The 68924-nt window shown below is 48.8% G+C and overlaps 3 protein-coding genes, 2 long non-coding RNA genes, 1 pseudogene and 1 gene segment (V, D, J or C); 4 read left to right on the top strand and 3 right to left on the bottom strand.

The window, feature by feature from the left end:
- The window catches only part of LOC110258837, a 4395-nt gene extending 4164 nt beyond the window's left edge, over positions 1 to 231 (top strand). For all 4 annotated transcript variants that reach the window (XR_002341258.1, XR_002341257.1, XR_002341255.1 and 1 more), the window contains one exon: positions 174 to 231. This is a non-coding gene — a long non-coding RNA (uncharacterized LOC110258837). The remainder of the gene's footprint in view (positions 1 to 173) is intronic.
- An 864-nt stretch (positions 232 to 1095) lies between these two features.
- Positions 1096 to 6809, bottom strand: LOC110258836 (disintegrin and metalloproteinase domain-containing protein 29-like). 2 transcript variants are annotated; one of them, XM_021082078.1, is made up of 4 exons: positions 6545 to 6809; positions 5248 to 6452; positions 4192 to 4316; positions 1096 to 3027 (listed from the first exon to the last, which is right to left on the bottom strand). In XM_021082078.1, the coding sequence occupies exons 2-4, from the start codon at positions 5252 to 5254 to the stop codon at positions 1312 to 1314; spliced, it is 1848 nt and encodes a 615-aa protein (XP_020937737.1). In that variant the 5' UTR covers positions 5255 to 6452; positions 6545 to 6809; the 3' UTR covers positions 1096 to 1311. The 2 variants fall into 2 exon arrangements, with proteins under 2 accessions (XP_020937737.1, XP_020937736.1); XM_021082077.1 differs by lacking the exons at positions 5248 to 6452; positions 6545 to 6809 and having other exon boundaries at positions 4192 to 5136.
- A 16253-nt stretch (positions 6810 to 23062) lies between these two features.
- LOC110258827 lies at positions 23063 to 27724 on the bottom strand (annotated as a pseudogene). The gene is made up of 4 exons (XR_002341254.1): positions 27564 to 27724; positions 27160 to 27474; positions 26537 to 26558; positions 23063 to 23187 (listed from the first exon to the last, which is right to left on the bottom strand). The product of XR_002341254.1 is annotated as an immunoglobulin heavy variable 3-23-like (transcript).
- Positions 27725 to 34453: 6729 nt separating this feature from the next.
- On the top strand, positions 34454 to 36487 carry LOC110258840. 4 transcript variants are annotated; one of them, XR_002341262.1, is made up of 4 exons: positions 34454 to 34913; positions 35313 to 35570; positions 36037 to 36128; positions 36430 to 36487. It is a non-coding gene; the product is annotated as an uncharacterized LOC110258840 (long non-coding RNA). The 4 variants fall into 4 exon arrangements; XR_002341261.1 differs by having other exon boundaries at positions 35750 to 36128; XR_002341259.1 differs by having other exon boundaries at positions 35313 to 36128.
- A 1640-nt stretch (positions 36488 to 38127) lies between these two features.
- LOC110258839 (disintegrin and metalloproteinase domain-containing protein 20-like) lies at positions 38128 to 40497 on the bottom strand. Of its 2 annotated transcripts, XM_021082080.1 has the most exons (3): positions 40421 to 40497; positions 39148 to 40217; positions 38128 to 38552 (listed from the first exon to the last, which is right to left on the bottom strand). In XM_021082080.1, exons 2-3 carry the CDS (start codon positions 39752 to 39754, stop codon positions 38413 to 38415), a joined length of 747 nt encoding a protein of 248 aa, XP_020937739.1. In that variant the 5' UTR covers positions 39755 to 40217; positions 40421 to 40497; the 3' UTR covers positions 38128 to 38412. The 2 variants fall into 2 exon arrangements, with proteins under 2 accessions (XP_020937739.1, XP_020937738.1); XM_021082079.1 differs by having other exon boundaries at positions 39148 to 40491.
- A 6923-nt stretch (positions 40498 to 47420) lies between these two features.
- LOC110258826 lies at positions 47421 to 57440 on the top strand. The segment is given in 3 exon segments: positions 47421 to 47564; positions 53897 to 54325; positions 57322 to 57440. Coding segments are annotated over 3 exon segments (594 nt in total).
- Positions 57441 to 64564: 7124 nt separating this feature from the next.
- Positions 64565 to 67975, top strand: LOC110258825. The gene is made up of 4 exons (XM_021082073.1): positions 64565 to 64712; positions 64987 to 65097; positions 65189 to 65617; positions 67914 to 67975. Exons 1-4 carry the CDS (start codon positions 64565 to 64567, stop codon positions 67973 to 67975), a joined length of 750 nt encoding a protein of 249 aa, XP_020937732.1.
- The last annotated feature ends 949 nt before the right edge of the window (positions 67976 to 68924 follow it).

Raw genomic sequence — 68924 nt, 5'->3', positions numbered from 1 at the left:
GGCTTTTTCTGTGGATGACGTGGGAGGTGTAAGACCTTGGTTTGGCGGGAGTTTTATTTTTATTTTATTTCATTTTTGCGTTTTAAATTCTACAGGAGGTGCCAGTGTTGCATGGGGGAAAGTCATTATAATTTTATTTATTTTTGTAGTGATTTTTATTTTTCCCATTACAGCTTGTTTGCAGCGTTCTGTCAATTTTCTACTGTACAGCAAGGTGACCCCGTCACACATACATGGACTGGGGATTTGGGGTTAATGGAGGGAAACTACTGCCTTTGGAACGCATAAGCAATGAGACCCGGCTGTATAGCACTGAGAACTATGTCTAGTCACTTCTGATGGAGCATGATAATGTGAGAAAAAAGTCCTTATAACCTTAAAGGTGAATTTATACTAAAACATTTACTTTTTACCCCTATATTTAACTTTCATTCATTTCACACCACATTATAAAATGATAAATCACTGAATCCTCTTTAGATACAGAGGGAGACTGGCGTTCCTCCCCCAGAGGCCTGGTCTAAGGACACGTGTCTGTGATTCACCGTGCATCCCTAGGCTTACGATCACTGACAGTGCACTGAAACGGAGATGCAGGAAGGACGTGAGGGATTGGCATTCACAGGGGCTCCCCATGAAGGCCCAGGTCATTGACAAGTTTCTGATGGGGTTTCAGCAAATGCCACCTTCCACCTCCTGCCCTCCGTGTCCCACTTTGGGAAGGATGTTCTCCAGACTGTCCCTGCTGACGCCGGGCGGGACCTGGGCCCACATCACTCTCATCCCCGCAGCCCACAGCCACCCCAGGAGGAGACAGCCAGCGCAGGTGGGGAGTAGCCCTCCATTGCTCTGCACCCACTTTGGGTTTAGAGAAGGAGAGGTTATGGAGAAGACGAGGAGGCCCCCAGGCCTGAACAGCACCCACATGGAGAAACATCATGAACCTGCCCCTAGAAGGGCCCATGGCAAACGTTAATGCTGGGATCCGGGAACTCGGGTCAAGACCCAGCTGCTGCCTGGGGTCTCCTCTGCTGGCCAAAGTCTCAGGCTCCGTTTCACTCTTAGGGGCGAACCAAATAGTACAGGCCACCGGCGTGTGTTCTTAGGTTTTATTTCAGCATGCCGGGAAGCAGCTTCTCAAAGAGACCTGGTGTGAGAATTCTGACCACTCACGGTACGAGCCCCCAGCCCCGTTCCACAGACTTCTAGGAAGTGAACTTCAGCTTTGTCATCTCATTACTGATTTTCTCACACATGTTCCTTCTACATTGCCTGTAGTTGAACAAGGGTCAGGAGGCTGGTTTAGGATATCTAAGCATTCACTGTTACTTCCTTAACTGTGGTGGTCTTGATAGATTTTACATTTGTGGCCACACCAAAGAGCATCGCAGCTATGAAGGCATAAAGGCGACCGAAGAGCAGTCTCAAATAGATGGTTGGTGCTTGGGCTTGTTTTAACGACCCTCTCAGTTTTGGGGGGGGTCCGCTGTCCACGCTTCCTCCAATACCTACCTGTATACAATATGGAGGATCCCAGCCTATGTGGCAGTGGCAGTTCCTTCTATTGTTGCAAATCCCTCTATAATTGCATTTCTCAGGGATACAGTCATACCTCAGATCAGTCAAAGTACCGTTGCAGTAGGTATTTGAACAAAACACTCGAGGCCTGCAGAGGGTACCAGTTCTCACATAACCAACATCATTTGTTTCAGTCCCACGGTGTAAGTCCATCCCAAAACACAACTTACTTGATATCACAGACTGATGAAATCCAACATGCTCTTGCAACACTGGAAGGTGAGTGAGATTGGTACATTGCAATCTTCCACACAATACATCAGCATCACTACAACCATAAAAGGAGGTCTTTGTAGGTAGTTTTCTACAGTGTCCATACCGATGGCCCCTTTTGTTGATAGAATAGCACTCATTTGCAGCGTTCACAGCATTTCTGCCAAAGATCTCTTTGCAATGCATGGAGCGGTCCGTGCAATTTCCATGATAGCAATAGCCCTCCTCGGAGCACGGGGTTCCATCTTGCAAATAAACATCACCAGGACAAAACCTTTCTGTACCAGTGCAGTACTCGGGAAGGTCGCATATATTTTGGGTTGGCCTGCAGAGTGTCCCAGAGTGGGAATAGTTGCAGTTTGAACAGCACAGGTCTACACTACAAGAACTTCCGGGTGTAAGCCGACATTCATCGGTACAGCAGGGGTTGCTGTAACACTCCTTAATGGAGCCACAGTCGCAGGTCTCCCCAGGGTCCACCTTCTTATCTCCACAACGATCGTTTGCCAGGCTTCTATTGTGATACACAAATGCAGTTTGAAACATGCAGTCAACACTTGCATAGTGATATACGTGTTGGATATGTAAAAAGGAACAGTTACTGAAAGTGTCTGTTAATGAAGGGGAGTAGAACATAATGCAGACAGACCTTCTCTGGCAAACGCAGCTCATAACATCATAATACACACCTAGAGACCTCCCAGTATAGGCAGACGCAACGACACCTATGATTATTTTATTTCTGCCCAAGTGACCAACCGGTAGGAGATTACGGTTGCCGCATACAGTGTGTGTACGTATAGCATACTGGTTGTCTCTTGGACGATGCCTATTCAAGAGAACAGATGTGTGTGGCCGAAGATTTGGATACAGAGTTCTCTGATAATACTGGTAGTATGCACTTCCCTCTGCAAGATCTCCTGTGTTGGCTGGGTCACGGTGATTATAAACAAGTAGGCTGCTAATATAGTACCTTGTATCAAGAGTTAGAATCATCGAGTCCATTATACTACCTAAATCTATCAGGTAGGTAATAGAGTTTGACAGATTTCCTAGGGAATTATGCATTTCCCGAGTACAATGAAGAAATCCTTTCAGATTTGCTCTATGAGATGAATAGGCCTTACTAGCGATCCTGGGGGCTGCACTGGCATCTTCTGGAGAGAACAGGGGGTCTTCTTCCTCTTTGTAGCCCAGTGGATACATAGGTCCCACTGCATTGGCATCTGCTACTATCTGAGAAACGACATGTTCAAACCTTTGAGACTCCTTCATGGGGTTGATTTCGTAGGTTAAGTCATCTAACTTTATAAAGCCTCGGAGACCCCCATAGCATGTGTCCACCGTGACCCTGGAAAAAGGAATCTCCTCCAAGTAGCCGAGGTAGTAACAGTCGGAAGGGATGAAGGGGTAGTCCATCTGCAAGGCTCCTTGGTCATCCTGAGTCATCACGAGCAGGTGTCCAGGCCAAAAGATTTTCTTGGGCCGCATGTGGATAATATGCCTCTGGCCCCCAAAATGCAGGCTGTAGGAGAGCCAGCCTGGCATCTGAACGCCCTTGCCATGGTGTAACTCCTTCCTGGGAACCACCACCTCTGAGGAGATGTAACGCCATGAGGGGCGGCCTTGAGAGCACTGGACTGAGGCCAGCACTGCCCAGAACCCAAGCAGCCAGAGGGCTTCCTTCAGGGTGACCTGGCCTTCTGCCGGGTTTGTGTCCCTACTCAGGGACATTGTCAAGAAGAACGGACAAAAGGAGGACCCCAGAGAAGCCAGGCCTGAGCCTCTAGCTGCGGCCACTACTTTCCAAGGAGATGCTGACTGGGAACAAAGGGAGCCTGGGGCTGTGGGCACCTACTCCCGGGCGGGTCACCTGAGGGGATTAGGTAACAGACACAGGGCGAGGCAGGCGGGGCCTGGACATGCACTCAGTGGTGCCTGACTGGGGCAGGTGGCAGGGCTGTGTCTAGGGGCGCGAGTGTGGAAACCCGAAGGGAGAGGGAAGCAGAGGCCTGTCTGTGTGCAGCATGTAGAGTCCTCCTGCTGGCCAGCGAAGACTTGCCGAGTGACTGCAACACGGTCAACAAGCCCACCAACTCCCCTGCGGTCAGGTCCCCCCGAAGATCAGGAGGTCGTCCCTCTCCACCAAGCGCATCCCTGCCGATAACCTCTCCTTTGTCTTCCCCTCGCCACGAGTCGGGAAAATTGTTTTTCCAAACTATGCCCATGGACCGAGACATTTCGGTCCTGCACGGGGACTTACTGGGGGTCTCTCCCCCTCCCTCTCCCTTCTCTCTTTCTGGGACCCTCTGGGAACAGGTGAGTAGCTGGGGAAGCAGCTGGGGAACTCGGGCCAGGTTACGTTGTGGTGTGTTCTGAAGGCCCCACCAAGCACTGCACCTTAGTACCGGCCACCTGATGGGTGAGGCTTCCTCCTTTCTTTTTCCCTCCCAGCTGCGGACCGGGACAGCTAGTACCGTGCAGGCAGTTAAGAGTCCTCAGGGCTGCCTGCCCCTCGAAGACACCTGTGAGAGGACAAGGGGGACAGAGAAGGGACCAGGCTATGAGAGCATCTGCCCCCATCAAGATAAGTTCTTTGCAACAAGAGGCACTTAGTGCTCAAAGCAAACTCAGAGTCCCTTGTCGCTGGCCACCGCCTCCCCAGTAGGACCATAAGGCACATCCCAGGGGCTCTGTGAAAAGCGAGTCAGCCTCAGCTGGTTCCTGGGAATTCCCGTGGTGCCCTAGTGGCACAGGTCCCCGCTTCTCTGGCCACCTCCCCCAAGCCAGACACGACTGTGGAGACGGTTGCAGCTTTGCGCCTTAGTGCCTCGGAGACGTCGCTGAGACAATAAGGCACACCTTTGGCCAGTCGGTGGCTCTGAGTACCCCTATACTACTGCGTGGAGGCTAAGAATGGGTTCTGGTACATCCCGGGAGCCCCCTGCAGCCTCTCGCCTTGGCTGTATTCTCAACAGCTGGAAGCAATCTGACCCAGACACGCTGACGTGGAAAATGGTCGGAGGTTCCCAATGTCCAAGGCTCTAGGGCCCTCAGCCAAAGTCTAGGTTTGAGGGACTCCCGCTGTATGTGTCTCTCTCCTACTCTATCGCCTGGTGCCCCCCACCCCACCCACCCCTTCCCGCCAGCTAGTCTAGATGAGCCTACCCGTCCTCGATCTCACCAGCCTCCGGCACTGAGCCTCAGCACTTCAGGTCCCACCTGCGTCCCCAGAGAGGAGCCCTCGTTCCGCTCCCTGCACCAGGTCACGGAGGGCGCATCACCATGAGCCGGGCCCCACGGCGCTCCCCCTTTGGGAATTTGACAGTGGAGCCTGGGGCGCTCTCGGGGCCCGGGTTCCGGTGCCCATGTCTGCTCGCTCTGTCATACGCGGAACAAACGAGGCTCCTGCAGCCAGGACGCTGCCACTTTGATCAGAGAAGTTCGGGCCCTTACCGTACATAGCCTTTGACTTGACCTGGCAAGACAGTCATGCGGTCTTGAAAGGGGTCTTGCTGCACCCGTGAAGAGCAGGCCAGAATCTGGGCCCTGGCCCAGGCGAGACCTGTTTGTAGGAGGGCGTGAGAAGGAGGATCCTAATCCTGTCGATAATAATTGGCATGAACATCAGGTGGCTCTGTCCTTCCCCAGGATGTACTGCACGGGACGTCCCTGCTCTCAACAGACACCTCAGTGACGGATGCGATAAACTGCTCACACTCCTTGCCTCACTGTGTGGGGTGTCCTCAGACTCAACTTCTCCCGCAAGCTGCAGTGGGGGTCCCTGTGCATTGGCACGGAGGAAACTAGCTTGGAGGCTGTGAGTGAGGTGTCAGGGGAACCACGACCACCGAGGGGAGTTGCTTCTCTTGCTTTCGGTTTGGAACCTGCTGATGTCTGCTGTCCAGTGTGCACTTTATGATGTTGCTGCTAGCTGCTGGGTCGCTGGATCTGCTGTGTTGAGCTCCCTGGCTGAGTCCAATGGACCCTCTTTTGTAGATTCACCAGCGGTCATGAAGAGTTACTTAAAGATATTAAGAGAAGGATGAAACAACATATAGTGTCTCCCTAACTTTTATGCATGTGAGAATATTTCCCCTATTCCAACACTCCTTTCTCCTTCAGAGACTGAATAGTGTGTAGAGAATCATGAGTGCAGAGGGATTCCCTTGGGGAGATGCCACAGGGAGAGGAAGCCCCAGACCCTGGCAGGAAACCAGCCCTTAACTTCCCTCTGCACCTGCTCCTGGGCATGAAACAAACACCTCTGGGTCCTGAGTGCCCCCTGCAGCCCAGGCCCTGTGTCCCTGCAGGGAGGTTTGTGTCTGGGCTCACACAGCCTTCCCCTCACTGTGTCTTTCGCACAGTAATACCGGGCCGTGTCTTCAGTTCTCAGGCTGTTCATCTGCAGATACAGTGTGTTCTCAGCGTTGTCTCTGGAGATGGTGAATCAGCCCTTCACAGAGTCTGCATAGTAGGTGCTACCGCCATGACTGCTAATACCTGCCACCTACTCCAGTCACTTCCCGGGAGCCTGGAAGACCCAGTGCATGTAGAAGCCACTGAAGGTGAACCCAGAGTCTGCACAGGAGAGTCTCAGAGACCCACAGGCTGCACCAGGCCTCCTCCAGACTCCACCAGCTGCCCCTCACCCTGGACACCTGCAAACACAAAGACATCCGGGTCAGAAAACTGTCACACGCGCACTGAGGTGCCCTCACATCCTCGGCATCTCTTGTTCTGGAAAACCTACCTTGTAAAAGAGCCGCAAGGACCACCCAGCTCAGCCCAGACTCCATGGCATGTGGTCTGTGTTCAGTCCTGATCACAGAATGGGAGCACCTGGGGATCCTGGGGCTGGGACTCCGCTGCCAGAGCTGCAGGTTCAGGACAAGGCTGTCTTATCAGTAGAGGGAGGACCCTATTTGCATAAGCTCCTAGGATAGAAGACATTATGCCATTGAATGCCCTCAGAAAGAGAAGTTCCCCAGAGCCGGTGTGAGTGTCTTGGATTTGGTGTTTTAATAGCATTTTGGAAAGCGGTTTTATATTTTCTCATTTTTTTAAATAGTAAATGCCGGCCACCCATGCGTTACTTTGTTTTTCCACACGCACACCCATCCGTGGTGTAGGTGTCCCCGTCACCCCCACATTAGAGAAGGAAACCACACCCAGGTGTGTAGAGGGTGTGTGAAAGTTCCACGAGCAGATGTGTCCTGAGAGGTAGTCCCTGTTCTGCACCTGTGCTCCACCTCTCTGGACACACCTGCTTCCCTGGACCAGCTCCAAGATAGAGTGGACACACCTGGCAGGGTGGTCAGGACACCCCCATCATGAGCACTTGGTGATTTTGTTCTGTTGTCATGCTTACCTAATAATATATCCTCAGGCTCCATGAGAAGTGTTTTCAAGTGCTTCTGATTTTTCACTATTTTTCTGTCACTGCTTCTGTCTCAAGCCATGTGTTTCCTTATTGGTAATATCTTGAGTGAGGTGAAACTGTCCTCTAATAAACTATGATATTTAGATTGTACACTTTGATAAACACTGATGTGGACATCAACCTTTTCATGTTTGGACAGATCAATTCTCTCCCTGTTTTCACAAGTTTCTGGTGTTCCTCCTTCCTCTCCCTTCTCTTTTTCCACCGGGTCCTCACATTATATTTGATCTGGGTTAGGATGCTTCAGATTAATTTCCATGCTCTAGAAACATACGAATGGACGTATATTGTATGTGCTTTTGCTTGTACGGCTCATCTTACTCAGCATCGATATTGTGAACATTACCACGTTTCCGTGTGAGTCAGCAATAGCCGATTTTTAATGAAAAGTGTTTTCCGAAGAGTGGTCCTAGTAAAATCAGTCTATTCCTTTAGCTGATGTCTGATGTTGGAATTCTTTCCAGGTTCTGGGTGTTGCAATAAAGCCAGTACTCATCTTGGATGTGCAGAGAGCCGAGAAGCTGGGAAAATGATCCCTTTTCACATTCTCACAACAACCAAAATATTGGACAAATCATAGAGTATAAAATTCTCATTAACACATCAGATGAGTGTCATGAGAAAAGAAGTCTTAACTTTTTTAAATTAAATGTACCATAGTTAAAAACTTGTGATGTTTTCTGTGAACAGCAAAGAAGCTCAGTTTTACCTGCACACACATCCATGCATCTTCCGATTCTTTCTCCATGTGGGTGATTGCACATTGCTGACTCTGTTTCCCTGCGGTACACAATAGGTCCTTGTTATCTACCTCTGCTGTGTGTGGTAGAGTGGACATCAATGCCTAGTCCCTAATTTAACCCCTCTCCACATTTCCTCTTTGGTCAAGGTAATTTTGGTTTCAAAATCGTTGAGTCTATTTCTGCTGTCGGTTCTATCATTTCTATTAGCGTCCACCTATTGGTGATCTCACATGATATTGGTTTTGTCTGCTTTACTTCACTAAATATTACACATTCTAAGCCATCCATGTTGCCCCAAAAGCATTATTCCTTGATTTTTTTTGCATCTAAGTAATATTCCATTGTATATGTCTACCCAATCTTCTCTGTTGATGGGCATTTTTTTACTTCCATGTCTTTGCTGTGGGAAATAGTGCAGTAATGGATAATGGGTTGAATTTTTTTAATTAAAATAAGTTTTATATCCTCCCTGATGTATGATGTCCAGCATGCAGTTTTGCTGGGTCTGCTGCCTAACATGGTCTCTGGCTCTGCTGTGCTGAACTACCTGCCTGAGTCCAACTGAGCCCCTTCTGTAGATTCATCTAACTGACATGAGAGCTTATTAATGACATCACAGGATAGGAGGAAGGAAGTCTATGTGACTCTACCTTTCATGGATGTGAGAAGATTTCCCCCTGTTTTGAACAAATTGGTGCGGAGAGAATCCTCAGTGCAAAGACGGCCCCTCGTGCCCCAGCTGCACTGCACAACTTTCCCCAGAAGTGCTGGAGGGTCAGCCTCCCCAGGCCTCCAGCCCCCACCCCTCAGCCTCCAGCCTCCCGAGACTCGGAGCCTCAGGGAGGAGGGAGTCCTGGCTCCATCCATGGGTCCTCGCCGGCCCCCTGTGGACACAGCTGCCCTGTTACAGACATGCGGCAACCTGTCTTGGTCCCTCACCTGAAACCCGTGCACCCATCCTGCTTCTCCTGGGACGCCCTTGTCCCCCTGTGCACCGGATGGACTCAGCTCTCCTCTGCCCTCAGCAGTGACTGGACAAAGCTGTCCTCACCACTGCGGAGTTCAAGGCCCCCGGGTAGTAACTGCATGAACAGCTGACCTGGGCAGTGGACTCTCACTGAGACCCCCCACTGGCCAGCCTTCAGGCCAAGCCCAGCACGAAGGCCAGGCCCAGACTCACCTGCACATCCGGTCTCCCTTGTCAGGCAGGTGTCCTTGGTCAGCAGCGGCCACGAGGGTCCCCGAGGAGGAAGTGCACCTCTCGCCCAGAGCCTGGGAAGGACAGTGTCGGGGGAAGCTGCTCCCCACCCGAAGGCCAGGAAACACCCACGTCATGTGGGGCAGACCCCCCGCAGGGCGGACGCTGAGGGAAGGAGCAGGGAGCACCCCACCCCCAGGTGGGAGACGGCCCCTCACGCCAACTCAGCCCTCCGGGTTGGCCCCGGTCAACCAGCAGGTGTCACAGCTGGATCCCACGCCACCATCCGCACCTTGCGGCAGGCGTGAGGTGGGGCAGGGGTGCCAGACCCGCCCCCTCTCTTGTCAAGCCAGGGGTGCATGTGGCCCTGAGAGGGTCGTAGCAGTGTTGGCAGCTGCACCCACTGGACACAGACCCTGTTCAAATCCCCGCCCAGTCCAGGCTCTGGGGTGCATCCCTCACAGAACAGCCACTCCCGACCGGGGCATCTCCCCCAGGGCGTCAGAGCCTGAGAACACCCCTCCCATGAGTCTCTGTCAGGGATTTTCAAATCCCCCCTCCTCATGGGGCTGGAAACTGCACCAAGTCCTGGACCTGCAGATTCTGCTGCCTGCGGGGTGGGGGTCTGGGCTTGGCACCATCCCCAGGGGAGTTGGGGGAGGGCCCAGGGCAGTGCCCACCTGCTGAGACCTCAGAGCAAAGGCAGCACCAAGGCCTCTAGGGTGGGGACCCTGAGGGCCACTGAGGCAGAGATTGCAGAGGGGCAGCCCCAGGACTGGGACCCTCAGGGCCATGGGCTGGCAGGGGAGGGGTCCCAGCAAAGGGCTGGTCTCCATCCCCTGCCCCCATGGGCACCCAGCCAGTTGTGCTGGCACCGTGCTAAAGCCTTGGTGGTCAGAAGCTGGGACAAACCCTGCATGGTGTAGAATTTCCAGGCAGCCTTTGCCAGGTCCGGATACAGCTTCCTTGGAAGCCCCAGGACACACACCTTCTTCCTGAGGGCTCACTGTGGACCAGCTCCCACTCAGGCTCCCAGAAGTGGGCTCTGGGCTCCCTGGTCTGACCCCACTTTCTCCAATGGGTTCAACTTTCCCTGGAGCCACCTGGCTTGGCGATAAGGACTTTGGACCCTGGAGAAGCAGTCCCTGGCTCCCTGTGCCTGAGGAGTTAGTGGGATGATGGCCTTTCCGAGTCCACTCATGGGGTTTCACCCAGAAATGAGCCTCACAGAGGCATCCAGACCACTGAGGCTCAGATATCCCGCCAGGAGAAGGAAAAACCTCTGGGGTGGGGAGGCCGTGTGGCAGGGGAAGGGAGATGTGAGCTTGAAGCTGTGTCCTGAGGCAGTGTCTTCACAGAAGCTCTTTCCTGGGTACAGAGGTAGTTTCCAAACCTACGTTTCTATTATAACCAAATTTCCTTTGGAAAAGTGGGAACGTGTACTTAACTTTTGGACAGTTACAGGGGGTAAGAAGCTTGGACTTTTCTCCTGGTTCTCAAGTGCCTTCAGGATAAAATAATCAATGTACCTGGTGACATATTTGGGGGCCTTGCTCTGGCCCCTCCCCTGCTCAGCCTGACTGTGAGCAGCCAGTCAATGGGACAGGGCCTCTTTCTCAGGTCACCTCTCAGGATGGGGTGCCAGCTCCCCCACAGGGAGGGTGCACTCTGGGTCTCACTGCCGCCCTCATGGTGCTTGTCACCAAGTACCACATATCAGAGGCAGCTGTGGCACCTGGGAGCTCACAGGCAGAAATCGCTGGCCACAGAGTTGAGAACTGACAAAGATCCTGTGTTCCAGCAAGCTTTACTCAGCCTTCCCCAAGCTCTTTTTCAACTAGAAAAGGTTCTGGACTTTGGGGTTCCTTTCTGCATTATATCCTTTCAGCAGGAACCTTGCTAGGCCAGTTTAGTCAAAATCCCCTCACCATCCCTGTCTGACCACCTTCTTGTCTGACTAGGCTCCCCAGCCCCCACTCCCATGTAATTTTCAAGAAACTGCCCCACCTGCAGCAAGAGTCCTGTAAGGTCTGACTAGCAGGTAATGTTTCCTCTTGGTAATGTCTTGATCCAGTCAGATTTATTTCCACTGAGCCACGATGGGAGCTCCCCGCTTCCTTCCTTTTCATCTCTCTTTCTTTTGGTAGCATCCTCAGCTTATAGAAGTTCCCAGGCCAGGGATCAAATATGAGCCACTGCCGAGACACATACCACAGGCGCAGCAACACCGGATCCTCAACCCACTGTGCTAGCCACGTGAATGAACCTTGGCTGCTGCAGAGACAGTGCCAGATCCTTAAGCACAGTGGGAACTCCTAAACAACCTTTTTTTTTTTTTTAACAGGTTCTGCTCTGCACAGCCATGCTCCCCACCCTGGCCTGTGACTGCCAGCCCTTTCTCTGGACACTGGCAGACTGGTGTAGAGGAGAGTGAGGGCCTGTGGGGGCTGTGTCTCGAGGCCCTGCCCCTCAGCTGGCTCTTCTGTTTCATCAGGAACAGGAGCATAGGGATAAGTACAGCCGCCAGGAGACACTAGCATGACACACCAGCCCCAAGCCTATGTTTCTGAAGGCCAGCGGTGGGGTGGGGGACTTGGTCGCCCTCCTGTCCTTCCCCTAGGGTTGGGATTATATGGCTGGGATTGTCCTGTGAGCACCAGTAGGCTCTAGGGTCTCTGGTGTGTGGGGAAGAGCAGGTCTTCTGTGGGACAGTCAGGGACCCCTCTTTGTGCCCGTGTGGGACACTCCCCTTCACAATGTACTAGCCTTTCAGGAGAGCAAGGTCCGTACCCACAGACATGGAGTCAACATCGCTGAGAACATCAGGACCAGAGCAAATCAAGATCCTCCCCAGCTCTCCCCTGACCTCCAGCCTGGCTGCTTCTGGACTAAAAGAGTGGCTAAAATCCACCAGTCCTACAACAGCAATGACTGGCAGCAGGACAAGAAAGCCATTGCTGTGGAAGGAAGGTTGACACAGTCACATTGGAAGACAGTCTGGCAGTTTCGCCTGAAGAAAGATGGAGTTTTATCCTATGACCCAGCAATCATGCTCCTAGGTCTTTGCCTGGATGAACTGAAAATTCATGTCCACACAAGCTGTAGTGGCTTCATTCATAATTCCTAAAGTGGGAATCAAGCAAGCTGTCCTTTGACAGGGGATGAACAAATCAGCTGTGCCCTGCACCCATGGGAACACTACCTGATGATGGAAGAATGAGATAACGAGCCCCAAAGAGTCAGCAACAGCTCTTTAAAAATTAATTAACTTGTATTAGAGTATAGGTGATTTACAATGTTGTGCCAGCTCCTGCTGTCCAGCAGAATGAGCTGGTCATATGCACATATGCATTCCTTTTCTTATATTATCCCCATCATGGAGCCTGGATAGTTCCATGTGCTGCACAGTAGGGTCGCATTGCTTATTCATTCTAAGTGCAATAGTTTGTATCTACTAACCCCAAACTCCCAGTCCATCCCACTCCCTTCCCCTCCCCCTTGGATCTTCTTTTTTTCTTTTTAGTGGATATGACCTTCATATACCATGGAATTAACCATTTTTTTGGTTTTGTTTTGTTTTTTTATTACTCAAATGAATTTATCACATCTGTACTTGTATAATGATCATAACAATATGATTTCACAGGATTTCCATCCCACAGCCCAGGCACATCCCCCCACCCCCCAAACTGTCTCCTCCGGAGACCATAAGTTTTTCAATGTCTGTGAGTCAGCATCTGTTCTGCAGAGAAGTTCAGTCTGTCCTTTTTTCAGATTCCACATGTCAGTAAAAGCATTGGATGTTGGTGTCTCATTGTATGGCTGACTTCACTTAGCATGATAGTTTCTAGGTCCATCCATGTTGCAAAAAATGCCAGTATTTCGTTCTTTTTAATGGCCGAGTAATATTCCATTGTGTATATGTACCACATCTTCTTGAACAACTCCTCTGTCAATGGACATTTAGGTTGTTTCCATGTTTTGGCTATTGTAAATAGTGTTGCAATGAACATTGGAGTACATGTGTCTTTGTGAGTTGTGGTTTTCTCTGGGTAGGTGCCCAGGAGTGGCGTTGCTGGATCAAAAAGTAGTTCTATGTTTAGTTTTCTGAGGCATCTCCATACTGCTTTCCACAGTGGCTGCACCAATGTACAATCCCACCAACCGTGTACAAGCTGTCCTTTTTCTCCACACCCTCTCCAGCACTTATTGTTTGTAGACTTTTGGATGATGGCCATTCTGGCTGGTGTAAGGTGGTACCTCAGAGTGGTTTTGATTTGCATCTTTCTAATAATGAGTAATGTTGAACATCCTTTCATGTGTTTCTCGGCCATCTGTATGTCTTCTTTGGAGAACTGTCTGTTTAGATCTTCTGCCCATTTTTTGATAGACTTGTTTGTTGTTTTTTGTTTTTTTTTTTTTGTATGGAGCTGCAGAAGTTGTTTATAAATTTTGGAGATTAATCCCTTGTCAGTGGATTCACTTGCAAAGATTTTCTCCCACTCTGTGGGTTGTCTTTTTGTGTTGTTTAGGGTTTCCTTTGCTGTGCAGAAACTTTGAAGTTTGAGTAGGTCTCATTTGTTTATATTTGTTTTTGTTGGCAATACTCTGATAGGTGGATCTGAGAAGATGCTGCTGTCGTTTATGTCAGAGAGTGTTTGGCCTGTTTTCCTCTAAGAGTTTTATAGTGTCTGGTCTTATACCTAGGTTTTTAATCCATTTGGAGTTTCTTTTTGTGTATGGTGTTAGGCAGTGTTCTAATTTCATTCTTTCCCATGTGGCTGTCCAATTTTCCCAGCACCACTTATTGAACAAGCTGTCCTTTCTCCCTTGTGTATTCTTGCCGCCTTTGCCATAGATTAGTTGGCTGTAAGTGTGTGGGTTTAATTCTGGGCTTTCTATCCTGTTCCAGTGATCCATATTTCTGTCTTTGTGCCAGTACCATGCGGTTTTGATGATTGTTGCTTTGTAGTGTAGTCTGAGGTCCGGGAACCTGATTCCTTCAGCTCCATTTTTCTTTTTCAGCATGTCTTTGGCTATTCTGAGTCTTTTGTGCTTCCAAACAAACTTTAAAATATTTTGTTCGAGTTCTGTGAAAAATGTCCTTGGTAATTTGATAGGGATTGCATTGAATCTGTAGATTGCCTTGGGTAGTATAGTCATTTGGATAATATTAACTCTTCCAATCCACAAGCATGGTATATCTTTCCATCTATTTGTGTCATCTTTGATTTCTTTCATCAGTGGCTTATAGTTTTCAGAGTACAGGTCTTTTGTCTCTTTAGGTAGGTTTACTCCTAGGTATTTTATTCTTTTGGATGTGATGGTAAATGGGATTGCTTCCATAATTTCTTTTTCTGCTCTTTCATTGTTAGTGTATAGAAATGCTGTCAATTTCTCTGTATTGATTTTGTGTCCTGGTACTTTGCCAAATTTATGGATGAGCTCTAACAGTTTTTGGGTAGAGTCTTTAGGATTGCCTAGGTATAGTATCATGTCATCTGCAAATAGGGATAGTTTTACTTCTTCCTTTCCCATTTGGATTCCTTTTATTTCTTTTACTTCTCTGACTGCTGTGGCCAGGACTTCCAGAACTATGTTGAAGAGTAGTGGCGAGAGCAGACATCCTTGTCTTGTTCCTGATCTCAGTGGGAATTCTTTCAGCTTTTCACCATGGAGAATGATGTTTGCTGTGGGTTTGTCACATATGGCCTTTATCATGTTCAGGTAGGTTCCTGTTATGCCCACTTTCTGAAGAGTTTTTATCAGAAATGGGTGTTGGGTTTTGTCAAAGGCTTTTTCCACATCTATTGAGAGGATCATATGGTTTTTATTCTTCAGTCTGTTAATGTGGTGTATCACACTGATGGATTTGCAGATATTGAAGAACCCTTGCATCCCTGGGATAAATCCCACTTGATCATGATGTACAATCCTTGTAATGTAGTGTTGGATGCAGTTTGCTAGTATTTTGTTGAGGATTTTTGCATCGATGTTCATCAGTGAAATTGGCCTGTAGTTTTCTTTTTTTGAGGAATCTTTGTCTGGTTTTGGTACCAGGGTGATGGTGGCCTCATAGAATGAGTTTGGGAGTATCCCTTCCTCTGCAATTTTTTGAAATAGTTTCAGAAGAAGAGGTGTTAGCTCTTCGCTAAATGTTTGATAGAATTCGCCTGTGAAGCCATCTGGTCCTGGACTTTTGTTTGTTGGAAGTTTTTTAATCACAGTTTCAATTTCAGTTCTTGTGATGGGTCCATTCATCTTTTCTATTTCATCTTGGTTTAGTCTTGGAAGATTGTACTTCTCTAAGAATTTATCCATTTCTTCTAGGTTTTCCATTTTCTTGGCGTATAGTTGCATATAGTAGTCTCTAAGGATCCTTTGTATTTCTGTGATATCTGTTGTTACTTCTCCTTTTTCATTTCTAATTTTATTGATTTGAGTCCTCTCTCTTTTTTTTTCTGGATAAGTCTGGCTAGGGGTTTATCAATTTTGTTGATCGTTTCAAAGAACCAGCTTCTCATTTCATTGATCTTTTCTATGGTTTTCTTCATTTCTATTTCATTGATTTCTGCTCTGATCTTTATGATTTCTTTCCTTCTACTAACTTTAGGTCTTGTCTGTTCTTCTCTCTCGAGCTTCTTGAGATGTAAAGTTAGCTTGTTTATTTGAGCTTTCTCTGTTTATTTTGAGGTGGGCTTGTAGTGCTATAAACTTTCCTCTTAGAATGGCTTTTGCTGCATCCCATAGGTTTTGGAGTGTCGTATCTTCATTGTCATTTGCTGCTAGGTGTTTTTTAATTTGCTCTTTGATTTCTTCAGTGATCCATTAGTTGTTTAGTAGCATGTTGTTTAGTCTCCAGGTGTTTGTGTTTTTTGCAGTTTTTTTCTTGTTGATTTCCAGTTGTATAGCGTTGTGATCAGAAAAGACGCTTGATACGATTTCAATTTTCTTAAAGTTACCACAGTTGGATTTGTAGCCCAGGATGTGATCAATCTTAGAGAATGTTCCATGTGCACTTGAGAAGAATGTGCGTTCTGTTGCTTTTGGATGAAATGTCCTATAAATATCTATTAAGTCCATCTGGTTTAATGTGTCATTCAGGGCCTGTGTTTCCTTATTGATTTTCTGTCTGGTTGATCTGTCCATTGCTGTAAGTGGGGTGTTAAAGTCCCCCACTATGATTGTGTTATTGTCAATTTCTCCTTTTAAGGTTGTTAGCAGTTGTCTTATATATTGTGGTGAATCTGTGTTGGGTGCGTAGATATTTACAATTGTTATATCATCTTCTTGGATTGATCCTTTGATCATTATGTAATGTCCTTCTTTGTCCCTTAAAATATTCTTCATTTTAAAGTCTATTTTGTCTGATATGAGTATTGCTACTCCAGCTTTCTTTTGATCCCCGTTTGCGCAAAATACTTCCTTCCGTCCTCTCACTTTCCATTTGAATGTGTCCCTAGAAGTGAAGTGGGTCTCTTGAAGACAGCATATATATGGGTCTTGTTTTTGTATCCATTCAGCAAGTCTATGTCTTGGTTGGGGCATTTAGTCCATTAAAATTTAAGGTAATTATTGATATGTATGTTCTTATTGCCATTTTATTAATTACTTTGGATTTGTTTTTGCTGCTCTTTTTTCTCTCCTTCTTCTCTTGTTCTTTTCTGCCTATAGAAGTTCCTTTAGTATTTGTTGTAAGGCTGGTTTAATGTTGCTGAATTCTCTCAGCTTTTGCTTATCTGTGAAGGTTTTGATTTCTCCTTCAAATCTGAATGAGAGCCTTGCTGGGTAGAGTAATCTTGGTTGGAGGTTTTTTTCCTTTCATCGCGTTAGGTATATCATGCCACTCCCTTCTGGCCTGCAGAATTTCTGTTGAAAAATCTGCCGATAACCTTATCAGGGTTCCCTTGTATGTTATTTGTTTCCTTTCCCTAGCTGCTTTCAAGATTTTCTCTTTGTCTTTAATTTTGGTAAGTTTGATTAATATGTGTCTCAGGGTGTTCCTCCTTGGGTTTATTTTATATAGTACTCGTTGTGCTTCCTGGATTTGTGTGAGTGATTCCCTCCCCATGTCAGGGAAGTTTTCGGCTATTGTCTCTTGGAATATTTTTTCTGTCCCCTTCTCCTTCTGGCACCCCTATAATACAGATGTTGGTGCGTTTCATGTTGTCCCAGAGTTCTCTGAGACTCTCTTCATTTGTTTTCAATCTTTTTTCTCTTTTCTGTTCTGCATCCATAATTTCCACTGATCTGTCCTCCACCTCGCTTATTCATTCTTCTGCCTCCTGTATTCTGCTGTTAGCTGCTTCTAGGGATTTTTTTTATTTCAGTTATTGTACTTTGCATCTCTTCTTGTTTAAGTTTTATATCTTGTATCTCTTTGGTCAGTGTTTCCTATAAGTTATCCATCTTTGCCTCCAGTTTATTTCCAACGTCTTGCATCATCTTCAGCATCAATAGTCTAAAATCTTTTCCCTGGAGGCTAAGAATCTCCTCCTCACTTAGTTGTTTTTCTGGGGTTTTTCCTTTCTCCCTCATCTGAGTTACAGTTCTCTGTCTTTTCATTTTTATAGGTTTTTAGTGTGGTGACCTTTTGACAGATAATAGAGTTGTAGCCTCTCTTACTTCTGATGTCTGCCCCCCTGTGGCTGAAGTCAGTGTGGGGGCTTGCTGTAGGCTTCCTGATGGGAGGGGCTGATGCCTGCCCCTTGGTAGGTGGAGCCGATTCTGATCCCTTTGGTGGGTGGGGCTTAGTCTCTGGATGGGATTAGAGGCAGCTGTGTCCCTGAGGGGTCTTTAGGTAGCCTGTTTACTGAGGGGCAGGGCTGTGATCCCACCTGGGTTGTTGTTTGCCCTGGGGCTTCTCAGCAGCTGCGGATGGGTGGGGCCAGATTTTCCCAAAATGGCCACCTCCAGAGAAAGGCATGCTGCTGAATATTCCCCAGAGCTTTGCTTCCAATGTCCTTCCCCCACAATAAGCCACACTCACCCCTGCTTTCCCACAAGATCCTCCAAGAACTGCAGTCAGGTTTGACCCAAATTCCTATGGAGCCTCTGCTTTGCCCTGGGACCCAGTGCACGTGAAAGTCTGTGTGCACCTTTTGAGAATGGGGTCTCCATTTCCCCCAGTCCTGTGGAGCTCCTGCACACAAGCCCCACTGGCCTTCAATGCCAGATGCTCCGGGGCTCTTTCTCCCCATGCCAAATCCCCACACATCAGAGTTTGATGTGTGGCTCAGACCTCTCCCTCCTGTAGGTGAGTCTCTGTGAACCAGTTAGTTTCCAGTCTGTGGAGCTTCCCACCCAGGAGGTATGGGATTGTTTATATCATGAAATCGCCCCTCCTACCTCTTTTTGTGTCCTCCTCTTTTTCTTCTGGAGTAGGGCATCTTTTTTAAGGTTTCCAGTCCATTTGGGTGAAGATTTCTCAGACTTTAGTTGTGAATTTTGTTGTTTTTAGGAGAGAAGTTGAGCTCCAGTCCTTCTATTCACCATCTTAATCCCATCATCTGGAATTAACCATTTTAAACCAAACAACTGAGCACATTTAGTGTCACAATGCAGTGCAATCAGATCCTCTACCTGGGTCAGAGACCTTTCCATCATCCCATTCTGTCCCTTAGAAGCAGCTGCTCCCTAGTCCTCACTGACTACATGGATAACTTTTTCAGGAGACTTGCCATCTTATATACAAAAAAAAAAAAAGATGTTTGATCTATAAATACAGATGTCTTTACACTTATTTAGGGCTTTTTAAATTTCTTTTTGTGTTTTAGGTTTTGTAGCTTTCTGTCTGCCATATCTCTCCTGTCCTTGGTTAAATATACTCCTAGGTACCTATTTCTCTAAGATACTACGTGTGTGTGTGTGTGTGTGTGTGTGTGTGTGTGTGTGTGTAGCCATGGTGTAAAAGTGCTTGATGTCATCTCAGTTCCCAGACTGGGGGCTTAACCCAGGTTGCAGTGGTGAAAGTACCAAATCCTAACCACTAGACCAGCAGGGAGCTCCCTAGACGTAATTAAGTGGAATATGTTCTTAATTTCCTTTCTGGTGTGTCCAAGGGCGTTCAATGGATATGGCTAACTGAAAGCAACCAGTCTTAAAAGGCTACATATTTAATTTATAAGCCATAATGGAAAGGGCAAAACTATGATTAGGATAAACCTTTCAGTGAATGGCAGGAGTTTAAGGAGGGTGTTGAACAGGTGAAGCATAGGTGATTTTTAAAGTACTGAAAGTATTCTATTTGATACCTATACAATGGGTCCATAACACCACACCTTTGTCAAAAGACACAGGTCCTTACAGTACAAAGAATGAACCTTAATGTTCCCAATAAAAAAACAAAAAATCATTTTAGGAGGTCCTGAATCCCAGGATCAAATACAGACTATGAAAAATATCTACTGACAGGTGCACAAGGGACATAGGAGCAATTTACACTGACGCACAGCTGCTACACCAGTAAAATGAAGCTTTGCCAGCTTGCACCCACTATGTAACATGCACTCTGTTGATGGCCATGCATCTTCAGTCAGAATTTACATATTCATATGTGCACAGATTCCTGGGGTGCATATAACTTAGAACTAAAATCCTTATGGTTAGATCAAATACCAGAAATATGAGGGAAATAAACTGCAGAGAAATAGCTCAGCCGGAACAGTGTACTGATCTCAGCTAAGACATCAGATGTGATTTCTTTGCTCCCTTGTGTTTTTTTAATGCGGTGATATAGCATTTATAGGTTTGGTGAAGAACAGAAGATAACTGGTGCTGGATAGAGGAGCCTTATTTTTATTATGGCAGCTTGCTATTTTTATAACATGGTGATTGAGTTGAACACAATCAAAGTACAGTAACTGATCTCCCCTTCTTCCCAGTGAGTGAGCAGATGATGATATATTCATCCTCGAACATATCCCTATGGGCAATGTTTGGCTGCTGCTTCTGTTTGAAATGATGCTGTGTTTTGGTTGTGGCCTGAAGCTTTGAAGTGCTACTTGGCATCTCCTTTCTTCCATGGAGATCTTAGCATTCAGAAACATCAGAGCTGGTCAAATACTAGTTAGGTCACCTGAGTCTTGCTTGCCTCTACAGAGTCATCTTTGTATGAATCCAATGGTGGGTTTTGTTTATTTTTAAAACGGTTTTTAACTGATGTTCATGAAGAGCAGTGAGTACCTAGAGCTGTGCCACTAAAGAAAGGAAATTCTATCTAAGAAGGTGCATTTCTGTACCAGAGCTGTGTCATAACCATCCTTTGGGCCCTCTGCTGGAAGAGTAGAATCAAGTCTCCAATAACGCCATTTTAATTATATCCTCTAGTATTACAGACGTAGGACAGTACTGCATCATACCTCTGTGGATGTAAAATATCTTGTACCTGCTTTATGATATGTAGTCGTGACTGTGCTTTTTCGGAGCTGTTTTTAATGACGTTATTCTAGAATGTTTTCTTTCCAGGTGATGATTGAGAAGCTAATAAAAAAAAATGCTGCCAGGTACCATAACAGTAACAAAATGTTGTTGTTTTCTGGGGTTTGTTTTTTACCTTTTTTTCTTTTTTTTTTTTTTAATGGAGTGTGCTGGTTGTCTCTATAATTTTGTTCAGATGACTGCAGAACCTGGAAAAGCTATTGCTGCTATTGATGCTTAACATATTGCTATTGGTCTTTTTATATAAATACATATTTTGGAAACTTTAGCTGTGCTGTCAACTTTGGAAAAAGTATCTCAGTTGTACCGTGTTGGGTTGGCATTGTACAGAAATTATCAGCCATATTGATCTAGAAACGTTAAACATAATTTTTTCCATTTGTACAGGGGTAACACACTGTATTAAATATGTGAGGTCTTATCTACATGGGTTTGATTACAGAAATTAATAAAGTTCCTCTAAATAATGAAAAAAAGAAAAGAAAAATATCTACTGACATGACAGACTTTGAAACAGTTCACTGAAGTTGGTGGGATCAACAAGAGGCTGCCCAAGTAATTTTCGGGAAGTCTGGAGCCTACAAGGGTGAGGGCAAAGCAGGCCTTTGGGCTTGAGCCTCTGAGCTGACCACAGCGTGTCCGTGCCAACACATGCTGATCATTATGAACCACCACGTGCACATACCAGGACCAAACCCTTGGTATGAGCTGGCATGTGATGGGAGCTGGGTTTCTCAGTGTTGGGTGGGAGGTTCCAGACGTGGGGAGAGAGGCTGGAGAGATCCTGGAGCTTTGGACTGAGGTTGTACACACGACTGTGTTCTCAGGTTTAGCTCAGTATAGGTAGAGAAGACCGATTCAGAAAGACTCATAGATTCCTGTGCACCTGGCACAGGACACACACTCACACATACTTACTTGGTCAGCCAGCCCAGTAGTCATAGAATTAGTGACCCCCCAGCAGCCTGAGCACACCCAGCACCAAACTCCTCCTTTCTGATAACACGTCACAATGAAAGGAAACAGCAGTATACTTACAGAATGGTTAATTCAGGGCTGGGAGAATGGGTATGAATACAAAGTGCAGCATCTTTCATACAGTTCCACAGCCTAAATAATCTTCCCAAATACAAAACCACAGAGGAATTTTGAAAACTTATAGGGGTCAAAGCCAGCATGCCGACTCCCCACTCCCCAGCCAGAGCTGGAATAATTTGAATACAAGAACAGGATTAAAATTTAGTATGGAATTTTAATACAAAGCACCAAATAAAACATCCAGAAGTCCATAATGATATCAATAAATGATTGAAGAAATACAAGATGTGGGAGAGGAAACCAACCTCCCACAGGGGAAATTCCATCGAATTTCATATTCCACAATCTCCCATGTCAAAGTTAAGGATGTTCAACCCAATCCCTTAAGGGCAGCCTTCACTTAGAAGCTTTGGAGAACTTTCAAGTGTCCTTAAGTTTGTCAACTAGTTGTTAGACATAACACCAAAAACCTGACCCATGAAAAAAATATATAAATTAGAAAGCGCCACAGTTAAAAACATTTGCTCTGTGAAAGGCACTGTTAAGGGAATCTGAAGACAAGCCACAGACTGGAAAGCCATATTTTCAGGTTGCATATCTGGCAAGGACTTGTGGGGTGAATGCATATGGACACTCATAAGTGAACAAAAGAATGTAGGCAACCCAGGTGAAAAACGCACCAAAGTTCTGAACCTCACCAAAAAGGATGGACAGACAGATGAGCCCTGGAAGGGACCCTCCACACCATGTCACAAGTGGAAACAACCTTGGGGTGCCCTGCACACTCCCTAACATGGCAGGACCTAGAACCCAGATGTGCAAGTACAGGAGAGGATGTGGAGCAGCAGGAGTGCTGGGTGGTAGTGGGGATGCAGAATGGCCAAACCACTTGCAAGACATCGTAATGCTTCTCTGTGGAAGTAACCTGGCTTCTGCTGGGCAGAGCAGCTGAGCTCTAAGGTAGGTCCTCAGATCCCTTAAACTCTTAGGTCCACAGAAAAGACTCCTGGAACATTTGTATCTGTACTGCTCCCTGGAGCTTCTCCTCACTCCCTAAACTTTGCTTACAGGGTGTTTATTGGACAGAAGATCCCTCATACAAGAGTGAACACATGTTTACAACCCCATTTTCTAAAGAAACTTTTAACCTAGTCATGCCTGCATCTTCTTGCCCAGCACAGAGCCCTGCCCCTGAGGGTTTCTGACTCAGGATGTGGGTGTTCACACAGTGTCTCTTGAACAATAATACACAGCCATGTCCTCAGACCACAGGCTGCTCAGCTCCTTGTAGGCTGTGCCAATGGACATATCCACGGTCAAGGTGACTCTGCCCTTAAACTTCTGGGTGTAATCTGGGTCCATTGCTAGGGTTTTTCCACTCCATCCACTCAAGCCTTTGTCCATGGCCTATCACACCCAGTGCACATAGTAGCTGGTGAAGGAGTAACCAGGCGCCTTGCAGGAGAGCTTCACTGATGCCCCAGGCTTCCTCAGCTCAGCCCCAGGCTGTACCAGCTGGACCTGGGCCTGGGCGCCTATGCATAAGAGACAGAAGTGGAAGAAATGTCCCTAACCCTAACCCTAACCCTAACCTTCTCAACCAGGATTTGAGGGAGCCCCTTTCCTGTAGTCACAGCCGTCAGAAAGAGTGTTCTCCAGCTCTAGTCCATGGTGAGCCTCTGCTCTCGGGATTTATGTGGACGAGATTGTGGGTGTTGTTCTCAGAGCTCAGAATATTCATGTTTAACCTAGGGCACCTCTTCTTATTTGCATATTCATGAGGTTGAAAATTTTATCCTCAATGAATGGACCATCTTACACAAGGAAATTGATGGCCTGTGAACCATGCTCCAGTGGGAGGCTGCAGGACAACATACTAACACTTGTTTGAGAAAGAGGCTTCCTCTGAAATGGCCCCCAAACCCTGTGCAGACAGAGCTCTTCCTACTGATGGACAAGCTCCCTCAGAACAAGGTTCTCCTTGTGAACCCACATTGAATCAGAGACACCAGAACCTGTTCTGGGCTTTGATAAATGCCCTATTATTTAAGTGCCTTATAAATGTCCTATTCCTGGCCTTTTCCCCCCAATTTTTGCATGTTCTGAATGAATAAATTCCTGTTCTTTAGTTTTGCTATTTTAGATATTCAGAAGCCCTAGAATTTTGCTCTTTGAATGCAGTTTTATTGCCTTCTGTGGTCAGGTAAATGCATCTGATAGAACTGGATATTTGCACTCACATCAGTAGTCCTGTCCAAGGCTTATTTTAGATTATCTTCAGGAAATGGAAATCCCAGGACTTCAGAGGAAATGCCTCCCCACCCCCACTGCACCTTTTCCTTGGTCTGCATCCCTGTGCAGGTGGGTCCTGAGTTTCCCCTGAAGACCCGATCCTGCCCTGCCACGGAGGTCCCTCTGTGGATTCACAGGGCACTACATCTCAGTATTTAGCTCAAGATCGTGGGCTGTGTCCTGCCTTCAGAATGTGCCTTTAGCGACACTGTAATATTTTAACATCATATCCTGAAATATGGAGTTGGCGTAATACCCCATCATCTGAATGGAGACACCAAACAAGAATTCCTGGACCCTCCTAAAGCCGCTTCCCTGAAGCTGCAGGTGCACTGATTCAGTCGACACTCGATTGAGCCAGAGACTCTTGGGAGCTGTGGGACCTCTTATCTCCCTCAGGCTTCTCTGGTTTATCATCATCTAGGAGAACAGATGCACATAGAAACCAAGGGGATCAGCGCCTGCTGCATATCTACTATTCCAACCACACACGCACACACACACTGCCTGAGGTTTGCAGTGTTGGGCCCCAAGTTCATCCTTCTTCCTGGATCTAGCACATGGGCAGTGCCCTACAGGGACCCTCTGCCTGGGTGCATGACTTGCTGTTTTTTTAAAAAAATGTATATTCTACTTTAGTTTATTTGCATTGTTTTGTTAGCTACACATCTACAGCAAAGTGAATCCTTTGTGGGTATACATATGCTCATTCTTTTTCCCCATATAGGGTATTGCAGAACTTTGAGTTGACCTCCGTGTGGTATATGGTAGGACCCTGTTTGACTTGCTTTGAGTAGCAGAACAGAGAAAACAGAATTGAGAGACTGCAAAGTGCATGCACATTGGGTCTGCCTCTTCTCCCAGCACAGAGAAACCCGCAGAGGCTGCAATGAGAGAATCCAGGGTTGCCAGATTGAGGCTCAGGAATTAGCCAAACTTCTGCCAGACAGTACAGCCAACTCTGACCCTGACTGGCTCTTTCAGCATTCACCCCTTTCTAGGACTTGGGGTGGGGGGCCATGTGGAGGGAGGCAGCATTCTAGAGCAACATTTAAATAATGTTTCCCTTGGTGTATAATTGATTCTCTATGTTGTGTGAGAGTCTGGGATGGAGTGAAGTGACCCTAACACATGTATACATTTGCTTTTCACGTATTTTCTGGTATGTTTATCATAGGGTGTGGACTACTGTTCCCTGTGCTACACAGCAGGAACTTGTTTTGGTCAATTTTATCTGTATTAATTGTATTTGCTAATCCCACACTCCTAATCTATCCATCAGCCAACACCTTTTCCCCTTTGGTAACTATAAATATATTTTCTGTGTCTGTGAGTCTGTTTCAGTTTGAAAATAAGTTCATTTGCATCATATTTTATTTTTTTTTAATTTTTAAATTTTATTTTTTTAAATATAATGATTTTTTTTCCATTATAGCTGGTTTACAGTGTTCTGTCAATTTCCTACTGTACAGCATGGTGACCCAGTTACACATATGTGTGTGAGAATTAACATATGTCTTTTCTATCAAAGGAAGTCTTAGTTACTCTGCTTTGTTCCTGCTTTATCTGAGACACCCTCTTCCACCCCCCTCTTTCCCTCTTCTTCCAGTAACAATTTGTTTCAAATTAGCCAACCAAGAAGAATGTGTGCCCTGACCTGAACAATGGGAAGGGGACAGGTATACCACCTGCATTAGGGATAAAAAGGAAGAGTCTTTTCTCATTTGCATGTGCTTTTTGAGTATCCACACCCTTCTACAGAAGTAAAGAGACTTGTCGAGATTTCCCCATGTTCATGTGTCTCACTTTCTGACACTGACGATCTGAGCCAGGGTCATTTTAATTCTCCAACATGTGTATAGGTTCTTTTTTCTCACATTCTCATGCTCCATCATAAGTGACTAGACAGAGTTCCCAGTGCTACACAGCAGGATCTCATTGCTTATCCATTCCAAAGGCAATAGTCTGCATCTCTTAACCCCAAGCTCCCCATTCATCCCACTCCCTCCCCCTCCCCCTTGGCAACCACAAGTCCATTCTCCAAGTCCATGATTTTCTTTTCTGTGGAAAGGTTCATTTGTGTCATATATTGGGTTCCAGATATAAGTGATATCATATGGTACTTGCCTTTCTCTTTCTGACTTACTTCACACAGGATGAGTCTCTTGTTCCATCCATGTTGCTGCAAATGGCATTATTGTGTTCTTTTTATGGCTTAGTAGTGTTCCATTGTGTATATATACCACATCTTCCTAATCCAATCATCTGTCAATGGACATTTGGGTTGTTTTCATGTCTTGGCTATTGTGAATAGTGCTGCAACGAACATGAGGGTGTAAGTGTCATTTTAAAGGAAAGTTTTGTCCTCCAGATATATGCCCAAGAGTGGCATTGCTGAGTCATATGGACTGTGGGGTGAAGACGGGATCCTGCCCATTGGTTTACATCACTTGCAGAAAATCCGCATGTTATCATCTGCCTGAGTGTAATGGTTCCCTACCAATTATCTACGTGTTGATTGAGATAAATTTCAGGGTGCCTATTTGTCACCATGTCACCCACAGAGCAGAACAGGATGCAGGCTTCACCTACGTCGATGGAGAGTGTATTGGACCTGGAAGCAAGAGCCCAGAAAGGACAGTCCACCCACGTCCTCTCTACCTGGCATCCTTCCTGGGGGCCCGTGAGGGTCCTGGTGTGATACCCTGCTTTTAGGCTCTGCATGCATCAGAATTACAGGAAAGCAAGGAGCCACGACCTTGGCAGTGTCTGCCAACCTAACAGCAAGCAAGGACTGAGATTCCAAAGGAGGAAGCAAGTCTATGATTCCCTCTGCTTAAAGCCAGTGTGGTATGTCTGAACCTGCTTGATTTTTTTCAATATTTGGACGAGAACAATCAGGAATTGAAATCGTAAATTACTCTATGTCTACTGTGCATGACACTAAATTTTCTTCCTGTCTCAGAGGGCCTTTGTGTTGCAGAGCCTGTAGTGTAAGCACAGAATCCTGTGTCCAAAGAGGATCCCCAGGGAGATGCTACATGGAGAGGCAGCCCCAGACCCTGGCAGGAAACCAGCCTTCCAACTCCCTCTGCACCTGCTCCTGGGCATGAAACACACACATAGTGATTGTGGGTCTTGAGCGCCCCCTGCAGCCCAGACCTTGTGTCCCTGCAGGGAGGTTTTTGTCTGGGCTCAGACTGCCTTCCCCTCACTGTGCCTCTTGCACAGTAATACCGGGCCGTGTCTTCGGTTCTCAGGCTGTTCATTTGCAGATAGGCCGTTGTTGTTCTGGGAGTTGTCTTTGGAGATGGTGAATCGGCCCTTCACAGAGTCTGCGTAGTAGGTGCTACTACCACTACTATAAATACATGCCAGCCACTCCAGCCCCTTCCCTGGAGCCTGGCGGACCCAGCTCACTGCATAACTACTGAAGGTGAATCCAGAGCCGACACAGGAGAGTCTCAGAGACCCCCCAGGCTGCACCAGGCCTCCTCCAGACTCCACCAGCTTCTCCTCACCCTGGACACCTGCAAACACAAAGACATCCTGGTCAGAAAACTGTCACACGCACACTGAGCTGCCCTCAAATCCTCTTTTTTCCTCCCCCAGGATTTACCTTGTAAGAGAGCAAACAAGACCACCCAGTTCAGCCGAAACTCCATGGCGGGTGGTCTGTGTTCTTTCCGGATCACAGAACGGGATCCTGGGGCTGGGCTCCTTGCCAGAGCTGCAGGGTGATGGCAGGGCTGGTTTTATCTGCTGAGGGAGGAACCCATTTGCATGGCCTCCTAGTATATAAGCGGTTATGGCATCGCATGGCCTCAAAGTGGCAGGTGCCCAAGGCAGGCATGAGGGTCCTGATGCTGGTCGGTTGGATGGCCTTTACGAAGATGTCTCTTCATTGCATCAGTTTCGTCACGGTAGACACCTGTCACTCGTGGGCCATTCTGATTTCTACCGTGGCACACAAAGCGCTGACAGAGAAGTCATTGTTTTCCCCACATTCAGGAAAGAAACTCACCCAGGGGCGTAGCGTTCTGTGGCGTCTCCAAGGACACACACGTGCTGGGAGTCCCTCCTCGTGTCTGCACTTGTGCTCCTCCTGCTGGACCCACCTGTCCCCTGAAGCAACTGCTGGACAGAGTGGCCTCGCCTGGAGGGGTGGGCAGAAACCCCTCTGTCGTAAGAACATGATGACCTTGTTCTGTTGTGGTGCTTACCTAGGGATATAGCATCAGGGTTCATGGGAAGTGGTTTCATGTATCTCTAACATATGCATTTTTGGATTATGGTTTCTCTGATTGGATGGCCAGGATTGTGATATCTGGATTATATGGCCGTTCTCTATTTCATTTTTAAGTAGCCTCCCTCCTATTCTCTATACTGGTTGCATTATCTTACAGTCCCACCACTGGTGGAGGAGGGTGCCCTTTTATCCACACCTTCTCCAGCATTTATTTTTTGTAGATTTTATAATGGCCATTCTGACTGGTGTGAGGTGATACCTTGTGGTTGTTTTGGTTCGCATTTCCCTAATGATTAGAGATGTTGGGAGTCTTTTCATGAGCATTTTGGCCTTCTTTCATTCTGATGTGGAGACATGTCTATTTATACCTCCTGAGTATTTTAAGTTTTATTGTTTTGTAAATAATGTAGAGTTGATTTACAATGTTGTGCCAACTTTTGCTGTATAGGAAGGTGACGCAGTAATACCTACACATGTGCATCGTTTCCTCTTACTCTCGTCCAGCGTGTTTTGTACCAAGCTACTGTGTAGAGTTCCTGGCAGCGTACAGTAGGACCTCACCCCTCATCCTTTCTAAATGTAAGAGTTTGCGTCTGTTAAACCCAAAGTCCCAGTCCTTCCCTCTCCCCCCACCTTGCGACCACACATCTGTTGTCGGTGTCTGAGAAAGTGTTTCAGTTTTGTAGATACAGGCATTCTGATGTCACATATAACTGAATCTAAAATACGGCACAAATGAGATGATGACCATGTTATTTATCCACTTAATTTTTATCAAAGTGTATTTAATTGGCAATGTTGTGCCAATTTCCTGACCATTTTTGTGAAAATGGAACTGGTTTCTCAGTTAAAGGTTTGGAAGCAGCCTCTCTTTTTTATTAAGGTCCAGTTGATGTACACTATGCGAACATCCGCCGCACAGCAAAGCAGCCCAGGTTTCTGGCAGTGTCTTGAGGATTTTCTCTGCAGAGTCGCATGTCATCTGCAAACACTGATAGTTCTCCTTCTTCCTTTCCAGTTTGGAATCATTATATTTCTTTTCCTTTTCTGATTGAAATTTCTGGGACTCCAAAACTACATTGAATAGACACAGCGTGGGTGGACATCCTTGCCTCTTTCCTTATCTTAGCGGGAATTTTTTCAGCTTTTCACCATTGAGAACGATGGTAGCTGTGGGTTTGTCATATATGGCTTTTTTTATGTTGAGGTAGGGTCCCTCCATTCCCACTTTCTATCAGATGGGGGTTGGATTTTGTCAAGAGCTTTCTATGCCTCTGTTGAAAGGATCATGTGGTTTTTATTCTTCAGTTTGTTCCTGTGGTATATCACCCTGAATGATTTGTGGATATTGAGGAATCCTTGCATCCCTGTGATAAATCCCCCTTGATCATAGTGTATGATCCTATTAATGTATTGCTGAATTTGATTGGCAGTGTCACCAGCAGAATAGCAACTTGCCGCATGTGGGTAGTCTTGGTGGGTCAGTGACTGTGTGGTCGGCACATCAAGCTGCAGACACGACCAGGTCCCTTTGGAAAGGCCGCACAGATGCTCCGAGCCTCGAGTTCCCTGTCTGTAAAAATACGGACAACAGTGCCCTGCTTCCAGAGGCTGCAGGATTCAAGCAGGAGGTGACGGGCCATGCCCCAGCCTTCCTCCTCTGAGGGAACAGGAGCTGATCCCAGGACAGTCACCTGCCCAGGACACAGAGCTCCACAGTGCGTCACACAGAAAACAGCCGGACACGCCTGGCGTTTCCTTACCCAAGTCTTTTGACTTTTCTCCTTTTATGCACATTGCTCAGGGCTCTCAGAGTTGGGTTTTGTTTCAGGATCCAATTTCAGTCTCGTCCTTTTAAAGGGCCTGTTGGGCACACTCACGTGTACTCACATGAAGACAGATGTGTTTGGTGTCTATCTTGTTTTGCCTTTTAATGCCATACTTTCCATTTTTCCCTTTTTTTCTTTTCTTTTCCTTCTTAGGGCCATGCCTGTGGCCAGTGGAAGTTCCTGGGCTAGTGGTCGAATCTGGGCTACAGCCGCCAGCCGCCAGCACAGCCACAGTCGCACCCACTCCAAGCTGCATCTGTAGTCTACACTGCAGCTTTCAGGAACACTGAATCCTTAACCCACTGAGTGATGCCAGGGCTTGCCCCCGCATGCTCATGGGTGCTAGTCGGATTCTGAACCTGCTGAGCCACAACAGGAACTCCAGTGCTTTCCGTTTGTCACCCTCCTAAGGCAGTCTTCCACTCCCAGTCGTCCTCCTTTGCTGCTCTGCGGGTGGAGCGGTCGTCTTCACAAGGAGGGCCTCCTCAGCGTCCTCTGCGCAGCCTCCTCAGGCAGCACGCCTGGCTCTCCGCCAAACGCACCTGAGTGGGCGGGGGGCTCATCCTCTCCCCTTCCTTTCGCACTTCCCTCCATGTGACTCTCCACGATATTACGTTCTGAGTGTGCTTTCTCCTAAGATTGGCTTCTTGTCCTTGGCTTGGCTTTATTGAAGTTTGAGGCTATGCTTGTGGCCACAGTGGGTTTGGGTTACGGGCTGCACGCTCGTGATAGCCGTCTTACCTCTGGTGACATGGCCTCATTCAAAATCCTGGAGACAGGGCGGTGGCTCAGCCTCCAGTGTGGGGTTTTTGATGGGCACTATGGTGTTGTGGTGTAATAGCAACTAGAACCTGAGCAATAGTAATTATATGGTGCTCCAGGCCCTCTCCCAAACCCCAGCTGGGCTGATAGAAATGGGGTGCAGAGTCTGAGCTGTGGGCGGAGGCAGAGCCCCGAGAGTCTGTGAGACGGGCTCAGGGCTGCAGTGTCCCGCAGGGAGCCTGAGCATGGCCTCTCCCATCGGGCCATCAGCTCTGTCCTGAGGCTCCGAGCAGGGCTGTGCCCAGGTCTGGAATCCAACCCCGCTGTGACGACCTCCTGTGTACATACATTTTCCCCAAAGTGTGTGGGTCGCCTCGGGGCCGTCTGTCCTCCCGGGACCGGCGGGTGCCCCCGACTCAGGAAGGCCAGGAGCAAAGCAGGAGCCACTCGGGGTCCGCCTTGCACCTGACCATCCCTGGTGCCATGGTGAGCAGTGCCGGTCCTTCTGGTTCCGGAAGGCCTGGAGCAGGTGACAGGGGCCCAGCAACCTTCCTCCCCGGCCCACATGCCCCCGGCTGAGCGTCTGCTGCTTGCAGAGCCCCTGCAGAGGGCATTGGTGGCCGTGGACCAGGCCCTCACTTCCTGAGACATAACTCCAGGCCATGAAGCATGGCTTAGTTCACCCAACTTGAGGCCCTTGGCAGTGACCCTGAGGGAACTGGGGTGCTCTGATGGTGATCACAGGGCAGCGCCAACCTCGGCCCTGGGGTGCTCTGGTGGTGATCATGGGGGAGCACCCACCTGGGCCCTGGGGTTCACTGATGGTGATCACATGGCAGGACCCACCTGGGCCCTGGGGTGATCTGATGGTGATCACAGGGAATTGCCCACCTGGGCCAAGGAGTGCAATGGTGTTTATCATGGGGCAGTGTCCATCTGGGCCCTGGGATGCTCTGGTGTTGCTCATGGGGCGGCGCCCACCTGGGCCCTAAATTCACAAGTGGTGATCCCAGGACAGTGCCCCCCTGGGCCCTGAGTTCACTGGTGGTGATCACACAGCCATGGCCATAATCAGGCCTGGGAGTCTGGCTGGGATTGTGGTGTTTCTGTGGGGTAGATGCTGCTCTGTGTCTGTCCCAGTTCCTGACCGCTAGGGCATCAGCATGGTGCCAGCATAACTGGCTGGGTGCCCATGGGGGCAGGGGCTGGAGACTGGCCCCTTGCTGGGACCCCTCCCCTGCCAGCCCTTGGGCCCAGAGAGTCCTAGTCCTGGGGGCTGCTTCTCTGCAACCTCTGCCTTGGTGGCCGTCAGTGTCCCCACCCTAGAGGCCTTGGTGATGCCAGGTCATCTTAGGGCTTTCTCCAAGATCTGCTGCATGTCTTCCTGAGTCAGTTGTGTTAACTTTTACAGCCAGAAAAAGCATGCTCACTGGTGACATCAAGGATGTACAAACACATTCTATATCTGCCAGGTCCTCCCAGCATACACCTGGCTGCAGGTAAGTGAGTTGGCTCCAAGGCACACAGCATCAGAGCTGACCAGGGGAGAACAGGCGGGGGTGGCAGGAGAGCCTCTGGAGTAGATAGAGTTCTGGCAGGAATGTAGCAGAGGCAGGTGCATGGACAGGCTGCTGGCCAGTCGCTGCCTGTGGAGCACTGCCTTGTGGACGATGGTGAAGCAAGATCAGAAGGGCCACCTCCAACTTGAAGACCTGTGCTGTGTCCTGCTCCTGGCGGAGGCAGGGGCGGGGGTAGGGGCAGGGCCTTGGCTCACAGGCACGGCACTATGGAGAGCAGTTCACAGCTTCTGGACCTTTGGGTGTGGCAGGTATTTCAGGTGCAGCAGACAAAGGATGCTCAGGGTGGAGGAAAGTGGTGGCAACAATGTGGCAGGAGCCGCTGTCTGGACACCAACCCAGCACCTGGGCGTCACCTCCTCTGGTCCTCACCACTCGTCCCAGGGGAGCCATTCCCATTCTGATGATTGATTAGTGGGCTGAGCACAGGCAGCAGTGGGCTCTGCACCAGATCACCTGCCAGCTGCCGCCTGAGCCAGGTCTCTGGGGAAGAAGGCAGGTTTGTGTTAGGAAGATGATAACGAGTGTGGGTGGACAGGGCTCGTGCTGGATGGGGAAGGGGCTCAGGCTCAGAGGGTGGGAGGCATGGAGTGGGCTTCAGGCTCAGAGGGTGGACAAAGGAGCCTCCGTCATCCTGGGACCCAGAGTGCTGGGTGTGTGGCATGGAGGACACTCCAGGACCCGTGGTTCCCCAACAATGGTGTAACTGCTGGAACAGCACCTGCCTCTGGCTGCTCCCAATGGGGCTGCTGGCCAGCTGCCCTTTAGGCTTCCTGAGGGGACCACCATGGGGGGTCTGGGGAGGTGATTGTCATGGCCCTTGGAACTGAAGACCCCACTTTTGGACTTATCAGGCTGCAGCTCTCCGGGGCCCTGGGACCTGCTTCTGTCCCCTTGGTTCTATGCTGAGCGGTGTGGCCTGTCCTGAGGCCCCAGTGCAGGGCGGGTGATCTTTATGGGGCTGCGACCAGATGAGGCCTCACTACGGACCTCCACTCACTGCTGGCTGCCCCCGGCCCAGAGCAACTACCCTCCTAGACTCCAGGCAGGGGCAGCACAGCCCCTAAGGTGCAGGCGGAGTTGGAGTAGATGAGGAAGGGCAGCGGAGCCCAGGAGGAGGTGCTGAGTCTGGGGCCGGGATCTGCAGGAATATGAACCTCTTTCTCACACCTTCTTATAAACAGGTCTCGCCTGAGCCAGGGCCCAGATTCTGGCCTGCTCTTCACGGGTGCAGCAAGACCCCTTTCAAGACCGCATGACTGTCTTGCCAGGTCAAGTCAAAGGCTATGTACGGTAAGGGCCCGAACTTCTCTGATCAAAGTGGCAGCGTCCTGGCTGCAGGAGCCTCGTTTGTTCCGCGTATGACAGAGCGAGCAGACATGGGCACCGGAACCCGGGCCCCCGAGAGCGCCCCAGGCTCCACTGTCAAATTCCCAAAGGGGGAGCGCCGTGGGGCCCGGCTCATGGTGATGCGCCCTCCGTGACCTGGTGCAGGGAGCGGAACGAGGGCTCCTCTCTGGGGACGCAGGTGGGACCTGAAGTGCTGAGGCTCAGTGCCGGAGGCTGGTGAGATCGAGGACGGGTAGGCTCATCTAGACTAGCTGGCGGGAAGGGGTGGGTGGGGTGGGGGGCACCAGGCGATAGAGTAGGAGAGAGACACATACAGCGGGAGTCCCTCAAACCTAGACTTTGGCTGAGGGCCCTAGAGCCTTGGACATTGGGAACCTCCGACCATTTTCCACGTCAGCGTGTCTGGGTCAGATTGCTTCCAGCTGTTGAGAATACAGCCAAGGCGAGAGGCTGCAGGGGGCTCCCGGGATGTACCAGAACCCATTCTTAGCCTCCACGCAGTAGTATAGGGGTACTCAGAGCCACCAACTGGCCAAAGGTGTGCCTTATTGTCTCAGCGACGTCTCCGAGGCACTGAGGCGCAAAGCTGCAACCGTCTCCACAGTCGTGTCTGGCTTGGGGGAGGTGGCCAGAGAAGCGGGGACCTGTGCCACTAGGGCACCACGGGAATTCCCAGGAACCAGCTGAGGCTGACTCGCTTTTCACAGAGCCCCTGGGATGTGCCTTATGGTCCTAGTGGGGAGGCGGTGGCCAGCGACAAGGGACTCTGAGTTTGCTTTGAGCACTAAGTGCCTCTTGTTGCAAAGAACTTATCTTGATGGGGGCAGATGCTCTCATAGCCTGGTCCCTTCTCTGTCCCCCTTGTCCTCTCACAGGTGTCTTCGAGGGGCAGGCAGCCCTGAGGACTCTTAACTGCCTGCACGGTACTAGCTGTCCCGGTCCGCAGCTGGGAGGGAAAAAGAAAGGAGGAAGCCTCACCCATCAGGTGGCCGGTACTAAGGTGCAGAGATGCGCTTGGTGCAGAGGGACGACCTCCTCATCATCACGGAGCCCAAGTGCATGGTCATGTCTGTCGTTATCGCCCATGGAGAGAAGAGGTCTTAAGATGCACCTGCTGACCTGCTGATAGTTTGGGGAAAGAAGTGTCTGATGCTACACTTGCTACATGGTTGGGGGCTTATCAAAGCCCCCATAGGGGAGAGGTGAGGAGTGGGCCACATACCTTTCTACGCAGCGGGTAAGAAGGAGCAGGAGGGGTTGCTCGAGGTGGCGAGGGGGCATTACTGTGAGACGGGTGGGGCCATGACAAGGGCCTGACAATTGTTGTCATGACCAGAGGCTTTGAGTTCTGTCTCCTTGTGGGGAACTGGAAGTCCCTCACCTATTCCAAGGAGGCAAAGAGAAAAGGGTCCAACCCACAAAATGTATCCGTGGTCACATTATGTTGAAATAGAGTGAGTACATATTTTCCCATAATGGTGGAAATAGAAATTTGGCTTTCAGTCATGACCCAGTCACTGATTTTCTGTCCTCTCTATGGACAACCATAAGTTTGCATTAAAAACGTGCAATAATTATTCTCTCCCATTGTGCACCAGCAGGAGATCCGCACAGGCGCAGGCGGAAACTATCAGCTCCTGGGAGAGGACCACGCAGACAGAGTAGGGGAAACAGCCCTGGGGCTCCCACTCAGGAAGCTTTTCTCCTCTCGTTGGTTGAGAACGAATAGAGTGTAACCATCACCTGGGACAGTGGGGAATGTTTTACTCAGTAAGCCCAACAAAGCTTCAAGACAAAAACCCAAAAGACCAAAGTTTGCAAATGAGTTTCCTGCTAGCCACCTCAAGACACATATACTGGTAAGACTTAAAACATTTCTTTCTCAGCACCTATAAGAAGCAAAATGGACAGGGTCTAGCCCCAGCCACCAAAGAAGAAGGGAGAAGGGGTGCTCGTAACGAGGAAAATAGCAGTCTGTGGGACGTGACCCAGAAGTCCCTGGGTGATAGAATCGATAGGGTTGCTGATCGTGTTACAGGCACACACGGAGTCTCCAGTCACTGGGAGAAAGAGTGAACGCGTTGAACAGAGACAGGCCTCTGCTTCCCTCTCCCTTCGGGAGTCAGTGTCAGCACCCTAGACACAGCCCTGCCACCTCCCCCAGGGCAGTTCCTGCTGGGTGAATGTCCAGGCCCTGCCTGCCTCCCCCTGTGACTGTTACCTAATGCGGTGCACCAGCAAACCCACTAGCATCCAAGTACATGGAAGTGAGTGGGTATTTCTGTGATCCGAAGTCTCGTTTAAGTGTCCCTTCATGTTCACCAGTTGAGCAGCAGAATACCCTAGGAGTGACACAGCAGTGGACCAGAGTATCTTCAATGCAGACTGAACTTTGGAAACTAGAAGGCGTTTCAGAGGTAGGACATGAGGATGTATGTGGAGACGAGAGGGCAGAGTTTCAAAACAGTGTGTGCAGAAGCGGGACTGCTTTAACGGTGTGCATTTAGGAAACCTCTAGAAACAAGTGTCATGACCAGCTTAAAGTGGCTTTTTCTGTGGATGACGTGGGAGGTGTAAGACCTTGGTTTGGCGGGAGTTTTATTTTTATTTTATTTCATTTTTGCGTTTTAAATTCTACAGGAGGTGCCAGTGTTGCATGGGGGAAAGTCATTATAATTTTATTTATTTTTGTAGTGATTTTTATTTTTCCCATTACAGCTTGTTTGCAGCGTTCTGTCAATTTTCTACTGTACAGCAAGGTGACCCCGTCACACATACATGGACTGGGGATTTGGGGTTAATGGAGGGAAACTACTGCCTTTGGAACGCATAAGCAATGAGACCCGGCTGTATAGCACTGAGAACTATGTCTAGTCACTTCTGATGGAGCATGATAATGTGAGAAAAAAGTCCTTATAACCTTAAAGGTGAATTTATACTAAAACATTTACTTTTTACCCCTATATTTAACTTTCATTCATTTCACACCACATTATAAAATGATAAATCACTGAATCCTCTTTAGATACAGAGGGAGACTGGCGTTCCTCCCCCAGAGGCCTGGTCTAAGGACACGTGTCTGTGATTCACCGTGCATCCCTAGGCTTACGATCACTGACAGTGCACTGAAACGGAGATGCAGGAAGGACGTGAGGGATTAGCATTCACAGGGGCTCCCCATGAAGGCCCAGGTCATTGACAAGTTTCTGATGGGGTTTCAGCAAATGCCACCTTCCACCTCCTGCCCTCCGTGTCCCACTTTGGGAAGGATGTTCTCCAGACTGTCCCTGCTGACGCCGGGCGGGACCTGGGCCCACATCACTCTCATCCCCGCAGCCCACAGCCACCCCAGGAGGAGACAGCCAGCGCAGGTGGGGAGTAGCCCTCCATTGCTCTGCACCCACTTTGGGTTTAGAGAAGGAGAGGTTATGGAGAAGACGAGGAGGCCCCCAGGCCTGAACAGCACCCACATGGAGAAACATCATGAACCTGCCCCTAGAAGGGCCCATGGCAAACGTTAATGCTGGGATCCGGGAACTCGGGTCAAGACCCAGCTGCTGCCTGGGGTCTCCTCTGCTGGCCAAAGTCTCAGGCTCCGTTTCACTCTTAGGGGCGAACCAAATAGTACAGGCCACCGGCGTGTGTTCTTAGGTTTTATTTCAGCATGCCGGGAAGCAGCTTCTCAAAGAGACCTGGTGTGAGAATTCTGACCACTCACGGTACGAGCCCCCAGCCCCGTTCCACAGACTTCTAGGAAGTGAACTTCAGCTTTGTCATCTCATTACTGATTTTCTCACACATGTTCCTTCTACATTGCCTGTAGTTGAAAAAGGGTCAGGAGGCTGGTTTAGGATATCTAAGCATTCACTGTTACTTCCTTAACTGTGGTGGTCTTGATAGATTTTACATTTGTGGCCACACCAAAGAGCATCGCAGCTATGAAGGCATAAAGGCGACCGAAGAGCAGTCTCAAATAGATGGTTGGTGCTTGGGCTTGTTTTAATGACCTCTCGTTTTGGGGGGTCCGCTGTCCACGCTTCCTCCAATACCTACCTGTGCCAATATGGAGGATCCCAGCCTATGTGGCAGTGGCAGTTCCTTCTATTGTTGCAAATCCCTCTATAATTGCATTTCTCAGGGATACAGTCATACCTCAGATCAGTCAAAGTACCGTTGCAGTAGGTATTTGAACAAAACACTTGAGGCCTGCAGAGGGTACCAGTTCTCACATAACCAACATCATTTGTTTCAGTCCCACGGTGTAAGTCCACCCCAAAACACAACTTACTTGATATCACAGACTGATGAAATCCAACATGCTCTTGCAACACTGGAAGGTGAGTGACATTGGTACATTGCAATCTTCCACACAATACATCAGCATCACTACAACCATAAAGTAGGTCTGTAGGTAGTTTTCTACAGTGTCCATACCGATGGCCCCTTTTGTTGATAGAATAGCACTCATTTGCAGCGTTCACAGCATTTCTGCCAAAGATCTCTTTGCAATGCATGGAGCGGTCCGTGCAATTTCCATGATAGCAATAGCCCTCCTCGGAGCACGGGGTTCCATCTTGCAAATAAACATCACCAGGACAAAACCTTTCTGTACCAGTGCAGTACTCGGGAAGGTCGCATATATTTTGGGTTGGCCTGCAGAGTGTCCCAGGTGGGAATAGTTGCAGTTTGAACAGCACAGGTCTACACTACAAGAACTTCCGGGTGTAAGCCGACATTCATCGGTACAGCAGGGGTTGCTGTAACACTCCTTAATGGAGCCACAGTCGCAGGTCTCCCCAGGGTCCACCTTCTTATCTCCACAACGATCGTTTGCCAGGCTTCTATTGTGATACACAAATGCAGTTTGAAACATGCATCACACTGATAGATATACTGTTGGATATGTAAAAGGAACAGTTACTGAAAGTGTCTGTTAATGAAGGGGAGTAGAACATAATGCAGACAGACCTTCTCTGGCAAATGCAGCTCATATCATCATAATACAGACCTATAGACCTCCCAGTAAGGGCAGACGCAATGACACCTATGATTATTTTATTTCTGCCCAAGTGACCAACCGGTAGGAGATTACGGTTGCCGCATACCGTGTATATGCAAGCATACTGGTTGTCTCTTGGACGTGCCTATTCAGGAAAGATGTGTGTGGCGAAGATTGGATACAGAGTTCTCTGATAATACTGGTAGTATGCACTTCCCTCTGCAAGATCTCCTGTGTTGGCTGGGTCACGGTTATTATAAACGAGTAGGCTGCTAATATAGTACCTTGTATCAAGAGTTAGAATCATCGAGTCCATTATACTACCTAAATCTATCAGGTAGGTAATAGAGTTTGACAGATTTCCTAGGGAATTATGCATTTCCCGAGTACAATGAAGAAATCCTTTCAGATTGCTCTATGAGATGAATAGGCCTTACTAGCGATCCTGGGGGCTGCACTGGCATCTTCTGGAGAGAACAGGGGGTCTTCTTCCTCTTTGTAGCCCAGTGGATACATAGGTCCCACTGCATTGGCATCTGCTACTATCTGAGAAACGACATGTTCAAACCTTTGAGACTCCTTCATGGGGTTGATTTCGTAGGTTAAGTCATCTAACTTTATAAAGCCTCGGAGACCCCCATAGCATGTGTCCACCGTGACCCTGGAAAAAGGAATCTCCTCCAAGTAGCCGAGGTAGTAACAGTCGGAAGGGATGAAGGGGTAGTCCATCTGCAAGGCTCCTTGGTCATCCTGAGTCATCACGAGCAGGTGTCCAGGCCAAAAGATTTTCTTGGGCCGCATGTGGATAATATGCCTCTGGCCCCCAAAATGCAGGCTGTAGGAGAGCCAGCCTGGCATCTGAACGCCCTTGCCATGGTGTAACTCCTTCCTGGGAACCACCACCTCTGAGGAGATGTAACGCCATGAGGGGCGGCCTTGAGAGCACTGGACTGAGGCCAGCACTGCCCAGAACCCAAGCAGCCAGAGGGCTTCCTTCAGGGTGACCTGGCCTTCTGCCGGGTTTGTGTCCCTACTCAGGGACATTGTCAAGAAGAACGGACAAAAGGAGGACCCCAGAGAAGCCAGGCCTGAGCCTCTAGCTGCGGCCACTACTTTCCAAGGAGATGCTGACTGGGAACAAAGGGAGCCTGGGGCTGTGGGCACCTACTCCCGGGCGGGTCACCTGAGGGGATTAGGTAACAGACACAGGGCGAGGCAGGCGGGGCCTGGACATGCACTCAGTGGTGCCTGACTGGGGCAGGTGGCAGGGCTGTGTCTAGGGGCGCGAGTGTGGAAACCCGAAGGGAGAGGGAAGCAGAGGCCTGTCTGTGTGCAGCATGTAGAGTCCTCCTGCTGGCCAGCGAAGACTTGCCGAGTGACTGCAACACGGTCAACAAGCCCACCAACTCCCCTGCGGTCAGGTCCCCCCGAAGATCAGGAGGTCGTCCCTCTCCACCAAGCGCATCCCTGCCGATAACCTCTCCTTTGTCTTCCCCTCGCCACGAGTCTGGAAAATTGTTTTTCCAAACTGTGCCCATGGACCGAGACATTTCGGTCCTGCACGGGGACTTACTGGGGGTCTCTCCCCCTCCCTCTCCCTTCTCTCTTTCTGGGACCCTCTGGGAACAGGTGAGTAGCTGGGGAAGCAGCTGGGGAACTCGGGCCAGGTTACGTTGTGGTGTGTTCTGAAGGCCCCACCAAGCACTGCACCTTAGTACCGGCCACCTGATGGGTGAGGCTTCCTCCTTTCTTTTTCCCTCCCAGCTGCGGACCGGGACAGCTAGTACGTGCAGGCAGTTAAGAGTCCTCAGGGCTGCCTGCCCCTCGAAGACACCTGTGAGAGGACAAGGGGGACAGAGAAGGGACCAGGCTATGAGAGCATCTGCCCCCATCAAGATAAGTTCTTTGCAACAAGAGGCACTTAGTGCTCAAAGCAAACTCAGAGTCCCTTGTCGCTGGCCACCGCCTCCCCACTAGGACCATAAGGCACATCCCAGGGGCTCTGTGAAAAGCGAGTCAGCCTCAGCTGGTTCCTGGGAATTCCCGTGGTGCCCTAGTGGCACAGGTCCCCGCTTCTCTGGCCACCTCCCCCAAGCCAGACACGACTGTGGAGACGGTTGCAGCTTTGCGCCTCAGTGCCTCGGAGACGTCGCTGAGACAATAAGGCACACCTTTGGCCAGTCGGTGGCTCTGAGTACCCCTATACTACTGCGTGGAGGCTAAGAATGGGTTCTGGTACATCCCGGGAGCCCCCTGCAGCCTCTCGCCTTGGCTGTATTCTCAACAGCTGGAAGCAATCTGACCCAGACACGCTGACGTGGAAAATGGTCGGAGGTTCCCAATGTCCAAGGCTCTAGGGCCCTCAGCCAAAGTCTAGGTTTGAGGGACTCCCGCTGTATGTGTCTCTCTCCTACTCTATCGCCTGGTGCCCCCCACCCCACCCACCCCTTCCCGCCAGCTAGTCTAGATGAGCCTACCCGTCCTCGATCTCACCAGCCTCCGGCACTGAGCCTCAGCACTTCAGGTCCCACCTGCGTCCCCAGAGAGGAGCCCTCGTTCCGCTCCCTGCACCAGGTCACGGAGGGCGCATCACCATGAGCCGGGCCCCACGGCGCTCCCCCTTTGGGAATTTGACAGTGGAGCCTGGGGCGCTCTCGGGGGCCCGGGTTCCGGTGCCCATGTCTGCTCGCTCTGTCATACGCGGAACAAACGAGGCTCCTGCAGCCAGGACGCTGCCACTTTGATCAGAGAAGTTCGGGCCCTTACCGTACATAGCCTTTGACTTGACCTGGCAAGACAGTCATGCGGTCTTGAAAGGGGTCTTGCTGCACCCGTGAAGAGCAGGCCAGAATCTGGGCCCTGGCTCAGGCGAGACCTGTTTATAAGAAGGTGTGAGAAAGAGGTTCATATTCCTGCAGATCCCGGCCCCAGACTCAGCACCTCCTCCTGGGCTCCGCTGCCCTTCCTCATCTACTCCAACTCCGCCTGCACCTTAGGGGCTGTGCTGCCCCTGCCTGGAGTCTAGGAGGGTAGTTGCTCTGGGCCGGGGGCAGCCAGCAGTGAGTGGAGGTCCGTAGTGAGGCCTCATCTGGTCGCAGCCCCATAAAGATCACCCGCCCTGCACTGGGGCCTCAGGACAGGCCACACCGCTCAGCATAGAACCAAGGGGACAGAAGCAGGTCCCAGGGCCCCGGAGAGCTGCAGCCTGATAAGTCCAAAAGTGGGGTCTTCAGTTCCAAGGGCCATGACAATCACCTCCCCAGACCCCCCATGGTGGTCCCCTCAGGAAGCCTAAAGGGCAGCTGGCCAGCAGCCCCATTGGGAGCAGCCAGAGGCAGGTGCTGTTCCAGCAGTTACACCATTGTTGGGGAACCACGGGTCCTGGAGTGTCCTCCATGCCACACACCCAGCACTCTGGGTCCCAGGATGACGGAGGCTCCTTTGTCCACCCTCTGAGCCTGAAGCCCACTCCATGCCTCCCACCCTCTGAGCCTGAGCCCCTTCCCCATCCAGCACGAGCCCTGTCCACCCACACTCGTTATCATCTTCCTAACACAAACCTGCCTTCTTCCCCAGAGACCTGGCTCAGGCGGCAGCTGGCAGGTGATCTGGTGCAGAGCCCACTGCTGCCTGTGCTCAGCCCACTAATCAATCATCAGAATGGGAATGGCTCCCCTGGGACGAGTGGTGAGGACCAGAGGAGGTGACGCCCAGGTGCTGGGTTGGTGTCCAGACAGCGGCTCCTGCCACATTGTTGCCACCACTTTCCTCCACCCTGAGCATCCTTTGTCTGCTGCACCTGAAATACCTGCCACACCCAAAGGTCCAGAAGCTGTGAACTGCTCTCCATAGTGCCGTGCCTGTGAGCCAAGGCCCTGCCCCTACCCCCGCCCCTGCCTCCGCCAGGAGCAGGACACAGCACAGGTCTTCAAGTTGGAGGTGGCCCTTCTGATCTTGCTTCACCATCGTCCACAAGGCAGTGCTCCACAGGCAGCGACTGGCCAGCGGCCTGTCCATGCACCTGCCTCTGCTACATTCCTGCCAGAACTCTATCTACTCCAGAAGCTCTCCTGCCACCCCCGCCTGTTCTCCCCTGGTCAGCTCTGATGCTGTGTGCCTTGGAGCCAACTCACTTACCTGCAGCCAGGTGTATGCTGGGAGGACCTGGCAGATATAGAATGTGTTTGTACATCCTTGATGTCACCAGTGAGCATGCTTTTTCTGGCTGTAAAAGTTAACACAACTGACTCAGGAAGACATGCAGCAGATCTTGGAGAAAGCCCTAAGATGACCTGGCATCACCAAGGCCTCTAGGGTGGGGACACTGACGGCCACCAAGGCAGAGGTTGCAGAGAAGCAGCCCCCAGGACTAGGACTCTCTGGGCCCATGGGCTGGCAGGGGAGGGGTCCCAGCAAGGGGCCAGTCTCCAGCCCCTGCCCCCATGGGCACCCAGCCAGTTATGCTGGCACCATGCTGATGCCCTAGCGGTCAGGAACTGGGACAGACACAGAGCAGCATCTACCCCACAGAAACACCACAATCCCAGCCAGACTCCCAGGCCTGATTATGGCCATGGCTGTGTGATCACCACCAGTGAACTCAGGGCCCAGGGGGGCACTGTCCTGGGATCACCACTTGTGAATTTAGGGCCCAGGTGGGCGCCGCCCCATGAGCAACACCAGAGCATCCCAGGGCCCAGATGGACACTGCCCCATGATAAACACCATTGCACTCCTTGGCCCAGGTGGGCAATTCCCTGTGATCACCATCAGATCACCCCAGGGCCCAGGTGGGTCCTGCCATGTGATCACCATCAGTGAACCCCAGGGCCCAGGTGGGTGCTCCCCCATGATCACCACCAGAGCACCCCAGGGCCGAGGTTGGCGCTGCCCTGTGATCACCATCAGAGCACCCCAGTTCCCTCAGGGTCACTGCCAAGGGCCTCAAGTTGGGTGAACTAAGCCATGCTTCATGGCCTGGAGTTATGTCTCAGGAAGTGAGGGCCTGGTCCACGGCCGCCAATGCCCTCTGCAGGGGGCTCTGGAAGCAGCAGACGCTCAGCCGGGGGCATGTGGGCCGGGGAGGAAGGTTGCTGGGCCCCTGTCACCTGCTCCAGGCCTTCCGGAACCAGAAGGACCGGCACTGCTCACCATGGCACCAGGGATGGTCAGGTGCAAGGCGGACCCCGAGTGGCTCCTGCTTTGCTCCTGGCCTTCCTGAGTCGGGGGCACCCGCCGGTCCCGGGAGGACAGACGGCCCCGAGGCGACCCACACACTTTGGGGAAAATGTATGTACACAGGAGGTCGTCACAGCGGGGTTGGATTCCAGACCTGGGCACAGCCCTGCTCGGAGCCTCAGGACAGAGCTGATGGCCCGATGGGAGAGGCCATGCTCAGGCTCCCTGCGGGACACTGCAGCCCTGAGCCCGTCTCACAGACTCTCGGGGCTCTGCCTCCGCCCACAGCTCAGACTCTGCACCCCATTTCTATCAGCCCAGCTGGGGTTTGGGAGAGGGCCTGGAGCACCATATAATTACTATTGCTCAGGTTCTAGTTGCTATTACACCACAACACCATAGTGCCCATCAAAAACCCCACACTGGAGGCTGAGCCACCGCCCTGTCTCCAGGATTTTGAATGAGGCCATGTCACCAGAGGTAAGACGGCTATCACGAGCGTGCAGCCCGTAACCCAAACCCACTGTGGCCACAAGCATAGCCTCAAACTTCAATAAAGCCAAGCCAAGGACAAGAAGCCAATCTTAGGAGAAAGTACACTCAGAACGTAATATCGTGGAGAGTCACATGGAGGGAAGTGCGAAAGGAAGGGGAGAGGATGAGCCCCCCGCCCACTCAGGTGCGTTTGGCGGAGAGCCAGGCGTGCTGCCTGAGGAGGCTGCGCAGAGGACGCTGAGGAGGCCCTCCTTGTGAAGACGACCGCTCCACCCGCAGAGCAGCAAAGGAGGACGACTGGGAGTGGAAGACTGCCTTAGGAGGGTGACAAACGGAAAGCACTGGAGTTCCTGTTGTGGCTCAGCAGGTTCAGAATCCGACTAGCACCCATGAGCATGCGGGGGCAAGCCCTGGCATCACTCAGTGGGTTAAGGATTCAGTGTTCCTGAAAGCTGCGGTGTAGACTACAGATGCAGCTTGGAGTGGGTGCGACTGTGGCTGTGCTGGCGGCTGGCGGCTGTAGCCCAGATTCGACCACTAGCCCAGGAACTTCCACTGGCCACAGGCGTGGCCCTAAGAAGGAAAAGAAAAGAAAAAAAGGGAAAAATGGAAAGTATGGCATTAAAAGGCAAAACAAGATAGACACCAAACACATCTGTCTTCATGTGAGTACACGTGAGTGTGCCCAACAGGCCCTTTAAAAGGACGAGACTGAAATTGGATCCCGAAACAAAACCCAACTCTGAGAGCCCTGAGCAATGTGCATAAAAGGAGAAAAGTCAAAAGACTTGGGTAAGGAAACGCCAGGCGTGTCCGGCTGTTTTCTGTGTGACGCACTGTGGAGCTCTGTGTCCTGGGCAGGTGACTGTCCTGGGATCAGCTCCTGTTCCCTCAGAGGAGGAAGGCTGGGGCATGGCCCGTCACCTCCTGCTTGAATCCTGCAGCCTCTGGAAGCAGGGCACTGTTGTCCGTATTTTTACAGACAGGGAACTCGAGGCTCGGAGCATCTGTGCGGCCTTTCCAAAGGGACCTGGTCGTGTCTGCAGCTTGATGTGCCGACCACACAGTCACTGACCCACCAAGACTACCCACATGCGGCAAGTTGCTATTCTGCTGGTGACACTGCCAATCAAATTCAGCAATACATTAATAGGATCATACACTATGATCAAGGGGGATTTATCACAGGGATGCAAGGATTCCTCAATATCCACAAATCATTCAGGGTGATATACCACAGGAACAAACTGAAGAATAAAAACCACATGATCCTTTCAACAGAGGCATAGAAAGCTCTTGACAAAATCCAACCCCCATCTGATAGAAAGTGGGAATGGAGGGACCCTACCTCAACATAAAAAAAGCCATATATGACAAACCCACAGCTACCATCGTTCTCAATGGTGAAAAGCTGAAAAAATTCCCGCTAAGATAAGGAAAGAGGCAAGGATGTCCACCCACGCTGTGTCTATTCAATGTAGTTTTGGAGTCCCAGAAATTTCAATCAGAAAAGGAAAAGAAATATAATGATTCCAAACTGGAAAGGAAGAAGGAGAACTATCAGTGTTTGCAGATGACATGCGACTCTGCAGAGAAAATCCTCAAGACACTGCCAGAAACCTGGGCTGCTTTGCTGTGCGGCGGATGTTCGCATAGTGTACATCAACTGGACCTTAATAAAAAAGAGAGGCTGCTTCCAAACCTTTAACTGAGAAACCAGTTCCATTTTCACAAAAATGGTCAGGAAATTGGCACAACATTGCCAATTAAATACACTTTGATAAAAATTAAGTGGATAAATAACATGGTCATCATCTCATTTGTGCCGTATTTTAGATTCAGTTATATGTGACATCAGAATGCCTGTATCTACAAAACTGAAACACTTTCTCAGACACCGACAACAGATGTGTGGTCGCAAGGTGGGGGGAGAGGGAAGGACTGGGACTTTGGGTTTAACAGACGCAAACTCTTACATTTAGAAAGGATGAGGGGTGAGGTCCTACTGTACGCTGCCAGGAACTCTACACAGTAGCTTGGCACAAAACACGCTGGACGAGAGTAAGAGGAAACGATGCACATGTGTAGGTATTACTGCGTCACCTTCCTATACAGCAAAAGTTGGCACAACATTGTAAATCAACTCTACATTATTTACAAAACAATAAAACTTAAAATACTCAGGAGGTATAAATAGACATGTCTCCACATCAGAATGAAAGAAGGCCAAAATGCTCATGAAAAGACTCCCAACATCTCTAATCATTAGGGAAATGCGAACCAAAACAACCACAAGGTATCACCTCACACCAGTCAGAATGGCCATTATAAAATCTACAAAAAATAAATGCTGGAGAAGGTGTGGATAAAAGGGCACCCTCCTCCACCAGTGGTGGGACTGTAAGATAATGCAACCAGTATAGAGAATAGGAGGGAGGCTACTTAAAAATGAAATAGAGAACGGCCATATAATCCAGATATCACAATCCTGGCCATCCAATCAGAGAAACCATAATCCAAAAATGCATATGTTAGAGATACATGAAACCACTTCCCATGAACCCTGATGCTATATCCCTAGGTAAGCACCACAACAGAACAAGGTCACATGTTCTTACGACAGAGGGGTTTCTGCCCACCCCTCCAGGCGAGGCCACTCTGTCCAGCAGTTGCTTCAGGGGACAGGTGGGTCCAGCAGGAGGAGCACAAGTGCAGACACAAGGAGGGACTCCCAGCACGTGTGTGTCCTTGAGACGCCACAGAACGCTACGCCCCTGGGTGAGGTTCTTTCCTGAATGTGGGGAAAACAATGACTTCTCCGTCAGCGCTTTGTGTGCCACGGTAGAAATCAGAATGGCCCACGAGTGACAGGTGTCTACCGTGACAAAACTGATGCAATGAAGAGACATCTTCGTAAGGCCATCCAACCACCAGCATCAGGACCCTCATGCCTGCCTTGGGCACCTGCCACTTTGAGGCCATGCGATGCCATAACCGCTTATATACTAGGAGGCCATGCAAATGGGTTCCTCCCTCAGCAGATAAAACCAGCCCTGCCATCACCCTGCAGCTCTGGCAAGGAGCCCAGCCCCAGGATCCCGTTCTGTGATCCGGAAAGAACACAGACCACCCGCCATGGAGTTTCGGCTGAACTGGGTGGTCTTGTTTGCTCTCTTACAAGGTAAATCCTGGGGGAGGAAAAAAGAGGATTTGAGGGCAGCTCAGTGTGCATGTGACAGTTTTCTGATCAGGATGTCTTTGTGTTTGCAGGTGTCCAGGGTGAGGAGAAGCTGGTGGAGTCTGGAGGAGGCCTGGTGCAGCCTGGGGGGTCTCTGAGACTCTCCTGTGTGGCTCTGGATTCACCTTCAGTAGTTATGCAGTGAGCTGGGTCCGCCAGGCTCCAGGGAAGGGGCTGGAGTGGCTGGCATGTATTTATAGTAGTGGTAGTAGCACCTACTACGCAGACTCTGTGAAGGGCCGATTCACCATCTCCAAAGACAACTCCCAGAACAACAACGGCCTATCTGCAAATGAACAGCCTGAGAACCGAAGACACGGCCCGCTATTACTGTGCAAGAGGCACAGTGAGGGGAAGGCAGTCTGAGCCCAGACAAAAACCTCCCTGCAGGGACACAGGTTGGGCTGCAGGGGGCCTCAGACCCACAATCACTATGTGTGTGTTTCATGCCCAGGAGCAGGTGCAGAGGGAGGTTGGAAGGCTGGTTTCCTGCCAGGGTCTGGGGCTGCCTCTCCATGTAGCATCTCCCTGGGGATCCTCTTTGGACACATGATTCTGTGCTTACACTACAGGCTCTGCAACACAAAGGCCCTCTAGACTGGAAGAAAATTTAGTGTCATGCACAATAGACATGGAGTAAGTTATAATTTCAATTCCTGATAGTTCTCGTCCAAATATTGAAAAAATGGAGCAGGTTCAGACATACCACACTGGCTTTAAGCAGAGGGAATCATAGACCTGCTTCCTCCTTTGGAATCTCAGTCCTTGCTTGCTGTTAGGTTGGCAGACACTGCCAGGGTCGTGGCTCCTTGCTTTCCTGTAATTCTGATGCATGCAGAGCCTAAAAGCAGGGTATCACACCAGGACCCTCACGGGCCCCCAGGAATGATGCCAGGTAGAGAGGACGTGGGTGGAGTGTCCTTTCTGGGCTCTTGCTTCCAGGTCCAATACACTCTCCATCGACGTAGGTGAAGCCTGCATCCTGTTCTGCTCTGTGGGTGACATGGTGACAAATAGGATCCATGAAAATTATCGCAATCAACATGTAGATAATTGGTCGGGAACGTTTACACTCAGGCAGATAATAACAAGTGGATTTTCTGCAAGTGCTGTAAACCAATGGGCAGGATCCCTTCTTCACCACACAGTCCGAGGTTGCACTAGGCATCAAGAGAAACACCCCTGCTCTCATTCCAGGAAGCAATCACTGCAACCTCACTAGCCATTGCCAACTCTCTCCAGGAATTCCTGTGAGGGGTGGGGAGCAGGTCCAGTTTTGAAAGCTCAAGCCTGGGAGTTCCCGTCGTGGCACAGTGATTAACAAATCTGACTAGCAACCATGAGGTTGCGGGTTCGATCCCTGGCCTTCCTCATTGTGTTAAGGGTCCGGAGTTGCTGTGCGCTGTGGTATAGGTCACAGACGTGGCTCCCATCCTGCGTTGCTCTGGCTCTGGTGGAGGCCGGCGGCTACAGCTCTGATTAGACCCCTAGCCTGGGAACCCCCATATGCCACAAGAATGGCCCACGAAATGGCAAAGAGACAAAAAAAGGGAAAAAAAAGGAAGGGAAAGAAACCACAGGCCCTGTTAGCAAAGTATAGACTTGGGAACTACATCCAATCTCTTGGGATAAATTATGAAGAAGAGAATATGGAAGAAGAATGTACATTTAAGTATATCTGGATTGCTCTACACAGAAGAAGTTGGCACAACACTGTAAATCACTATGCTTTAATGTAAAACAAACCATAAAGACAAGCAAAACAGCAAGAGATCTCTGTTCCCTGACGTAGCCTCCACCGCTCTGCTGCATTCCACGTGCAGGCTGCAGAGCATAGAGCTACCTCCTTCAAGGGCAGGTACACCTAGACCTACGCCACATGTCTGTGTGCAGAGAGAAAAACAACATAACACGTGAGCCTCCCATATATGTGTCTCCATGGCGCGTTGATTCCTCTCAGTTAAAGTTACTTAAAGAGCATCCAACGCAGAGCGTCCTTCTGACCCCCTCTGTGTCCCTGAAGGAAGAATCAAACCTCCCCTGGGCAGGTGCACCTGCTGCATCTGGAGGGTCAACAGATTCGGGAATTCCGGCCTAGAGGCCTCTGTCAGCAAACCAATTCCCTTTTTTTAGTAGAAATAATTACTTTAGTTTAGTTCCATTTAGTTTTTATTTCCCAATGCATTATTTTTTCCTCTGTCATACAGCATGGTGACCCAGCTACGCATACATGGATACATTCTTTTTTTCTCACATTCTCTTGCTCCATCTTGTGACTAGACACAGTGTCCAATGTGACACAGCAGGATCTCATTGCTACTCCATTCCAAAGGCAATAGTCTGCATCTATTAACCCCAAGCTCTCAAACCCTCCCACTCCCTCTTGGCAAACGCAAGTCTCTTCTCCAAGTCCATGATTTTCTTTTCTGTGGAGCGGATCGTTCATTCTGTCTGCTAGATTCCAGATATAAGCGACATCATATGGTACTGATCTTTCTCTTTCTCACTTACTTCACTCAGGATGAGGGTCTCCAATTCCATCCATGTGGCTGCAAATGGCATTGTTCTGTTCTTTTTTATGGCTGAGTCGTATTCCATTGTGGGTATATACCACATCTTCCTGATCCAATTGTCTGTTGATGGACATTTGGGTTGCTTCCACATCTTGGCCGTTGTGAATAGCGCTGCAATGAACATGTGGGTGTGTGTGTCTTTTTCAAGGAAAGTTTTGTCCGGATATATGCCCAAGAGTGGGATTGCGGGGTCATATGGAAGTTCTATGTATAGTTTTCTGTGGTATCGCCACACTGTTCTCCAGAGTGGTTGTACCAGCTTACGTTCCCACCAACAGTGCAGGAGGGTTCCCTTTTCTCCACACCCCCTCCAGCACTTGTTATGTGTGGACGTGTTAACGATGGCCTTTCTGGCTGGTGTGAGGTGGTATCTCAGGGTAATTCTGATTTGCATTTCGCTAATAATCAGGGATGGTCAGCATTGTTTCATGAGCTTGTTGGCCATCTGTGTATCTTCCTTGGAGAAATGTCTATTCAGATCTTTTGCCCATTTTTCCATTGGGTTGCTGGCTTTTTGGCTGTTGAGCTGCATAAGCTGTGTGTATATTTTAGAGATTAAGCCCTTGTCAGTTGCATCATTTGAAACTACTTTCTCCCATTCTGTAAGCTGTCTCTTGGTTTTTCTTTCTCCTTTTCTTTGCTGAACAAACAGCTTGTCAGTTTGATGAGGTCCCATCGCTTTATTTTTGCTCTTATTTCTGTTGCTTTGGGAGACTGACCTGAGAAAACATTGGTAAGGTTGATGTCAGAGAATGTTCTGCCTATGTTCCCTTCCAGGACTTTGATGGTGTCTTGTCTCACACCGAAGTCTCTCAGCCACGTTGAGTTTATATCTGTGCATGGTGTGCGGGGGTGTTCTGCTTTCCATGCAGCTGCCCAGGTTTCCCAGCACTTCTTGCTGAAAAGACAGTCTTTTCCCATTTTTCTGTCCTTGCCTCCTTTGGCAAAGATTAAGTGACCATAGGTTCAGGGTTTGTTTCCGGTTCTCTCTTCTGATCCCTGGTCTGTCTGTCGTTTTGGTACAGTACCACACGGTCCTGAGGACTGAGGCTTTGTGATATTGCCTGAGGTCTGGGAGAGTGATGCCTCCTGCTTGGTTTGTGTTCCTCAGGATTGCGTTGGCAATTCTGGGTCTTTGGTGGCTCCATAGAAATGTTTGGATAGTTTGTTGCACTTCTGTGAAAAATGTCATGGGTAATTAGATAGGGATTGTGTTGAACCTGCAGATCGCTTTGGGAGGTATGGCCATTTCACAGCATTAATTTTTCCAACCCAGGAGCATGGACTATCTTTCCCTTTCTTACTCTTCTTTCCTTTCTTGATGAATGTTTTATAGCTCTCGGCATATAGGTCCTCTGCCCCTTGGTCAGGTGTATTCCCAGGTGTTTGCATTTTGGGGGTGCATTTTAAAAGGTATTGTGCCTTCGCTTCCTTTCTAAAGTTTCATTGTGCGTAGACAGAAATGTGACTGATTTCTGAATGTGAATCTTGTATCCTGCTATTTGCTGAATTTGGTGATCAGTTCTAGTAATTTTTTGGCTGAGGCCTTAGGGTTTTCCATCCATATACCATATGCATGCCATCTGCATGCAGTGACGGTTTCATCTCTCCTCCTCCTCCTATGCGGACGCCTTTTATTTCGTTTGCTTGTTTGATTGCTGTGGCAGGACCGCCAGGGCTGTGTTGAGTGACAAGAACATCCCTGTCTTGTTCCAGATTTTAGCAGGAAGGCTTTCAGCTTTTCTCCATTGAGTGTTGTACTGGCTGTGGGTTGTCAAAAAGGGCTTCGATTATGCGAAGGAATATTCCCTCTATACCCACTTTGGTGAGAGCTTTCATCATGAATGGATGTTGGACTTTGTCTAATGCCCTTTCTGCATCTATTGAGGTGATCATGTGGTTTGGCACTTCTCTTAATGTGGGTAGAACATAGGTTGATTTGCGTATGTTGAAGATCCTCGCAAACTTGATATGAGGCCCATTTGGCCATGGAGTCTGCTTTTGTCTTATGTATTGTTGGGTTTGTTTGGCTAAACTTTGTTGAGAATATTTGTCGGGAGTGATTTCATTACATATGCACTTCCATTTCGGTGATAGTTCTGGTCAAAGTATGTATTTCTCCTTAAGTCAGTTTGGCTGGGCTGTAAGTTCCTAGAAACTTGTCCATTTCGTCTCGGATGTCAAATTTATGGGCCTGTCATTGTTCATGGTGTTCTCGTGGGATTTTTGGTGTTTCTGCAGCATCCATTAAGATTTTTCCTTTCTCATTCTTGTTTTGTGTATATGGTGTCTCTCTCACATCTTGTTGATGAGTCTGTCCAGATGCTTGGCAATTTGATTTACCCTTTCAAAGTACCATCTGCTGGTGTGATTGCTTTTTTCTGTTTTTAAAATAAGTTATTGCATTTGATTTACAATATTCTGCAATTTCTGCTGTATAGCAAACGACCCCGTTATACTTGTAAGTACATTCTCTTTTCTCTGCTGTTTTTTGAAGCACTCTTTACTGATTCCTTCTCAAATTCATATGACTAACTTCCTTCTGTTTGCTTTAGATTTTGTTTTTATTGTCTATATTCTAATTGTTTTAGGTGGTAGCTCAGGCTGCCTTGCTAAGAACTTCCCTGTGATAACTGCTTTGGAGGCATCCCACAGATTTTAATGGCTGTGTGTTCATTGTCCTTTTTCTTCACGCAGTTTTATTTTCCTTTTGATTTCCTCATTGAACATTGGTTTTTTAGAAGCATGAGTGTTACTTTCCATGCATACAGGTTTTATCCCTTTTTTCCAAGTATGATTTCCTTACTTCAAAATAGGCATTTGGATACTTGCAATCACTATGGAAAACGGTAAGGAGGTTTCATAAAGATGAAATACAGAACTGCCTTATAGCCAAATATCGCAGACCAGAGCATTTATAAAAGAAAAAACAAAATTCAAAAATATGCATGAGATATTAGAGATAAATGAAAAAATTTCCCATGAATCCTAAAGATACCCTCCCGTGTAAACACTACAACAGAACAATACCCTCAAGTTCTCATGACGGAAGAGGGATCTGCCCTCCCCTGCAGATGTGTCCACTCTGTCCTGGAGTTGGTCCAGGAAGCAGGTGGGTCCAGCAGGAGGAGCACAAGTGCAGACACGAGGAGGGACTCCCAGCACGTGTGTGTCCCCGGACCGTCCACAAACCCTCTATGTGCGTAGTTGAAATTTCTTCCCTGAATATGGGGAAAAAATGACTTCTACATCAGAGGGTTGTGTGCAAATGTAAAAACAAAATAGCACACGAGTGATAGGTGTTTACCGTGAAGAAACTGACGTAATGAAAATGCATATTCGTAAATGCTATCAACACAACCAACTTCAAGACACTCATTCCTGCCTTGGGGACCTGCCGTGTTGAGGCCATTCGATGCCATAACCGCTTATATACTAGGAGGCCATGCAAATGGGTTCCTCCCTCAGCAGATAAAACCAGCCCTGCCATCACCCTGCAGCTCTGGCAAGGAGCCCAGCCCCAGGATCCCATTCTGCGATCAGGAAAGAACACAGACCACCCGCCATGGAGTTTCGGCTGAACTGGGTGGTCTTGTTTGCTCTCTTACAATGTAAATCCTGTGGGTGGGAGAAAAAAGAGGATTTGAGGGCACCTCAGTGTGCGTGTGACAGTTTTCTGACCAGGATGTTTTGTGTTTGCAGGTGTCCAGGGTGAGGTGAAGCTGGTGGAGTCTGGAGGAGGCCTGGTGCAGCCTGGGGGGTCTCTGAGACTCTCCTGTGTTGGCTCTGGATTCACCTTCAGTAGCTACAACATGATCTGGGTCCGCCAGGCTCCAGGGAAGGGGCTGGAGTGGCTGGCATATATTACTAGTAGTGGTGGTAGCACCTACTACGCAGACTCTGTGAAGGGCCGATTCACCATCTCCAGCGACAACTCCCAGAACACGGCCTATCTGCAAATGAACAGCCTGAGAACCGAAGACACGGCCCGCTATTACTGTGCAAGAGGCACAGTGAGGGGAAGGGAGTCTCAGCCCAGACACAAACCTCCTTGCAAGGACACAGGGTCTGGGCTGCAGGGGGCGCTCAAGACCCACAATCACTATGTGTGTGTTTCATGCCCAGGAGCAGGTGCAGAGGGAGGTGAAGGGCTGGTTTCCTGCCAGGGTCTGGGGCTGCCTCTCCATGTAGCATCTCCCTGGGGATCCTCTTTGGACACAGGATTCTGTGCTTACACTACAGTCTCTGCCACAGAAAGGCCCTGTGAGACAGAAAAGTATCCTCCTGCACAATAGACCTAGAGTAACTTCGCCTGTAATTAATGAGTGTTCTTCTCCAAATATTGCAAAACTTGCGCAGTGTCAGAAATACCTTCCTGCATTTAGGAAGACGTAATCATGGAATTGCCTCTTCCTTTTACACCTCAGCCTTGCCTGTTGTTACAGTTGGCTGACACTGCCAGGGTCGAGACTCCCTGCTCCCTTCGGAATATCATGCCCATGAGACCTAAATGAGCAGGGCAGCACCGCTGGCTCCTCAAGGGTCCCCAAGGGTCCCCGGGAATGATGCCAGGCAGAGGGAACGTGGGTGGGTGTGCTTTCTGCGCTCGTGCCTCCAGGTCCAATACACTCTCCCTTGACTTAGGTGATGCCTGCCTCCTGTTCTGCTCTGTAGCTGATTTTGTGCCAAATGAGCTTCGTTAAAATTATTTCCATTCGATACTTGGTAGGTAACCTTTATAGTCCAGTGGATAATAACCTGTGGATACTCAGACACTGCTGGGGACCACTGTGTTAGATCCTGCCCTCACCGCAGAGCCTGAGGTGAGACCTAGAATGCGGGAGAATCAAACCAGTTCTCGTTCCAGGAAGCGATTACTGCAACCTCATCAGCCATTTCCAGCGCTCTCCAGGAATTCCTCTGAGGGTGTGGAGCAATTTTAAAAGCATGGGCCCACTAAGCATTGTACAGAACAGGGAACTATATCATGTGTCTCATGAGAAAACGTGATGAAGATAAGATGAAAGAAGTGACGTGTAAGTACATCCGGATCACTTCCCTGCACGAAAATGCTGGCAAAACATTTTAAGTCAGCTGCATTTCACTCCAACGCAAATGAAGAAGAAAGCCAAGCAGAGCACACAAACAGCACAACATGGAAAAGAAGATCCAGCCCAGAAGCAAAGGCTCTCTGATCCCTGATGTAGGCTCCACATCTCTTCTGCACTCCAAGTGCAGGCTGCAGAGCTTAGCTCTACGCCTCTCAAATGCGGGGACACCGACACCTACACCACACGTTTGTGTGCAGATAGAAAAACGACACAAGAGGCACTCAGTGTTGGAGCCCCCCCGCCGAATATGTGTCTCCATGGCGTATTGATTACTTTACGCTAATTAAGAAGTAGCCAACACTAGGCACCTGCCCTTCTCTGTGTCCCTGAAGGGAGAATCAGACCTCCCCTGGGAAGGTGCAGCTGCTGCATCTGGAGGCTCAACAGATTAGGGAATTCGGGACTAGAGGCCTCTGCAAGCAAGACTGATCCCTTTTTATTTCATTTTTTAGTTATGGTTTTTATTTTCTCCATTATAGCTGCTTTACAGGGTTCTGTCAATTTTCTGCTGTACAGCAAAGTGACCTAGGCACACACACATTTGTACTCTCTTTATCCCACACTGTCCTCCATCCTGCTCCATCATCAGTGACTAGATACGGTCACAGTGCTATACAGCAGGACCTCACTGCTCATCCATTCCAAAGGCAAGAGTTTGCATCTACTAACCCCGGATTCCCAGGCCATCCCATTCCAACGCCTTCCCCCTTGGCAGCCACAAGTCTGTTCCCCAAATCCATGAGTTTCTTTTCTGTGAAAAGATCAGTATGTTCCATATATTACATCCCAGACATAAGTGATATCCTATGGGTATTTGTCTTTCTCTTTCTGGCATACTTCACTTACCATGAGAATCTCTAGGTCCATCCATGTTGCTGCAAATGGCATTATTACGTTCTTCCTTATGGCTGAGTCACATTCCATTGTGTATATACACCACATCTTCTTAATCCATTCCTCTGTTGATGGACATATAGGTTGTTTCCATGTCTTGGCTGTTGTCAATAGCGCTGCTATAAAGGTAGGGGTGCACCACCCTTTGAATTGTGGTTTTGCCTGGCTATACGCCCAGGAGTGAGATTGTTATATTACCAGGTAGCTGTATATTCAGTTTTCTGAGGAACGTCCATACAGTTTTCCATCATGGTTGTACCAATTTACAAAGGTGAAGGAGGGTTCCCTTTTCTCCACACCCTCCCTGGCGTTTGTTCTTTGTTGAGCTGCTAATGACAGCCATGCTGACAGGTGCGTGTGGATACTTCATGGTGGCTTTGACGTGCACTTCTCTGGTAAGCATTGGGCTGCACATTTGTTCATATGCCTGCTGCTGCCCATCTATATGTCTTCTTTGGTTAAATGTCTATCTAGGTCTTATGCCCATTTTCCAGCTGGGTTTCCTGTTTTTGTGGTGGTTGAGTTGGATGAGTTGTTGGTAAATTTTGGAGATTAAACCTTTGTCGGTTGGATCATTTGCAAAACTTCCCTCCCATTCTGTGCACTGTCTTCTCATTGGTTTTAATGGTGTCCTTTGCCGTGCAGAAGATTTCGAGTTTCATGAGGTCCCCTTGGCTCTTTTGCGTCTTTCCTGTCTTTCTTCTAGAAAGTGGATCCAACCAGCTGTTGCTGTGACTTAGGTCAGAGAGCTTTCTGCCTGTGTCTTCCTCCTGGAATTTTACACTGTCTGGTCTTACATGTAGGTCTTTATTCCTTTGGAGTTTATTTTTGTGCAGTGTTGCACAACGTTCTGCTCTCATTCTCTTGCGTGCAGCTGTCCAGGTTTCCCAGCACCGTTGACTAAAGACACGGTCTTTCCTCCACTCTGTGATCTCGCCTCCTTCGTCGTAGATTAGTTACCTAAAGGCGAGGGGATTATCTCCAGGCCTTCTGTCCTGTTCCACCCATCTGTGTGACCGCTTTTGTGCCAGTACAATAGGGGGTTGGTGACTGAAGCTTTGTAGCAGTGTCTGAAGTCGGGGAGCCTTATTCCTCCAGGTCCCTTTCTTCCTTTCCATTCAGCTTTTGCTTTTCGAGGTCTTCTGTGTTTCCACACAAATTTCAAAATACTTTGCTCTCGTTCCGTGAAGAACGTCCTTGGTAATTGGACAGGGACTGCACTGAATCTGCAGATCGCCTGAGGCAGGTTATTGTTGTGACTATGTTGGTTCTTTCAATCCAAGAGCATGTTATAGTTTTCTTTCTTTTTTTTTAGTTTGTATGATGATTTCTGTTTTGTCTTCCATTATACCTGGTTTACAGCGCTGTCAAGAGCATGTTACACTTTCCCACCAATTTGTGTCTTTGATTTCTTTCATCAGGGTTATGGTTTCATATCACATATTTTTTGTCACTTTAGGTAGATTTATTCCTAGGTATTTTACTTTTTGATGCAATGGTAAGTGAGATTGTTTCCCTAATTTCTCCTTCTGATCTTTCATTGTTAGTATTTGGAAATGCAGCTGATGTATCTGTATTAATTTTGTATCCTGAAACTTTACCAAATTCATTGATGAGCTCTATGAGTCTTCCGGTCGTGTCTTTAAGATCTTCTAAGTACACAATCATGTCACCTGCAAACAGTGATAGATTTACATCTTCTTTTCCAATTTGGAGTCCTTCTATTTCTTTTTCTTCTCGGGTTGCCATGGCTAGGACTTCCAAGGTTATATTGAATAACAATGGTGAAAGAGGATCTCCTCGCCTTATTCCTGACCTCGGCAGAAGTGTTTTCAGTTTTTCATCTTTGAGAATGGGGTTTCCCATATATGGGTCTTCGTATATTGAGGTAATTCCCCTTGATGCCCACTCTCTGGCGTGCTTCTCAGGAAATGGGTGTTGAATTGTGTCCAAAGCTTTTTCTGCATCTATTGAGATGATCACATGGTTTTCATTTTTCACTTCGATGATGTGGTGTATCACCTTGATAGATTTGGGGCTATTGAAGAAGCCTTGCATCCCTGGGATAAATCCTACTTCATCATGGTGTATGATCTTTTAGTGTATTTCTGTACGCAGTTTGTGACTATTTTGTTGAGTATTTTTGCAAGTATAGTCATCAGTGAAATTGGCCTGCCATATGCTGTTTTTGTGGTACCTCTATCTGCTCTTGGTATCAGGGCAATGGTCACTCCGTAGAACGGATTTGGGAGTGTTCCTTCCTCTGCAACTTGCAGAGGCACAAACCTCTGCAGATTCTCTGGGCAGAGCTGAGATGCCTGTTTGTGTCTGTGTTTTCCTTGCTCAAGCAGGTCACTGCTTTTGCAGGCAGTGGGCACAGCTTCTAGCAGTTTTTCTGGTGTTGCTTTGCTGGCACAAGCCTCGGTAGAGTCTCTGGGCAGAGCCAAGGCACCTGCGTTTTCCTTGATTGGCAGGGAGTGAGCTCTGGTGAGCCTTTCCAGGGAATGGGCCCTACCTCTCTTGGTGAAATACAGACGCCCGTGTTTCCTGCTCAAGGAGGTAGTTGCTTTTGCAGGAAGTGGGTGCTGTAGCCAGCAGTTTTTCTGATGCATCCTGCTGGTCAGACTCCCTGCAGATTTTCTGGGTGGAGCCAATCACCTGTGTTTTCCTGCATCTTTCAGAGCTGAGTGCCACCACCACCAGCAGCTCTCCTGCCCTTGGTTGGGCTCCGCTAGCACAGGGCCCCCTCCAACAAGGACCAGAAACTTGTGTAATTTCGCAGGTGGCTACCCCACCTGCTCCAAGAAGTCTGTACCCCAAGGGCAGGGCTGATTCCCAGCCATTGTTAGGCAGCTGCTTTGGCCAAGTGCTGTCCAAGCTGAGGCAGGCACTGTCCTGCAGCTTGAGAAAGCTGGCACAGGGAAAAAGGCTGCAGTGGTGCATCCCCAAACAGTGGTGTCTAGTCTCTAAGCCCAAATGGTTGGCTTCTGCTTAGATGCCCTCCACTGTGCTTTCCCTGCACTCTAGTCCCTCCAGGCTGTTCCTGCCTGACGCACTGTGGTTTTTCCCCTTGGAGCTGGCCCCAGCTCCCTCTTTGGGTCCGACCTCTAAGCCCAACGTTTTAGTTCCCAACACCTGCTGGCACCCGCTTATGGTGACCTTTGTCCATAGCACTGACCGTTTTCGGAGGCATCTCTCCTGCTGAACGGTTCCAGACCATCTGTGCAGCCCTCCGTTTTTGGCTGATCTCATCGCTGGTCAGGGAGGTTCCTGGGGTGCAGGAGCTGTTTCACTTTTCAGCTCCCACCTGGGAGAGCAGGTCCTGTCTCCTTTCCTTTCACGACGCCTTCTCTTGTTCCTTATGTCCTATCTGGTTTGGTACTATTTTTGTTATTCGATCGTAATCTAGATTTCTGATGTCACTTTTTCACAAATTTCCTGTGGGAATAGTTCCAGATATGGTTGTATATTCAATGTATTTGTAGGTGTAGATTGGCCTTATGTCCTGCTGCTCTGACATCTTAGACCTCCTCTCTCTGATTACTGTACCTTTGTAATCTTCTCTGAAATATGAGAGAGTTATGCCTCCTGCCTACTTTCTTCCTTTCTTTTTTTTTCTTTGACAATTCTGGTCCTTTAAGGGTTCCATGTAAATTTTTGTATTGGTTGTATAAGTTCTATTTAAGAAAAAAAGGCATAGGTAACTTAAATGGGATTGAATTACATTTGTAGATTTCTTTGGGCATTATAGGCATTTTACGGATATCGATTCTTCAAATCCAGGAGCATGGGATAGCTTTCCATTTCTTTGAATCCTCTTTCATTTCCTTGATGAAAGTTTTATAGTTCCCAGTCTAAGAAAGTTTCACCCCCGGGCAGCATTATTCCTAAGGATTCCGTTTGGGGGGGTGCAATTTTAAAGGTTGTATTACTTTATATTCCTTTTCTAAGAGATCATTGCTATTATACAGACATGCAAACTGTTCCTGAATGTTAATCTTGTATCCTGATAGTTGGCTGAATTCGCTGGTCAGTTTGAGCAGGTTTTCTGCAGAGTATTTTTGATTGTTATATATACTATCATGTCATCTTCATAACGATACAATTTTATCTCTTCTCTTCCAATGTGGATACACTGTAGTTCTTTTGTTGGTCTCGTACCATTCCAAGGACGTCCAACCCTGTGTTGAATAAAAGCGATGAGAGTGGGCATTCTTGTCTTGTTCCGGACTTAGGTGAGAACGTCTCCAGCTTTGCTCCCACCAGCATCACGTTGGCTGAAGGCTTCTCAAAAATGAATTTTAGGTTAATGTTCATGCCCTTAAGACAAACTGTGGTGAGTTTTCATCATGGGTGGATGTTGGATTTTGTCGAATGCTTGTTCTGCATCTCCTGAGATAAGCCTGTGGTTTTTGACTTTTCTTAGTGTGTGTATATCATAGATTCACTTGCCTATGTTGAACCACCTTGTGACCTTGGCATGCATCCCACTTGCTCGTGGTATATGCTTTTTTTTTTCTGTGCTCTTGGATTTCTTGGTGAAAATTTGGTTGACTATATTTGTAGAGAGTGTTTCTATTACATATGCAACTTCATTTCTAGTGATAGGCCTGGTCAAATGATGTATTTCTTCCTAATTCACTTTGGTGGGCCATATGTCTCTAGAAACGTGTCCATTTCATCTAGGATGTCAAATTTGTTGGGACGTAATGGGTCATGGGGGTTCTCTTACATTTTTTTGTACTTCTGCAGTATCCATTGAGATTTCTCCCTTTCATTTCTCATGTTGTTGATTTGGTTTTTCTCTCTCTTATTTGCTTGGTGAGTCTGGCCTGGGCTTGTCAATTGTCTTTACTTTTCAAAGAACCAGCTCTTGTTTTTTTTTTTGTCTTTTTGCTATTTCTTTGGGCCGCTCCCGCGGCATATGGAGGTTCCCAGGCTAGGGGTCGAATCGGAGCTGTAGCCACCGGCCTATGGCAGAGCCACAGCAACATGGGATCCGAGCCACGTCTGCAACCTACACCACAGCTCACGGCAACGCCGGATCGTTAACCCACTGAGCAAGGGCAGGGACCGAACCCGCAACCTCATGGTTCCTAGTCGGATTCGTTAACCACTGCGCCACGATGGGAACTCCAGCTCTTGTTTTGATTGATATTTTCTTATTGTTTAACATATATTTTAAATATATTTGATTTGCAATGTTCAAACAATTTCTGCTGTATGTCAAAGTGACACGGATACATGTGTGTGTGTGTGTGTGTGTGTGTGTCTGTGTGTGTGTGTGTATTTGCTTTTCTCTATAGCCTTTCGAATCTCTGTTTTACTCTTTTCCTCTCTAATCCTTATGGTTTCCTTCCTTCTGCTGACGTTAGAGGTTTTTTGGTTTTTCTTTGTTCCAGTTCATTTAGGTGGTAGGTTATGTTGCTGCTATGAGGCCTCCATTGCTATAAACGTCCCTCGGAGACCTGCTTGGGCATCATCCCATAGATTTTGAATGGTTGTGTTTGCATTGTCTTCTTTCTCGAGGTAGTTTTTAAGTGCTTTTTATTTTTTATTGCATTTTTAGGGCAGCACTTGGGGCATATGGAATTTTCCAGGCTAGGGGTCGAATAGGAGCTACAGTTGCTGGCCACCGCCACAGCCACAGCCACAGCCACAGCCACTTGGGATGGGAGCCAAGACTGCAGCCTACGCCACAGCTCACAGCAATGCCAGATCCTTAACCCAATGGGCAAGAAGTGGTCTCGAGCACGCACACTCATGGATACGAGTTGGACTGATTTCTGCTGCCTACGATGGAAATGTCTATAATTTCCTTTTTGATTTCATCACTGACCCGTCGGATTTCACTAGCATGGTTTTCAGTCTCCAGGTGTGCAGGTTTTTTCCCAATTTTTTCCTACGAATGACTTCCTTAATGCAATTATTGACTTGGTAAGAACTTGCCACAGAACATAAATCCATAGATTTGAAGAGCAGACATGTGTTTGCCGAGGGGGAGGGGGAGGGGACAGGATGGATTGGGAGTTTGTGGTTAATCGATGCACACTCCGGCATTGGGAGTGGGAAAGCAGTGGGATCCGGCTGTTCAGCTCGGGGAACTGTATCGAGTCACTTGAGACAGAACATGATAGGGGATCATGTGAGACAAAGGGTTGTATATGTGCATGTCAGGGTCACCTTGTGGTTCAATAAAAACTGACAGAGTACAGGAAATCAAATGTGACGGGAAAATCAGACATTGCTTAACATGTCTAATGATAAACCATAATAGGATAAAATATGTTTAAAAAGAATGTTTATATAAGTATGACGGAATCACTTTGCTGTACAGCAGAAGTTCACACAACAGGGAAAATCAACTGTATCTCAATGAAATAATTTTAAATAAAAATGAAATACAGAACTACTGCATAACACAGATATCCCATTCGAGAATAGCTATACAAAGAAACCACAATAAAGAGACACACTTCCCATAACCCAAGCACATTTTCATGCGATGGAAATCCTGTGAAATTGGATTGTTATGATCATCCTATAACTACAGATGTGATAAATTCATTTGAGTAATAAAAATAATCGAAAACAAAAAGTAAAAATATTTAAAAAAAGAAACTCTAACATGTGCTCCAGTGGCCTCTCATTCAGTAAGCCCTACGGGTGGTTTGAATATGCATTATTTTTTCCTCAAACGTTAGCCTGCATTGACGTCAGAATTTCTAACATAGGAGGATTGGGGTGAGGCTTAAGAATTTGCATTTCTACCTAGTTCCAATGTGATGCTGATGCTGCTGGTTGGGTAACTATGCTTTGGGTACCACAGGGTAACAGTGTTGCAGCAAAAGTGAGATGAGACTAACAGAACATCGTATTTATAGAGGTTTTAAATCTTGTGTATTACCCTTCTTAATCTAAGAATATGCGTTTTGTCAAAGACAGTCTCCGTAAAACCTTTAGTTGCAAACCCTACCAGGTGATACCCCACAGTCTCTGTCCAGATTCTAGAAGAAAAAAATGGCAAAGTGTGTGCAGGGATTTATCCACCTTGTCTACGACTGCGTGTGGGTTGGGGGCAATGTAACTCTCAGTAAACACTTATGCCATGAAAGAGAAAATGAGAGGCTATTTTGATTGAGATATCCAGGAAATTCCGTCTAGCAAAGATCTGACTTATTCTATGCAGTAGTTATTTCACTTAATGGACAGGCTGCTTTGAAATGATATTGACGAGGTGTATTTTGCTAAGAAGACTGAATCTGTCTAGGTTCGCAGTTGGCAAAAAGCACGTGTATATATATATATATATATATATATATAGAGAGAGAGAGAGAGAGAGAGAGTAGATTTTCTGGTTCTGAACCAGTTACCATGAAGAAGAGAAGCCACTGGCTGATGCCCCTGGAGTTATTTTCGGTTCATATGGTCCTAGCATCTAGAAACCTTTAATCCTATCAGTCATATGACTATGAATCTACCATCATCAACATACAGAACAGAGCAGTTCACCGATAAAGGAAAATCCAGCCATTTCCTTGCTCCTTCGCACACATTTTCTGACAATGACAGCAATGCAAATGGAAATATGAACGAATAGCTATGCCAGCTTAATGCTTTACCTATGTGAGTGAAGTGAGCAGTAATGATGATTTGGGCATATACTTTGTAGAAGGATAATTTCCTTCTTTCTTTTCCTCCTTTAGCAGGAGACAAAGGAGAAAATAATTTATGGAAATAAAGATGTAGGAGAGAAGAAGGGGAACAATTCGGCATGAGCGCCAACTGCATACAACCGCAAAAGCAGTCCTCTCGCTCTCAGGCTCTCCCGTTACAATGATATTGTCTTCAGACGGATCTGGATGAAGCTTCTACTATGTCAGGGGTTGAGAGAAGTGAGAGTTGCTTCTTCAATATGGCATCTGCATCTGTGCAGAAACTCTTCTTAAATGTATCTTAACAACAACTACAAAAACAAACATGCTTGAGGAGTGCCCACCGTGTCTCAGTGGAAAGGAATCCGACTAGGAGCCATGAGGTTGCAGGTTCGATCCCTGGCCTCGCTCAGTGGGTTAAGGATATGGCATTGCCGTGAGCTATGGTGTACGTCGCAGAATCGGCCGGATCCTGCTTTGCTGTGACTGTGGCAAAGGCCGGCAGTTGTAGCTCTGACTTGACGCCCTAGCCTGGGAACCTCCATAGGCCACGCGTGTGGCCCTCAAAGCAAAAACTCCACAACACAACCCACTTTAGAGACCGTTGTGCTTTTCCCACGAATCCTGATGATAAATTCCCAGGAAAACGCTACCACAGAACAATGTCATCATGTTCTCCTCAGGGAGGGGGTCTGTCCGCCCCTCCAGGCATGTCCACTCTGTCCTGGAACTGCCCAGGGCAGCGGAGTGTTCAGCAGGAAGACCTCGAGTGCCGACCCGAGGAGGGACTCCCAGCACGTGTGTGTCCCCGGGCCCTCCGCACACCCTCTACGTGCCCAGTTGAAGTTAACCCCTCGAGTAAGAGGAACACAACGACTTCTACACCAGAGGGGCCTGTGCAAGTGTGCAATCAGCATAGCACATGTGCATATGTGCTTCCTGTGAAGAAAGTGACATAACGAAAACATATTTCCCTAAAGGCTCTCAGCACAACCAACGGCAAGACACGCACACCTTCTCTGGGAAGGGCCCTTTCAGGGTCATTCGATGCCATAACCACTTATATACTAGGAGGCCATGCAAATGGGTTCCTCCCTCAGCAGATAAAACCAGCCCTGCCAGGACCCTGCAGCTTTGGCAAGGAGCCCAGCCCCAGGATCCCGTTCTGTGATCCGGAAAGAACACAGACCACCCGCCTTGGAGTTTCGGCTGAACTGGGTGGTCTTGTTTGCTCTCTTACAAGGTAAATCCTGGAGGGGGAGTAAAAAGAGGATTGCAGGGCACCTCAGTGGGTGTGTGACAGTTTTCAGACCAGGATGTCTTTGTGTTTGCAGGTTTCCAGGGTGAGGTGAAGCTGGTGGAGTCTGGAGGAGGCCTGGTGCAGCCTGGGGGGTCTCTGAGACTCTCCTGTGTCGGCTCTGGATACACCTTCAGTAGTTATCCCATAGGCTGGGTCCGCCAGGCTCCAGGGAAGGGGCTGGAGTGGCTGGCAGCTATTAGTACTAGTGGTAGTAGCACCTACTACGCAGACTCTGTGAAGGGCCGATTCACCATCTCCAGAGACAACTCCCAGAACACGGCCTATCTGCAAATGAACAGCCTGAGAACCGAAGACACGGCCCGGTATTACTGTGCAACAGGCACAGTGAGGGGAAAGCAGTCTGAGCCCAGACACAAACCTCCCTGCAGGGACATAGGGTCTGGGCTGCAGGGGGCACTCAGGACCCACAATCACTATGTCTGTGTTTCATGCCCAGGAGCAGGTGCAGAGGGAGGTGAAAGGCTGGTTTCCTGCCAGGGTCTGGGGCTGCCTCTCCATGTAGCATCTCCCTGGGGATCTTCTTTGGACACATGATTCTGTGCTTACACTACAGGCTCTGCAACACAAAGGCCCTCTGAGACAGGAAGAAACACTATCGTGTCATGCACAATAGACATGGAGTAATTTACGATTTCAATTCCTGATTGTTCTCGTGCAAATATTGAAAAAATTGAGCAGGTTCATACATACCACACTGGCTTTAAGCAGAGGGAATCATAGACCTGCTTCCTCCTTTGGAATCTCAGTCCTTGCTTGCTGTTAGGTTGGCAGACACTGCCAGGGTCGTGGCTCCTTGCTTTCCTGTAATTCTGATGCATGCAGAGCCTAAAAGCAGGGTATCACACCAGGACCCTCACGGGCCCCCAGGAATGATGCCAGGTAGAGGGAACGTGGGTGGAGTGTCCTTTCTGGGCTCTTGCTTCCAGGTCCAATACACTCTCCATCGACGGATGTGCTGCCTGCATCCTGTTCTGTTCTGTGGGTGACATGGTGACAAATAGGATCCATGAAAATTATCACAATCAACACGTAGATAATTGGTCGGGAACGTTTACACTCAGGCAGATGATAACATGTGGATTTTCTGCAAGTGCTGTAAACCAATGGGCAGGATCCCGTCTTCACCACACAGTCCGAGGTGAGCACTAGGCAGCAAGAGATACACCCCTGCTCTCTCATTCCAGGAAGCCATCACTGCAACCTCACTAGCCATTGCCAACTCTCTCCAGGAATTCCTGTGAGGGGTGGGGAGCAGGTCCAGTTTTGAAAGCTCAGGCCTGGGAGTTCCCGTCGTGGCACAGTGATTAACAAATCTGACTAGCAACCATGAGGTTGCGGGTTCGATCCCTGGCCTTCCTCATTGTGTTAAGGGTCCGGAGTTGCTGTGCGCTGTGGTATAGGTCACAGACGTGGCTCCCATCCTGCGTTGCTCTGGCTCTGGTGGAGGCCGGCGGCTACAGCTCTGATTAGACCCCTAGCCTGGGAACCCCCATATGCCACAAGAATGGCCCACGAAATGGCAAAGAGACATAAAAGGGAAAAAAAAGGAAGGGAAAGAAACCACAGGCCCTGTTAGCAAAGTATACACTTGGGAACTACATCCAATCTCTTGGGATAAATTATGAAGAAGAGAATATGGAAGAAGAATGTACATATAAGTATATCTGGATTGCTCTACACAGAAGAAGTTGGCACAACACTGTAAATCACCTATGCTTTAATGTAAAACAAACCATAAAGACAAGCAAAACAGCAAGAGTTCTCTGTTCCCTGACGTAGCCTCCACCGCTCTGCTGCATTCCACGTGCAGGCTGCAGAGCATAGAGCTACCTCCTTCAAGGGCAGGTACACCTAGGCCTACGCCACATGTCTGTGTGCAGAGAGAAAAACAACATAACACATGAGCCTCCCATATATGTGTTCCATTGCAGTTTGATTATTCTGAGTTAAAGTGAATGAGAGAAAACCAACGCAGAGAGGAACCATCTGACCTCCTCTGTGTCCCTGAAGGAAGAATCAAACCTCCCCTGGGAAGGTGCACCTGCTCCATCTGGAGGGTCAGCGGATTCGGGAATTCGGGCCTAGAGGCCTCTGTAAGCAACACCGATTCCTTCCGCCGTACTGCCCCCACCCACGCTCTGCTCAGGGTCTTCCCTCACTGGGCACTCAAAGGATGCATGTCTTCCTTTCTTTAGTTTTATGATATCATTGATTGTCCATGTTCTCTCAATGCTGCTCTGCACCAAACTGGCATTATGTGTATACATACCTTTTTCGGATTCTCATATGCTCTTCAATCGTGTTTTCACACACTGGCTGCATGTGCTTCCCTGTGCAGCACATCAGGACCTCACGGCTCATTCATCTCAAGGTCACTGTTTACACCCACTAACCCCAAACTTCCAGTCCGTCCCACGCCCTCCCTCCCGCCTTGCCAACCACAGGGCTGCTCTCCGCGTGCGTGAGCCTGTTTCTCCTCCCTACATGGTCTCATCTGTGAATGTATCAGACTCCACAAATGAGAGGTATATGGTGTGTGTCGTTCTCTCTGTGACTCACGTCCCTTAGCAGGAGACCCTCCAGGTGCATCAGTGCTGCAGCAAATGGCATTCACTGGTCTTTCTGAACCCGGAGTACATCATACATACTTTCGTTCTTAGTAGATCTTACATACTAAGAGGTCAACAGAAAGGGGGCACACCTCTGCTGAGGAAAACAAGCCTGCCCTGATCCCACAGCCCTGGCAGAGGAGCCCCTGCCCCAGCAGGCCCAGCTGCTCCCACTGTGTGATCAGGCCTGAACACAGACCCCCCACCATGGAGTCTGGGCTCAGCTGGGCGGTTTGGCGGATGGATCACACGGAAATTTCTGGAGATCAGGAGATGCTGAAATGTGAGCGGCCATCGGTGGGTGTGAGAGAGGTTGCTGAACAGGCTGCCTTTGTGTTTACAGGGACCCAGTGTGAGGTGCAGCTGGTGGAGTCTGGGGGAGGCCTGGGGGGCCTCTGGGACTCTCCTGTGCAGCTTGTGGATGCAGCTTCGGTAGCTCCTACCTGAGCGGGGTCCTCCAGGCTCCAGGGAAGGGACTGCAGTAGGTCTCACGGACCTGTAATCATGATCACACACACGATGCAGACTCTGTGAAGGGCCGGTTCACCTTCTGCAGAGACGACTCCAAGAACATGCGGGACCTGCAACTGAACTTCTGGGAGTCAAGGACTCAGCCTCGTGTGGCTTTTCCAGTGACACTGAGGGGCAGGGAGTTTGAGCCCAGGCAAAAAACTCCCTGCAGGGACACAGGGTCTGGGCTGCAGGGGGCGCTCAGGACCCACAATGTGTGTTTCAGCCCAGGAGCAGGTGCAGAGGCAGGTGAAGGGCGGGATTCCCGCCAGGGTCTGGGGCTTCCTCTCCATGCGGCATCTCCCCAAGGGAACCCCTGTGGACTCCAGGCTCTGACGGAGAAAGGACTGTTGGAAGTGGGGGAATATGCTCCCACGCTTGAAAGGTAGGGGGCGTGAAGTGTTTCTTTCCCCCTCCTCTTCGTCGTAGTGACAATCGCTCCTATCAGTCAGATGAAGCTACAGAAGAGGCTCGGTTGGACTCAGCCATGCTGCTCGGCAGGAGCAGCAGACAGTACTTGCTGGACATCCAACATCAGCGGGCACTTGATCCCAAAGCAAGAAGCTCAACTCCCCTTGGTGGCCCTGATTCACCGGACCCTCTCTCACAGCCTCCATGCTAGTTTCCTCT

Source organism: Sus scrofa, unplaced genomic scaffold (assembly GCF_000003025.6).
Source record: "Sus scrofa isolate TJ Tabasco breed Duroc unplaced genomic scaffold, Sscrofa11.1 Contig47, whole genome shotgun sequence".
Lineage (NCBI taxonomy): Eukaryota > Metazoa > Chordata > Mammalia > Artiodactyla > Suidae > Sus > Sus scrofa.
Note: the sequence above shows the minus strand (reverse complement) of the source record. Positions and strands in the feature narration are given on the sequence as shown.

Excerpts from the sequence above, each read along its gene's own strand:
- LOC110258839 (XM_021082080.1), bottom strand. The coding sequence starts at position 39,754 with ATGTCCCTGAGTAGGGACACAAACCCGGCAGAAGGCCAGGTCACCCTG. Across the intron at positions 38,553-39,147 it reads TGCAGCCCCCAGGATCGCTA|AAGCCTGGCAAACGATCGTT; the intron begins GTAAGGCCTATT and ends GTATCACAATAG.
- LOC110258836 (XM_021082077.1), bottom strand. The coding sequence starts at position 4,374 with ATGGGGGCAGATGCTCTCATAGCCTGGTCCCTTCTCTGTCCCCCTTGT. Across the intron at positions 3,028-4,191 it reads ATCAGGTGGCCGGTACTAAG|ATAGTAGCAGATGCCAATGC; the intron begins GTGCAGTGCTTG and ends GTCGTTTCTCAG.
- LOC110258825 (XM_021082073.1), top strand. The coding sequence starts at position 64,565 with ATGTCCACTCTGTCCTGGAACTGCCCAGGGCAGCGGAGTGTTCAGCAG. Across the intron at positions 65,098-65,188 it reads CTTGTTTGCTCTCTTACAAG|GTTTCCAGGGTGAGGTGAAG; the intron begins GTAAATCCTGGA and ends TTGTGTTTGCAG. Across the intron at positions 65,618-67,913 it reads TGTTTCATGCCCAGGAGCAG|CCCTGGCAGAGGAGCCCCTG; the intron begins GTGCAGAGGGAG and ends CTGATCCCACAG.